Source organism: Cornus florida, unplaced genomic scaffold (assembly GCF_030987335.1).
Source record: "Cornus florida cultivar Cherokee Brave unplaced genomic scaffold, ASM3098733v1 CherokeeBrave_3.0.0_Hap2_Chr06, whole genome shotgun sequence".
Taxonomy (NCBI): domain Eukaryota; kingdom Viridiplantae; phylum Streptophyta; class Magnoliopsida; order Cornales; family Cornaceae; genus Cornus; species Cornus florida.
The window spans coordinates 90,490,170-90,562,022 of NW_026775576.1; the positions used below are offsets into that span (position 1 = coordinate 90,490,170).

The 71,853-nt window shown below is 34.6% G+C and overlaps 5 protein-coding genes across 13 annotated transcripts; 2 read left to right on the forward strand and 3 right to left on the reverse strand.

The window, feature by feature from the left end:
• The first annotated feature begins 5,443 nt into the window (after positions 1-5,443).
• Positions 5,444-8,005, forward strand: LOC132312799 (cytochrome b5). 2 transcript variants are annotated; one of them, XM_059811308.1, is made up of 4 exons: positions 5,444-5,593; positions 5,742-5,840; positions 7,346-7,412; positions 7,525-8,005. In XM_059811308.1, the coding sequence occupies exons 2-4, from the start codon at positions 5,754-5,756 to the stop codon at positions 7,773-7,775; spliced, it is 405 nt and encodes a 134-aa protein (XP_059667291.1). In that variant the 5' UTR covers positions 5,444-5,593; positions 5,742-5,753; the 3' UTR covers positions 7,776-8,005. The 2 variants fall into 2 exon arrangements, with proteins under 2 accessions (XP_059667291.1, XP_059667290.1); XM_059811307.1 differs by having other exon boundaries at positions 5,470-5,642.
• Positions 8,006-8,560: 555 nt separating this feature from the next.
• LOC132312798 (rab GTPase-activating protein 22-like) lies at positions 8,561-17,613 on the reverse strand. Of its 2 annotated transcripts, none has more exons than XM_059811304.1 (5): positions 17,213-17,613; positions 14,367-14,502; positions 14,181-14,230; positions 10,320-10,373; positions 8,561-10,153 (listed from the first exon to the last, which is right to left on the reverse strand). In XM_059811304.1, the coding sequence occupies exons 1-5, from the start codon at positions 17,458-17,460 to the stop codon at positions 8,920-8,922; spliced, it is 1,722 nt and encodes a 573-aa protein (XP_059667287.1). In that variant the 5' UTR covers positions 17,461-17,613; the 3' UTR covers positions 8,561-8,919. The 2 variants fall into 2 exon arrangements, with proteins under 2 accessions (XP_059667287.1, XP_059667288.1); XM_059811305.1 differs by having other exon boundaries at positions 16,968-17,355.
• Positions 17,614-23,804: 6,191 nt separating this feature from the next.
• Positions 23,805-25,960, reverse strand: LOC132312801 (probable 6-phosphogluconolactonase 4, chloroplastic). Its single transcript, XM_059811310.1, has 3 exons — positions 25,435-25,960; positions 25,103-25,238; positions 23,805-24,507 (listed from the first exon to the last, which is right to left on the reverse strand). The coding sequence occupies exons 1-3, from the start codon at positions 25,614-25,616 to the stop codon at positions 24,043-24,045; spliced, it is 783 nt and encodes a 260-aa protein (XP_059667293.1). The 5' UTR covers positions 25,617-25,960; the 3' UTR covers positions 23,805-24,042.
• A 1,757-nt stretch (positions 25,961-27,717) lies between these two features.
• LOC132312800 (probable 6-phosphogluconolactonase 4, chloroplastic) lies at positions 27,718-33,532 on the reverse strand. Of its 6 annotated transcripts, none has more exons than XR_009483334.1 (6): positions 33,061-33,532; positions 32,784-32,919; positions 31,337-31,827; positions 31,050-31,088; positions 29,663-29,786; positions 27,718-27,944 (listed from the first exon to the last, which is right to left on the reverse strand). XR_009483334.1 is itself a non-coding variant. In XM_059811309.1 (4 exons), the coding sequence occupies exons 1-3, from the start codon at positions 33,432-33,434 to the stop codon at positions 31,363-31,365; spliced, it is 975 nt and encodes a 324-aa protein (XP_059667292.1). In that variant the 5' UTR covers positions 33,435-33,531; the 3' UTR covers positions 30,653-31,088; positions 31,337-31,362. The 6 variants fall into 6 exon arrangements, 1 of the variants encoding a protein (XP_059667292.1); XR_009483333.1 differs by lacking the exon at positions 27,718-27,944 and adding an exon at positions 28,619-29,055 and having other exon boundaries at positions 29,663-29,773; XR_009483332.1 differs by lacking the exon at positions 27,718-27,944 and adding an exon at positions 28,619-29,055.
• Positions 33,533-53,138: 19,606 nt separating this feature from the next.
• On the forward strand, positions 53,139-55,612 carry LOC132312802 (ubiquitin-ribosomal protein eL40 fusion protein). 2 transcript variants are annotated; one of them, XM_059811311.1, is made up of 5 exons: positions 53,139-53,294; positions 53,426-53,512; positions 53,619-53,721; positions 55,218-55,284; positions 55,376-55,612. In XM_059811311.1, exons 1-5 carry the CDS (start codon positions 53,192-53,194, stop codon positions 55,400-55,402), a joined length of 387 nt encoding a protein of 128 aa, XP_059667294.1. In that variant the 5' UTR covers positions 53,139-53,191; the 3' UTR covers positions 55,403-55,612. The 2 variants fall into 2 exon arrangements, with proteins under 2 accessions (XP_059667294.1, XP_059667297.1); XM_059811314.1 differs by lacking the exons at positions 55,218-55,284; positions 55,376-55,612 and adding an exon at positions 55,030-55,107.
• Positions 55,613-71,853: the final 16,241 nt, after the last annotated feature.

A 71,853-nucleotide genomic window follows, 5' to 3' on the forward strand; every position in this document is an offset into this window, starting at 1 on the left:
ACTTCATTTTGTATCCTAAGTCACATAATTTTTTTTAAGAGCTGTCACTTTCACGCTCTGAGCGCGCTTTCACTCTTACTCTTATTCTCTCTATTTGTGACTTAATTTTTTTGTTTTCGCGCTCGTGCTCTCGAATTTTCTCTCAATTCCACTCTTGCTTTATGTGACTTAATTCGTATCTCTTAACTTCTTTTAGATTAAGTACACAAAATACTCTAACAATATATGTTTTGTGCGCGATGACTCCTTGCGTTTTAATTTGTGCCTACTTTCTTAAAAAAGAAAAAGAAAAAAAAGGGCTAGTTTCACAAAACCCCCACTATTTTTAGTTTTTGATCATATACCCCAACCTATTTTAGAAAACCCCCAACAGTATAAAATTTGATCCCATTGCCCCAATTCTGTTACTTAACCATTAAGTTATGATTAAATGACGAAATTAACCTTCTGATATACTCATTTATTTTTAAAAGCAAAAATCGATACTTTTACAAATTATAGAAATAACCTTGGTGACATTTAAGCAATCATATACAAAACAACGGCATTTTGATGTGCAAATATGTTGGTTAAACGACTGCGTTTACATCGGACCTTGTTACCAGAATTACAGCTGATTTTCCACAATCACATTTAGCATTGGTATACCTCGGATCAAGACCCTCATATTGATTGCTTGAAGAAGGCATTCTTGGATTGAAATCTACAAATCAAAACAACATTTAATTTCAATAAAAAACATTAAAAACCAACTCATAATAATAATAATTCGATGGTGGTTATGGATGGAAACTAAGGTTGATATTGTATTTACGATTAGGGAAAAAAATCACATAATATGTTATAAATCTCTAAGCCATTACATTTTTTTTTAGGGATAATTATAATGACCTCCCTTGAGGTTTTGTCAAACTACACTGACCTCTCCTCTTATTTGCTAAATAATAATAACCTTCTTCGAGGTTTGTATACGTATAACAAAGACCTCCCCTTCATTAACAGAAAATACGGTTACTAACCAAAAATAATGATGTCATCAATTTTTTATTTTCAAATTCCCATTCTACATATGTAAATAAATTAACTATAATGTCTAAAGTACCCTCATAATTATTTCTCCACTCTCCTCAAAATTCTCTCTCCAATCTCTTTCTCTCTCAAGTTCATATCGGAAAGAGAGTAGAGTATTGTGAACGGCCTCAAGTTCATATCAGCGAAATCCATATGGTCTATAGTCTCATAGATGAAATGATTTAATGCAATACCGCCACTTTAGTCGAACTTCTGATTATTGATGAAAATTAGAAATATGGTAGTGTTCAATATCACATTCAAATTATTAGTTTGCCCTTGTTATCTTCAACGTATAATTATACTTTCAGGAAGAACATGCAATCAATTAATTATAGGATATTAAATGTGCCCTCTGATCTGCTGGTAAAATCTATAGCTTGGTGTACTAGAGACCAGAAATCACTTCCTGCCTTCACATTTTCTGGGTTGGTGTAAAATCAATAGGTTTGTTCAAAGTCCATTATAGGCGGTAGGGAGTAAATGGGCAGAGAATCGCATTCTTTAATGCACAACCTCATGCCTATAGACCTCTAGAGTATTATGAACAACCTCAAGTTCATATCGGCGAGCTCCAAGCAAGACGAACCAACTGTTAGCTCCATTGATTCCGATAGAGTTTGCTTGTGTTTTTTGTTACAGGCAGTGGCTTGTGTTGAGGCTGAAGGATAGGTTTTGAGCCTTTTTGTCTTTTCAAATTCCATTGAGTTTGTAATAAAATACAGTATAGATATAATAAAGATAGAAATGTAATTCCAATATAACAATTTACGCCATCCATCCAAATGTTCTGATAGGAGAGGTTATTGTTATTTGGCAAACAAAAGGGATGTTAGTGTAGTTTGACGAAACTTCAGAGGAGATCAGTGTAATTACCCATTTTTTTTAACCCTCAAAGAAATTCCAATTAGGGCTTAGGTAAGACTTTCCAATTAGGATTTGGTTAAGATATTTCAATTAAGGCAACAAATTAAATTCAATTAGGACACAAAATTACCTTCAAATAGGGCAACGAATTACCTTCAATTAGGGCTTCAAAATCACTTCGATTGATTCTTTGAATGGAGGAGAGAATGGGCGGCTTCAAATTACTTGCTCAAAAGGTTATGAATTGATTGATAAGTCCAATTCCAATATCTTGATTTCTAGTGGCAATGCATCATGGACCCTTATATATATATCGTTCGCTAATACACGACCTCAAAACCTTACACCCATGAACTGAGAAACGTGAAATATGGAAGGGGATCGCAGATGCTTATTTAACATGGTTAGGGATACTTGTGGAATATAAAAAAATTGACCAAACAGCAAATGGTTGCCACAAGTTGTATCAAGGGTACTTTAGTCATTAAATAGATTTTGACTGCGCAAATGAGCATCACGCTCTCCTTTAATGGCATTCAGTAGTAGAATTGGGGCAATGTGATAAAATTTTATAATGGCGAGAGTTTTCTCTAAAATAAGTTGGGAATGCGTATGATCAAAAATTGAATATTATTCCATTATTGCCCTTTTAATATGCCAAAAATGCCTTTGTAATATTGATTTCCAAATTTTGATTTCCAAATTTTAACACCTTCCCTCAAAGATCTAGACTGACATACCAAATCTTCAAATTCAACAAGTCATTGTTACTAGCTTTGAAAAATTATTGTATGGACCAAGTCCACACACCTCACTTGGCTGAGTTGGTGGACTATTAATTGTAATGTAATAAAAATTTATTTTTATATTCAATTTACCACATCACCTCTGCAACATCTCTCTCCTCTTTCAGCCTTCCCAATCGACTCCATCTATTATTCTCGTTCTCAACTCTGAACTTGCCCTCTCTATCTCTCTCTCTCTCTCTCTCTCTGCAACTACAAAAGCGACAAGAATCAGAAGTTCAAAACCCATATATTTCAGTTTATCTGTCTGTCTGTCTACAAGAATCAGAAGTTGAAAACCCATATCGGCATATCATTTCAGATTGTTCAAAAAATCAAAACCCCATTTCTTTCAGTTTTCATCGCCCGCTGTTCCTTCCCAATCAGTTTCCATTTCTTGCCCTCTCTCTCTCTTTCTCTCTGCAACTACAAACTACAAAATCTACAAGAATCAGAAGTTCAAAACCCAATAGACTCTCTCCTCTTTCTCTCTCTAAAACGATGGTGAGTTAAAAGGGTCTGATTCCCCGGTTGTGGCCACTGATTCTTATGTATGCTCCAAACAAGATCTGGAACAACGGGCGATGGAAACTGAAAGATATGGGTTTTGATTTTTTGAACAATCTGAAATGATATGCCGATATGGGTTTTCAACTTCTGATTCTTGCAGACAGATAGATAAACTGAAATATATGGGTTTTGAACTTCTGATTCTTGTAGCTTTTGTAGTTTGTAGTCGCAGAGCGAGGGGGGGAGGGGGGGGGGGGAAGTTCAGAGTTGAGAACGAGAATAATAGATGGAGCCGATTGGGAAGGCTGAAAGAGGAGAGAGATTTTGCTGATGTGACAAATTGAATATAAAAATAATTTTTTTATTACATAAAATAATTTATCGCTTTGAAGGCCATAAAAGAATATTAATGTCATTGTGGTTATAAAAGTAAAATTGATTAGAGAACGACATTGTGACAGCACTTGTCCTACCATTTTTGTCAAGAAAAGGCTTTGACAGCACTAGAGTGAAAGGCTACATAATGAAACTAATTTATTTTTCTGCCCCTAGCTATCTCAGAATATTCAAATTATTAGTTGGACAAAAAAAACACACATATATAATGTTTCCGTTTTGATTTGATCAACAAAATCGAACTGATACCAATTATTTGATTCTTTTTTGAAGTAGAATCTTAAAACTATAGAGTGCAACGGTCCAATTTATTGTTTTTACACACTGGATCCATTGTATCTTTATTTTCTTCTTTCTCATTTAGGGTAAAATGTAGATAACATATTTCTACTATTGTTAATTGATAATGATAAACAATATCTAATTTTATCATTTGTGTATTTTTTAAAATATTGTAATGTCATGGATATTTAAATTTTTGCCTGAGATTAATGTGTCTAAAATTCTTTATTTAAGGCCGACTTTGAATTTTCACACTTCTACCGTCTAATATAACATTAACATTCTTGTTTCGAAAAATAAAATAAAAATTTAAAAATAAATTAGGGAGGTGTTTTCAACACTTTTAGCCTAATTTTTAATACCTCTTTTAATTGATAGCTTTTAAATTGATAGTAGTATGGACAAGACACATAAATGGCGAAATCAATTCACAAAATCTTTGTTATTCGGTGAAAAAGATAAATGATAAATGGAAAGATTTGTAGGATCAGTCTTTTCTTTTCTGTTTTTACTTTCCTATCCCTTCAAAAAAATATATATATTGGCCACCAAACCTCCGATCATCTCAAAAAAGAGGTGCATAATGATTTAAAAAAATGATAAATAGTTCAAAAGATTACTTATAAGAGCATAAGACACATTTAACTTTATTTATTTATTTATTTAGGTGGAAATGCTGTCATTATAACGTTATTAAATATGATGACGTAATTTTTTATCTAAATAAATATAGTTAGAAGTGTTCGACTTTAGAATTTTATATTACTTTCATGATTTATCGTCCAAATTTAACCTTTAAAATGGTCTCTTACGTGGAAGTCTAAATTCAAAATACTTATTATAATTTTAAGGGAGAATGAGAGTTTAAGTCTCACTAATTATATTATTGACATGAGTTAAGTGGGAGCAAAAGCGAGAGCGAATTCGAGAGCGGCGACATAATTAAGTAATAAACAGTGAGAATTTGAGTCAAAGCGCGCGTAGAATGCAAGAATTATACCGGTTGAAAAGAATTACGTGACTTAGGCCATGAGTTATCTGTGCTACTTTGACTTTTTGTTTCTTGAAAAAAAAAATAAGTAAATAAAAACACTTTCATTTCCTACATTTATTTGTTTTTCCAACGAGTCAAATTAAACAACAAAAGGAGAGGAATTTCCCTTTCTTTTGTTTTTTTTTTTTTCTCCTTCACTTCAAAGAGAAGAACTTCACACTTCACTTGAAATTTTTAATAAATAAAATATTAAAATTAGCCCCCAAAAGTTGAAAGTAGGTGTAGCCTTTGCAAGTATGAATATATTTTCTAAAAGCGGTTATATTAATTCACTTTTTTCTATAAAAAAAAAGGTAAAATAAAATTGGAATACGAATTATCAACCACAAAAACCCCTCCAATTCAACTGTACTACAAGAATTCCACAACTACTCTGTTGAACACATTTTCAGTCAATCATTTTCAGTCTTCTAGGACCATCATTTTTGTTTGTTTGGACACTAGGGTGTTCTCCTCCAGGACAGTTCAGTAATTTCAGAAAACGCGAGGGTCAACAAAGTTACTCGGCACCAACATCTTGACATAATATAAAAACCCAAATTTGTTGCTGTATCTGCAATCGTCTCGCAGTGGTTTTGTAAGAATCGAAGAGAGAGAGAGAGATCCGTCTCTTACAGATTCATCTCTAGTAAGTGATTTGGATTCGACCGTTTGTTTCATATTCGTCAACAATCTTTGTAAGTATCGATCCTTATATATATATATGTATATATATGATGTTATTGTGTATACGTTTTTAGGGATTTTTATTTTTTTGTTGGTGCTTTTTGTTGTAGTCACAGCAAATAATGGGTTCCGATCCGAAAGTTCACTTATTCGAGGAAGTTGCTAAGCACAACAAAACCAAGGATTGCTGGCTTATTATATCTGGAAAGGTCAGATCTTTCTTCATTAGATTATCTTCTTTTGCTATTGCTCGATTTGTTAATCTGTACCGGGTTTGATTAATTTGATGTTTGATTTTTGTTGCATGATCCAATTTTGACTTTGGGCTGTTGATGATTGTTCATTTTTTACTTTGACTAGATGCTTTGTGATCTATTTCAAGTTCCGAAACATCCAAGCCAATAATACCTCACCAACATTCTAGTAGTAGTGAAAGAATAGGTATTTATTTCTTATTTTTGTGAAAAAAAAAGGAAAAAAAAAAAAAAAAAAAAACAAAGAAAGAAAGAAGAAGAAGAAGAAGAGAAGAGAAGAGGATGGATACAATATGTGCATAGAATAAAAAATAATTTAAAAAAAATCTGATGACTCTATAAAATGCCCAATTTGGTTAGTCCATTTTATGAGAATAAGGTATGATCAATTGTAATAAGTTCACGATTGGCTTCCATGATCCATTCACTGTAATTCATCTGAGCTGGATAGGTCCATACTTTGCCATGGCTTTGTTTGAATATAAATAGCTCAGATGTGCTTTGTGGAGAACGCTACTAGTGTGTATGAATGAACAGACTGATTTGGCTGTTCGGTGCTACTTGGATGGGAGGATGACGATTTATTTAATCTTAAATTGCATAGGCTCTTTAAACAATCTAACTTGGTTTCAGCAGAAAAGAAGCTATTGTGAAATCTAATTTCTCTTTAATTTACTGTGGAGAAGGCATTTCTTTATCCAATAAATCCATTTCTGTAATTTTTTTTTTTTCTCTAGTTGGTACTCACACACACGTCTCTTTTGAAACTTGAATCCCTGACCTCCCTTTGGGAAGTAAGAGGGTGATACCGTTAGGCCATTGGGCCGTTGGGTTTTTTTTTTCTTTCTTTTTTTCCTTTTTCGTTTTTTTCCCCATTGAGAACTCACAAGTCAAAATTTTCTACTACAATATATCAATTTCTCATAAGAAATCAATGGGTAGATATAAAACATAACCCACTTACTAATTTGTCAAGGAGACTATATCCTAAGTTTGATCGTGCTAACTGGTGATGGAGAATGATATTTGAATAAATATTTGTGGCATTGCATTTGGATTTAAGCTAAGAACAGATTCCAATTGCTTATATTAGTTGCATCAGTCAATTCCTTTTGATGAGGGTTGTAAATTCTCTTGAAAACTTTCTCAGCTAAAGCTCTCTCTTTTTTCAAACTATGGGCAGTCTTACCTGTGAAAAGATTGAGGGAATCCCATTTCTAGTAGTTTTACCTCTTCAAAGTAGAAATTTTTGATACTGCTAATCACAACTTAAAAAGCTCATATATTTGGGATGGAAAAAGTTGCCATATTTTGTGTAGCGCTGAGTTGGAACTCCAAATACTAGTGAAGTCACTTACATAATAAAGTGGGTCTCTATTTTTTTACCCAGTTATGGTAACTCTTAGCTTCCTCTTCTTCTTCTTCTTCTCTGCTAAGCGTAAGTCAAATTATTGCATCAGGTGTATGATGTAACCCCATTCATGGACGATCATCCTGGAGGTGATGAAGTTCTGCTGTCAGCAACTGGTATGTCCTGATTTTTTTTTTTTTCTCTATCTGACTTGTATTTTTCAGATTAAAGTGCATGGATTATAATTTTATGGTTGGATGACCTTGTAAATTGTCCAAAATTATGCAGGGAAAGATGCAACAAATGATTTTGAAGATGTTGGCCACAGCGATTCTGCTAGAGATATGATGGAAAAGTATTACATTGGTGAGATAGACACTTCGACGGTTCCCCTGAAACGCACCTACATTCCACCCCAGCAAGCCCCTTACAACCCTGACAAAACCTCCGACTTTGTGATCAAGATTTTACAGTTCCTCGTACCTCTCTTGATCTTGGGGTTGGCCTTTGCCGTGCGACACTATACCAAAGAGAAGTAGTCAGCTAAATTCTACCTTGCCACCACCCTCTTGCAGGGTCAGATAGTTGTCTTTGTTACTTGGTTGAGTCGTTGGAAGAACAATTCTTCCCCATGTTTTAGTTTATGGTGTTTGGGTGTGCAAAATTGAACATCAGTTAAGAGTCGATCGAAGTTCTTGAGTGTTTCTTTCGCCAGTTACTGGACTGTTTTATTTTGTTGAATAATAATTAGAGTATTGTTACTTCCCAATTTTGTTTCCTTTTTGTGTTTATTGGCTCTTTAGCAGTTCACTTTTTGATTGATACCTCTCTGTGCGCACGTGAGTGCACGGGCACGTCTGTGCAGGCATCAACACCGTGACAATTAAGGTGACCTGATGTGTTTTGGCACTGAAAACTTTTTAAGTTTTTTAGCAATGCAAAGTTGACTATGATGATCTTACAGTGAATTGCCTCATAATGCAGTTGTTAAATTTAAGATCAGATCAGATTGAACACAGTGAATTTGAAACACCGGAACTAAGTTTTATATTCAAGTCAATAGCTTGCGGCATAAAGGTTTATACTGAGGAATCAGTTCACGGCACTTCAATAGCACATTCCTACAGAGACACTGGCCTAACGCCTCTCAAATCCAATTTTTTGTCTCTTGTTTGTTGCTTTGATGCTTCCTTGCTACTGACTGTCCTAGAACTGTTGGTAGTGATTTTATGCTGATGCTTGCATTAAATCTGCTTGGGTTGTGTATGTGTGCGTGTGCCCCACCTTGAGGATGTAACTACTCCAAATCAATAGGTACGTACAATAAAGTTAGATTTGGGAATCAATCACCAAGCTGCGTAACCATTTTTTTTTTTTTTTTGTTTGGGGATCAAATGTGAGAACAAAGTCCCATCGTTTGCCATTTTTTTTAGAGGAGAACATCTCAATACACAGAAAAGAGCGAATGACTCAAAATAACTTGTCTTTTGAGCATTAACGCTGCCATTTCAATCGAGCCTTCAAAGTCAGAAGCAGCAACATTAACATCAACGCCACGGGAATGGTTCCTATGATGCATTTCCCTGAGCATTGCCGGGATGTCATAAATCAGGTTGAAGAACGGACCAATTAGCATAAATAAGTGAAATAAATTTTCCAATGGTAGCCATCAGAAGGGTGTCTCTATATCTTCTCGTGTAGGGTGACCACCAAATTATGTGCATCATCAAGAAGCTTCCACACATCAAGATTTCCAGCCGTGCTGTTGCACTCCCTTATTATCTCATCCATGCTACAATACTTCTCTATGATTTGTTTCCTTTTTTGCAATACTAATGCTGCAATGGCATAAAGTAATAGATCATCTGTTGGTGGGGCTCGCTGCCTTATCCTGCTCCATGCAGACTTTCCGATCCCAGCCCTAATTGCTGCCTGATCTGCCCACATTACCTCCCAGAGACAAATTGTCTGCTCAAATGTTAATTCTCTTCTGAAGAGTACCACCACCATCCTATAAACGAAAAAGCAATCCTCTGCTTGGAGCTTCTCCAAGTGTCTATATAGATAAGAATCCTTGCATTTTATTATTTTAGAAACAATATTCAGCTGCCTCCTGATTCCCACCTCATCGAGCCTGAAATTATGGCGAGCCTTCCTCATGAAGCCAACAAAGCACCAGAAAGCTTCATGGTCCTCTGTCATAACCGTAATTATTGGAGAAAGTAAATCACTCATTCCCTGGCAGTAACCAATTTCGGGGTCATAAAGTGCATAGGCTTCAAGAATAGCAACTAGTCGGGCAGCATGGAAGATCCTGCAGGGTTCTAGGTGATCATAATCCTTTAACCCAACAGCCTCAGCAGAACGGCGAGCCCTGCTATCCGATACTGCAGCCTGAGTTGGGGAGTATGCTATCCATTCTTCATTGGCACGAACTGCATCAAGGCGGATGATCCGCTGCCATGTGGCAAAATCTTCAGTGCTGTGGAGATTTGACTGGACTTCTGTCTTGGAGGAGGGAGAATCCTCCCTGGTAGGCATGTAAGGATCATTATCCTCCCTGCATTCCGTGGAGGGGAATGTTTCACTCATTTCAGGGTCTTCAGAAGAATCTGAATCTGATGACTCAGTGTAGAGGGAAGATGCCCTTGGATCCATAACTCGTTTTGATCCAGCATCCCCTTCCAACAATGCACTGGTCGGGTGGTTAGTGCAATCAACATATAAGTTCCTTTCCTCACTAGAAAGGGATTCTCTGGCACTGACCACATCTTCAGAGTCGGGAGAATCCATGTCTTGACTGAAATTCCCACTATCCCCATTGCTGCTGGTTACACCAGATTCATTTAACTTAAAGCTTTCGCTGCTGCGTTTTAGAAGGCGCCGGCACTGTCTCCGAAGTTTCTCATATTCCTTCCTACATCCATAGATTCACAAAGAGAGAGTGAAGTAAAGAAACATTATGATAAAAAACAATGGATTTCATTGGGGGTGAAGCTCACAATCAACTATCAATCTTGTTACTTGTACAAAGTTAATAAATAACAGACACAGAGAATGTTATATAAACTTGGCAAGCTTACCTCTTCTGAGTTCTCAAACTCTCTCTTTCTTCTTTGGAACTGTTCAAGTCATAGCTGCAGAGAGAAACAAAAGGGAAAGAAAAACAATTCAGCCATCGTAGAGGTGTTTATTGCACCCACCCTAATTTCAAAAGAGGCAATTAGGGCTTCAAATGGAACCATTTGACCCAAGCTCTAATTCAATCCAAAATCCATTTTAACAAGTTTGAATTTTAATTTTCAATTCGAACTACAAAACCGGCATATATGAATCTTCATTGAAAGATTTGTCTTGGATTAGGGCCGAATATGGACCTGAGTGATCCTTACAAGGATAGGGACCCAAGATTTGACCCAGATCAAGTATATTTTACTCTATTTGATCAACGTTTAAAATATATCGGTGGGTAGGGATCATGTCCATAGGATCCAATTCAGATGTGGATCCTGAAAATAAAATATGCATCCGGTTTTGTATTCACGTGAATCCATTCCATTTCGAGCCCTTTAGGCAACACTAATATACAATGGGGTGGCATAGCATCTCTAATCGCACACAAGAGGAAATCAAACTAGAAGAAGGAAAGAGAACAGTAACTTTTTCATTTACTTGTTTTGCACACCAATTCACATCAAAGAGAGAGCGTTTAATAAGTAGGGCTCTAGAGTGATTTGCACATATATGAGACACCAGATTTATGAGGCTTGAACTCTTGCTGCACTATTTGCATAACTCATGACAGCAATGAAAAGGGCATTAAGGCTTATGTTTTACAGCTTAATTCCTTCCAGTGACAAAAATCCCCAGATCAAATTATTTCGATCTTTAGCTGAACCCTTCCGAAAATGCACAACTCACGATAGAAACGACAATGACTTCAAGGCTAATGTTTTACAGCTTAATTCCTTCCAGGGTATAACACACAAAATTTTAGGAAAAAAAAAAAAAGAGTAAAGGATTTATAATTTTATATCATATCAGTAGGGAAAATACCCACAGCAATTAAAATTTTCCCCACAATTTTTGGATTACAGATCCCTTCTATCTAAGCTACCACAAAGTAAAGTGATATGGTGTGAAAGGTGTGAACCAGCATTTAAGTCTTCACTGAGCATGAACATAATTTACGCCTCTTTGCTAACCAACAAAAACAAAAGCAATATGGTTTTCCTGTGACTGATAATTGCGAGAATTGAAAAGAAATAAATTAAGAGCACTTGAAAATTTTCAAATATACACAACCTAACTAAAAATGGCTTGAATTGAAACTTTAAGCAGATGTCACAAGGTAAAGGCAATTCTCAAAGCGGGAGTCTAGGTTCCAAGTTTGGGTTGATACATTAGGGCATGTGATTACTTGTCAAAAGTAGAAAAAGGAGGGGGGAGGTAGAAATTTAGAGAAAATTTGAATGGCGATAAAAAGTCCATGACAATTTGTGCAATACCATCAACAGACCGATTAAATGAACTTCAGATTTGCGGTCGATTTATTTTTATACAAGAACTGTGCAAGTCTATCATTCAATTTATAAGCTCGACTCTTAATTGCAAAAGTAGCTGACTACCTGTTATCTTCATGAAAACAATTTTACATAGAGTAGAAAGCAAACCCATAAAAAATATAAAAAAAAAAACAATCATTACACAATGCGGTCCATATTAATCAAGGATGTTTGGAGGGATAGATTAGGTACAAAACTAAGCTTTGGCCTTACTTGCACGAAGTAATTGCCATCAGACTCGAACCACATTTTCACACTAAGCTTGACAAGCCAAGTTTTTACAAATGCACAAAGCTATGGACCATTAAATAGGAGAATATAAAATAGTAGAACTTACTGACCGCTCAACGCTGATAACAAGCTGAAAATTCTTGTTTTTCTTTTATAAGTGAGAGTTTATCTATGATTCAGTAAAATACATTGTTGAATCCAGCAAGTGTACCCGGGGGTGAATGGGCCATTGTGCTCCCTTGTCATAAATATCTTCATATAAAACATGGTTTAAACTTTTGGAGAGGGTTGTTCTACTCAATCATAAACCTGGAATGGACAAAAAACAGTTTAAAACTGTTCTTCAACCACTAGAGATTAACATCTTTGCACTAGCCAACTCTTTGATAAATGGTTCAAAATGTGTTAGTGTTGGCTATGATGTGACATTGGCCACATATGACACATTTTCAGGAGGTACGACAGTCATAAAATTTCTATCAATATATTAATTCCAAGCGTCTGCATGATTAAGAAAAAAATCTTGTGTGAAATACTGATAGTGGAGTGGAAAAAAATGCTGATAGTTTTCCCAGTTCTGATTCATTTCCAAACACTGAACTTTTTTCTTTTTTCTTTTTTTCATTAATGGAGCACTATATATATTTTTGTACTTGTCCATTTCAAGAGATTCTCAAGCTACAAGACAACTACACGAGATAGATAGTCTAAAGTTTCTATGTAAAAACCCTGCCATATCAACATTTTATGTCAAAGAGTATTTCAGAGGCCATTGTTGGTCCTGCCTACACAGGATGTTAGGAGAGGAAGACTAGAGGATCGACCTAATCTAACTTTAACAATTTGTTGCGCAAAGTGGTTACTTACTAGGAAGCACGGACACTCCAAAATGGGCGAAGAATCCGTGTCCGACACGTGTCGGACACGGACACGCGTTGGACACGCCCAGACACGTGTCGGACACGCCAAAAAACGTGTCTGGAATTTTTTTATTTTTTTTAATTTTCGGACACGACACGGACACGGCTCAAACAGCTCGGACACGGCTCAGACAGCTCGGACACACTTTTCTGGAATTTTTTTTTTTTTTTTTTTAATTTTTAATGCTGATATGTTAATTTTTTTTTTTTTTAAAAATTTTTTAATGCTGATATGTTCTATTTTTTGTTTTGTACTATCCTAAAGATGCTGATATATATATATACTAACCTAAAGATGCCACAATTCGCCGTGTCCGTGTCCTAAAGATGCTGATATATATATATACTAGCATATCAGTGATATATATATATATATATATATATATATATATATATATATTCCAACCTAAACATATCAGTGTTTTTTTAAAAAAATTATTAATGCTGATATATATATATATATATATATATATATGTACTATTCGCCGTGTCCGTGTCCTAATTTTTTTGGATTTGCCGTGTCGCCGTGTCCGTGTCGTGTCGTATCTGTGTCCCGTATCCGTGTCCGTGCTTCTTAGGTTACTTACAAGCAAATGCCTCATCAAAAAAATATAGAAGCAGGAGGAGAAGAAGAAGAAGAAGCGCAAAGTGGTTACTTACAAGCAAATGCCTCATCAAAAAAATATATCATAAGAAGAAGAAGAAGAAGAAGAAACACCCATTTGCCCCAATGGGGATTTGAACCCTCACATTTCACTTTGGGAGATAGAGGAGATACCACTAGGCTACAGCCCTTGGTGGTACCTAACCTTACCTTTTACTAAAAATATGTTGCAGAAAGTGATTATTAATACTTGGACAAGTGTCCTTATGCTTGTCAACTTGACATTTAATCATTGCAACAAGCAATTGCACCTTAAGAAGAAGAAATAACTTTTGTAAAGAAAACTAATGTGAAAGTTGTTGCGCATAATTATATTATAGGCTAGCTTATGGATTCTACTGTCACAAGCAGGAAATCATAAAACATGGAATTTGAAACTAAAGTTAATGGTTGAATGCAAGTATTTGGGCTTGCAGAAGGAATCAATTCTAGCTCTCTTGAGCAAAAACACCATAATTAAGTTTATAATAAATAAAAATCTGTGAATCTAGAAAAATTCAGATCACACGGTATATCTCATAAACAGAAGAAAGTAATCAAACATGTGATAAGGAACGTGCTTACACTCCCAGGAGGAATGGCCAAACCTCTGTTCTAATACTCGGATCAACACCCTACAGAACACAGAAATTGTAATAATTATGACAAATATAACCATAATAAGTAAAATATTAAACATTGAAACAAGTAAAAGTACAAATTTGAAACTTTATGGTGAGCAAATATAAACTACATGAAATGATAACTCACTCCACTGCGAACTTTTTTTAAAAATTTGACTCCACCATCACGGAGCTTTCCATCTGGTCCAAACAAACTTCTCCATTGTTGAGGTGAGAGGGCGTGTTTTCTTTTCCTACGAGACCATGGTGATTTTAGACGACCCCTGGAAATGAAAACATAGTCAAGATTAATCATAATTGCAGATAAGAAACCAACATTGGAGTAAAACTAAAGATAGCCAACAATTCGAGGATACATTCAAAATCTAAATTTTGATGCACTTCATAAATAAAATAAATGATAGAATCAAAGCAGTAGGTCAGCAGAGTTCATATCCCTCCCCCCCCCCCCCCCCCCCCCCCCCCCCCTTCTTTTTTTTTTCATACGTTCCATAAGCTTCAATATCCTTGCAAAACAAATACAAAACCTATCTACAGTCAATAATAAATTCATGCAAGTAAGATTATATAATAATGCTAATTAAAGAAAGACATATAGACTAGGGAGCACAATCTGCCACAAAACATACCATAATTCTCAAGAACCAAAGTATAAAATGTACCTAGCTTATGAACATTAAGTGGTCCTAACATGATTAAAGAGATCCAATGACAAACCATCAGAGATTGTAAAGCTGTGCTGTTCCGGAACCTATCAGAGTCCCAATTAGTTATCCCCTTTACAGAAGGCCCCCTGTGAGCACAATAGAACCGAAGAACTACCAAAATGGAAAGACTCGGTTCATCTTTCACTTTCCTCCTCTATTTCCTTTGAATTAGAGAGAGAGAGAGAGAGAGAGAGGTGAACGATATATCTCGTTATGGGTGCATAATTTTTTCAGCTTGAAGCTGGAGTTTGGCAATATAAGCATCACCAATTGAGGCTAAAATTCAACTATTCCATCCAATTGTTTTCCTAAACCAAAACATAAATAAAAAAACAAAACAAAAAAGAAAGAAAACTATCTGGCCAACTATGAACTTATTGCAATACCCAATGTAGGTCAACTACATTAGATAATCAGTATATCCAGTCAGTCACCCAGTAAATCCTTTAAGCTTCCATAGTCAGTTTTGTATTAATCAAGTCTCAAGTCCAACTTTCTTGCAAATCCACTATTTACTTTGGCTGATAATTCTTGAACGATAAATAAAACCCTATATTACCTTAGTCACTAATTTTTTGGAAGACGTCCAGCTGGAAACGAAGAGGGATAAAGCGCTAAAGATGGCATACATTCACAGTTATACAATTTATCCATGAACTATTCACCTTGATGAGTGCTCTAGAGAAAGTAAAAACTCTATCCGTGCTCCATTAGTTTATACATCAGATGACAAAAAACGACTTTGGTTCCAACAGTATAAGTACTGGCTCTCCAAGGCGTATTACTTTCTTCTGCAATACTACTGAAATCTATTTGATATAATCAACTTCAATCTATGAGCCTGCATAATGAATAGGAAAAACATGTCCTTCTAAAACCTTTACCCCAACCAAAAAATTAGAGTCCACTATATCAGACTATCAGAGTAAGTCTAGCTAAAACCTTTTCAATAAGAACTCTACACCTCAATATCCTACACTGAATAAGATAACTCAAATTCAAAATGAAGCATAGCTGAGAAACTAATAGTCTGCAAGATGCTATACGTGAACCCAGACAATAGTCACGTAAATTTTGAGAATGTTAATGTGTGCAAGCTACCGTAAGGGTGCCTAGCATTATCCAAATTTCAATTTTGTAAGCAAAAATAAGAACAAAACCAGACTATTAGGTAGTCCCTTACAGAGGCTTCAAATCTAGTTTCATGAGAGAAACAGCAAGGCCATACAGGGAAAAACCACATTGAGGCAGTTCTAGCCATGAAAAATTCACAAACATATTGGTTAAGCATATCCATTAAAGTCATATAAAAATAAGATTTCCATACCATTGGTCAACAATCCTTCTTAATTTTCCATCGATAGATTTTCAATTTTCCCAGCGAATATGTCAAACATATAACCGTGTCCCTACCAAGTCCCAATTCTATGTCTACTTAGACTTTTCAAAAACCCTCTTGTCAAGTTCTGGGAAAGTATTGATGGGAAAGGTAAATGTTTAATGCTTCAAAATTCTTAAGAAAGGTAGCTACTTAGGTAAATGTTTAATTCTTCAAACTTTTTAAGAAAAGAAGAAGCTAGTTGTGAGACCCCCTCCCCTCTTTTCTTTTTATTATCAATGATTCAATATCAAACTTGAGATCCATGCTTGCGCCTACTAGAAATGATGAGAAACAAAAACAAAAAGAAAACAAATAATAACAGAAAATAAGATGAATATAATCAGTCAAAGCACTTAGTTCATCGGCCTGTTCAAACCTGACAAAAAGTACAGTCCAAATCCAACAAAATTGACTCTCATAAATCACAACTCAAGGATCAAAATGTGAGTATAAAAGGAAGTAAAACTCTGTTGAACTATAATATTGAGCTGAAGATTGATCTAAAAGACACCATTTTGAGTACTCGGAGATCAAGATCTGAATTGAAAACAGTGAATGCTACAAAAATGGAGCTGAAGCAAAGAAGTTATTGAGAAATGGAGAAGTAATGTAGAGAGAGAAGGAAAAGAGAGAAACTCACCGATCAGAGGAAGAACAAGAAGCTGGTGAGGAGGATGCAACTATGAATAGAACCGATCTCAAATGAATCCATGATGACGATGACGACGACGAAGACGGAGAAGATGAATTCGAAGATGACGACGAAGTATGACTTCGTCGGAGGGCTCTCATCTATCTATAGTTGTTACTGTTAACAGCGAAAATCTATTGATTTCTAGGGTTTCAAATCTGTGGAAATTAGATTACTTTTTTCTAAGTCTTTACCTACGAGTGTACAACACGGCGGCGGCCAAAGCGAGACCCGCCAAGGCCGTGACGGCTACAGCTATTCCGGCATTGGAATCGGCCGTCACCGACCAGAATCCGCCACCGCCGAAGAAGAAGAAGCCTCCAAATTTAGTGATGGCTTCAACACCATTAGCAATGGAGCTGCAGAAGAGGAAGAGCATGGAGGGGAGAGAAGATGAAATGACTGGTTTGTCCCTAAGCACGCGTAGTGGATTTTCCACCATAACCAACTGAAGCCCAACTGCTTTTTTACTTTCTTTGCGTTCTCTCTCTTACTGGTCTTTTTCTTTGTCTCACTCTTTGGGTTTTCTCTCTCTAGACTCTAGAAAGAGTGTGCGTGTGAGAGAAGGAGGCGGGGACTGAACCAAAGACCTGAGAAGCCTCAACACGCATATCTAAAACCTTAACTTTAGGAATAGTTCCTTTTGAGGAAAATGATTTTGTCAAGGAATTTTTTACTACTAACAAGGCATATAACAAAAATACGGAGTAATTGCTAAAACGTCGACGTGTTTATTCAGTTACTCTTTTGACCCGACAACACTTCTCCTCCATTTTTTAAACTTTCTTGTTTCTCCTAAACTTTGTTTTTTTTTTTAAGAAATGAGGGTCTTTTTTGCAATTTTAAAAGAATTACTCTTATGTTTATGGAAAAGATATATTACATGCACCTTCTTTGAAGTTTTGACAATATACACCAAACTCCTTTTTTATTTGTTAAATTATACTTACTTCTTTGAGTTTTTGTATATACATAATATGCATCTCTCATTTGTTAACAGTCAACAATAAAATAAAATAAAAGGTCCATGTCAACAATTTTGTAATTTTCAAATTTTAATTCTACCCTTAGAAGATAAGTTTATTACAATAAAATATAGTATATATAAGAACAAAAATGTGCTTATAAACCCACAAGTCTGATAGGGGAGGTCAATATAATTTAATAAATAAGAAAATAAGCCAACATATTAACTAAATCTCAACTTGAACTCTGGACAATCTTCTTTGAATGACGAAAAAAACACTTGCCCCTTAGCAAGTGAAGTTCAATATTACAAAAGTGGAGTAAAAACATTACTCCGCATTTCATTCATTTTAATAAAGTTCAAAAGCTTGGTTCATAAAATAAAAAATAAAAATAAATAAATAAACTGGAAGTTATTTGAAAAATGCCTCTGATATATATATATATATATATATCTATATATATAGCTTAAACTAGTTGTCCTTCTTCATTTGTGTTACTCTGTTTACATTTTCCCTCATTTGTCTGTAACTTTTTAAAGAATGGTAAATTAGTTTCCTCAAATGAGCTCCAAATGCGTGAATTTGAAGTTGGAATTTATCTCCTCATGTGTGTTTCTCTTGGTTTGTAATGCACTCTCTTAGAATCCATAAGTGATAATGAGAACATGTCCCAACATGCCTTGTTTTCTGATTACATATCCCAATCCCGGATTAATTGTTGGGTGATCCACTAATTGCAATCAATGCGTATCCATTATCAATGGGGCCTTTTCTCCACCTATATTGCACACATATAAAAAGGGGCGGAGGGAGGATCTTAAAGTTGGGAGGTCAAAATTATAAGCAACACTACTTAACTAGAACTTTAAAAAAAAAAAAAAAAAAAAAAAAAATTACATAAGCAAAAATATTTTACTATTTATTATATTTATACAAAAATGTATATATCTAAATTTTTTATAAAAAAACAAAAAAATAGACACACACCCACACAAAAATACATATATACATACAAAATTTATATAAAGAGGAACAAAAAAAAACTTTGAGATTAACCTGACTGCAGTGTGCATAAAAATGATCTACATCCATGAGAAAAAAGTGATTCCTTAAGCCAAATAAGGTTATGGAGAGAATCGTGATTGAATTGGAATTTTAGGATAAAAAGGTTATGGAAAGAATCGTGATTGAGTTGGAAGGATTTTAAAATGGAACAATATAGAAAGAACTCTATTTGATTAAAATTTTTAAGATAGTCACATTAAATTTTTATATGTCATTTTTTATATTACTTCGTATCTTTTAAATGCTAATTAAAGAATCGTGATTGAGTTGAAAGGATTTTAAAATGGAACATTATAGAAAGAACTCGGTTTGAGTAAAATTTTTAAGATAGTCACATTAAATTTTTATATGTCATTTTTTATATTACTCCGTATATTTTAAATGCTAATTAAAGAAAGAATTTTTTTAATTTTTTCTTAGGGGAGCCAAGTATAAATTTTATACCATATATACTACATTATTTTTATTTTTATCCATACTAAAAAATAAATTCCAAAAACACCCCACCGCGGCGGCCGGCCGCGGGCTCCGCCCCTGTATACAAAGGACCACACACACACATTCATACATTTCAAGTACTTACTACAAGTTACAAGTAATGAAAACAAGTTGACATAGAAGAAAAAACATCATTAGTTAGCATTTTTTTTTTTAATCTAAGAGTATTGAAAAAAAAAAAAAAAGATTAGGTACAAACATAAGAGTCACATCATCTTATATCTTGTCCAATAATCCTCCTCATCCTTATAGAGAAGAGGGATTCAAAATAATAATAAAAAATTTAGAGTCATACCTATTTTCTTACACTTGAGGAAGAAACAATATTTTATTATTGCATCAAACATTGATCCTTAAAAAAAATAATAATAAATAAATAAATGTATTGATTAAGAGATTAACAAAAATGAAATGATTATGAGTTTCCATTGCTAACTACTATTGCTAACAACAAACCTAAGGCCTTTGCTTATGTTTTAAACTTGACCTAATCAGCAAAAGCAAAGAGGCATCATATGCCGCATATCCAATCTAAATTTCAACTTTGAAAAGATTTTAAGGAGTCAAAGTACCACCTAACTTCCCAATTTCTATCTTCAAAAACATGGTACACGAGTCAAAAATATAAGGCGGAGTGTTTTCTGGACAATGAAAGAAGAAGTTATAAAAAGAAAAAGAGATGGATATTAAAAGAATAAACAAAAGCTATGCAGCACGAGAGATTCTCAGGAATTTTATCTCCTCAAACCATAATAAAGCATGTTAGCGTATAACAATGAACCATGAATATAATATCAGATATAGGTGTACCCCATCCTTATAGATAATAAGTATAGGTATAAAATATAAACAATATCATAATCCCTCACAATTTGCAAGAATAAGTGAGAAATGACTTCACCAGATACCTTCCTGCTCTTCTTCTCTCTTTTTCTTTTTTCTTTTTCTTTTTTCTTTTTTTAATTTTTAAATATTATTCTTTTTTATATTTTTTTATGTTGAGTATTGAAATCCGATATAGCACTACACGGGTTGTACTGTATTAAACGACTCACAATATATACACGTGTGTTTGCTATGAGTTATTTGTGCAGATCAATAGTCTAATACAAATTATGCAATACACAACTACCGTCTAATATGGTATAACACTAACTGCACGCCCGAGGATCCAATTTTTTTTTCTTTTTTTTTTTCAATTGTGGTTTTTGTTTTTTATTTTGTTGGAGGGGCAAGGAATAGCATGCACTAGAGTGCTAAATCTTTTCGTCCAAAAGGTCTTCAAGGGCATAATCGAGGTCAAAGGAGAGTTTCATTTTGTAGTAATAGATAGTGACAACACATCATTGGTGTCTCAAATCCTCCTAGCCTTTAGCTACGCCTATTATTCTAGGGGATGACTGCTAAATCACTACCGTCCATTGTGTGATAAATCACACAAACAAAACTTCTGATTTTTACATCCTAAAAGTGATCATATTTGCTTTTTCACCCAATTAAGTTCCTGATCGGGATGTAATTCAACCCAACGTCAAAAAAAAAAAAAGGTAATTAAATACATATATTAGGTCCATTTGCAGTAAACATGAGGATAAAACAAGTTTATATCTATTATTTCTATAAATATAATTATATAAGTATCTTCTTGGGGGCAATCAACAATTGCTTCAAAGATACGACACGTTATTAGTAACAACTTGATGCAAGTTTAGAAACCCAAATCACGGAAAAAGAAAGCTATATAGTATATACAGACAAAAACTAGTCCAATTACATAAAATAAGCGATATACAATGTATATGAACGTAAAAATGGCTCAGCATTTGATGGTAAGGATAAGAAAGTTGACACCCATAGCCATGTGCTCCATTCAAGTTTTGTTCTAAAGATGAAGGTTCTTTTATTCTGTGGACGGAAAGGACTCAAACAAAATTTAGGTATTAGAGAAAGAGAAAAGGAAAGGGAATACAAGTTGGCACAGTTAACAAGCAGATATCAAACTTTAAAATATCATACTATATTTTAATTCTAGATGTAGGAAAGCTAGGGAGTCATATTTGCTTTATCCATGTTATTTTAGGTAGATGACAAATTCTGAGGATAAGAAATGTCCAAGAAATAATATCAAATAAGTCCATCAGATCTATAATGCAGCTCATTTAAAAAATAAAAATAAATAAAAAGAAGAAGAAGATGATAATCCAACAATTCATAGGGTGTGCAGCCATGGAGACAGGAATGTCCAAATTTCATAAAATCAAAAGTTTGAGCAAACACATATGCAACCACAATATTGCCGTAACAAGGCAAGGCTCGAAAACTCAACTTCTTCTTTGAAAAGGAAAAATCTTACCATTTCTACACCATTTCTACCGGTTAGTTTCTCCAACTATTGTCATCAACAAAACAATAAGAGTCCACAATTAATAAGCCCTCTTTTAAGAAAGACCTGCCAAATGGGTAGGGCCTAAAGTAGTAATAGACAACCAATCTCAATCGGTATGAACAACAGATATCTGATGCAATCAAAGCCAATGTAATGTCTGGTGAATATTGAATTAACAAGTGCTAGAATATCAAGGTGGCCTGATACCAATTTGCAAAATTATTAGATATCCAAGGTTCCTGCTTCTTAATGCCATCCTGATGAAACAAATTCACTTCTACAACAAACCATCTTTAATGCAAAAATTCAACAGATGGATCAATGCAGAAAGATTATTCAAAATGATTTTAGGGTGCCTAGAAGGATAGAGATTTTGGGCTAACTTAGCTATGAAACCCTAATTCTTAGAAAATTCCGAGGTAGTTAGGTGGGTAGTTCGATTGTCCACACCAAGGACCTGACCTGTCATCACAATCATAAACAAGAAGACACCATTCAAGATTTTTTGTTTTTATAAAACCAGACAGCAATGCAATACTCAGCTTGTGGGTTCCCAGTTTGCAAAGCCCTGTTAAAAGGACAGTGTAGCAACTGCTGCCAACAAATCAAGTGAATATACTTTGAACCATCTTCATCATAACTTCCATCTAACTTCCATCAAAGAATAGAAAGAAGTAAAGAAGCTAGGTAAAGCTAAAAATTACAGTACACATTCAATTAATTCGGTAACCTTAAGGAGAAAAGCTACTTTCATGGCTTCATGCTATTTTAGTTAGGTTAAACATGATGTGAATCATGGACGGTGTGAAACAACTTACTAAAGTCTGTCCTGCCCTAGATTTTGGATGCACAGAATGGGATAATATAGAGTGCATCAGATCTTTGGATTCTTTCTCATCAACAAACAACGAAAACACACCGACTCTGGTTTATAGAACACTTAATATAGAAACTAGAGATAGTTCATAACCAAACCTTGATGCTTGGTCAAATTGAACTTCAATTTTTGCAAGCCTTTCAACTGGGGACTACACAAGTAAGATTGGGTCATCCTCAATTGGTATTGAAACCTTTGCTTCCACATGCCTACAACAGAAAACTTGTTTATGCAGAAACTAGATTTAGTTTATAACCACCTAATAAAGAACCACTTCATGCTTATTTCAATGAGTAATTAGTACAGAAGTTGAAAATAGTAAGTATGAGAAATCAAAAGGGTAAATTCTGAATTGGTGGAGAGGATGAAAGAGAGGGAACCCTTGGGAGGATGACAGAGTCACAAAGGAGATAATCTCTACTTTGGGATAATGGACATTGAAGCACATGAATAATAATAATAATAATTTCAAGGAACAGCACTATCGTCTTAAGAAACCCAATTTCTTTTGCAGCTCCAACTTTGCTCCCAGAACTAGTTAGTGGAATGCTAGGCCAGCCAACATAACAAAAGTCATTTCCATATTCATAGCAATTAACCATAGCAGAGTATAATATAGTTCCACGGCCTATTTACAATTCAAAATGTTCCAAGGTAACTATTGCTGTAAATTATTCTGCTCAAAACGAAGTCTTCAGTCCAAACTAAAATTGCAGGATAAGTAATGCAAACCATTTGTAAAAGCTAAAGATGTCATCCATTAATTTAACTTCTGGAATGCTGATTTTTAAAATAGCTCATCCATTTATAAGTAGGCATTACCCCGAACTAAGCTCCAAAGCATACACCACATTGGTAATGCTTCCTTGCCACAATATATCAGATTGACAGAAACATAATGTCAACCTCTCCCTTGCCACACACACAAAAGGTACACGGAGAAGGAGAAGAAAACATGAAAAACATTGACACGGGAGATTCAGATAAAGAAATGAGCAAAACGTTCAAACAAAAATATTACGAATACATAACATATCAGATTGTATAGTATATAAATCCTCCTCCACTGCCAGCATGGAAGATGAACATGCTTATTAGTACTTAAAATAAGTTTACAAGATCCTTTGTTACATCTATATGATGTAACATCTATATGATCTCTGATCAAACCACAGTTATATGCTAATTGGTCATATGGATAAACTCACATAGCCATAAATATGCCCAACCCTACAGCTTTGATGCTGCGCCTTTGTCCAAAAACCATGTCAGCTCACCTTCAGGTGAAACCATCTGAACAGGCAGCAAATCAGAAGTTTGATCATCTCCCAGTGCAACATGCACCGCATTGGCTAAATCAGCCCCAGTTAACACAAGTGCAATATCTGAAGACGAGTTGATTAGCGGAAAGGTGAAAGTAATCCTCTGTGGAGGTGGTTTTGGCGAGTCCTTAATGAAAGTAACCCATCTCTTCTTCTCGTGAACAAGAGGATGCCCGGGAAATAGAGAAGCCACATGTCCATCTGGACCCATACCCAATAGCATGAGATCCAATTTAGGAAACCCACTAGCATCTGATAAATTTAGGATCTTGCTGTCAACCAAACTTTTGAGACAAGACTCGTAATCATCAGCTGCACCCTCTGTTGAGAGTGTATCATTGATGGCGATAACATTACCGGGAGGAATCGGTACCTGCCAAAATATGGAATAACTTATGCCTTTTATATGTTTTCAATAGTGTGATAGAGATCATAGAGTAGTATTACAAGTGAAACATTCATAGTAGCATCACATATTCAATATTTGGAAGCTATAGTTCATTACTTACGCAAAGACAAAGAAAGACAATGATCATGAGTAATGACACCCCAAAATGATTGATTACCAAAGGATTAAAAAAAAAAAAAAAAGATGCAAACCCAGTGCACGAGGCTTCCGCCATTGCGGGGTTTGGGGAGGGTTGCATTCTAGCTCATAATTTTGAGAAATGATGGGCAATCAGTTCAGATGTTTAGAACAAGGAACATCACCAATTGGATTCAATCCTCTTATCCGCCGTTCAGCTTTATGTTCTACAGTTTACGATATGTGTTTATTCATGAATCCACAAAGCTTTTCACATTTCAACTTTGCTAACAAAAATTATATGCTCAAAACTGTTCTTCTTAATTAAACTGCATAGCACTCAATATAAAGCACAAAATTTCAAAAGTTAATTAAACAATGGTTGAAAGAAACAATTTTTACTTCATATGACAAAAAGGAACCAGAAATTCTTGAATTATACCTTGGATAGGAAACCGTCACAAGCGAGCTTATAATTGCTATCAATGTGATCCTTAGGAACTACTCTCTCATCCAGCCAAAAGATATACCATTTAGACCAATCCACCGATTCAATGTACGGAGGTTCCAGTAATTTCCTAAAAGATCACCAAAATCAGTTACCATATATCATGCCTAATAAACCTTCTGCACTCTGATGAGCGAGCTGTAATGAAAATGAAAGATAACAACGGTGCGAATCAAGAGCTTCTATGGTTTTTTTTACCTTTTAGACATTTTCTCACCAACCAAACAGAATATGAAGAAATCGATACTGGGAAATTAGAAGGTTACCTGAGCGAGTCGATGAGGGTACCTCCAGAGAGAACGACGGTGAAAGAACCTTTCTCTTTGACATATTTATCCGATAGGTCGGCAATGTATTTGGCCAGATGGATCGCCACCACTTCCTCGGAATCAAACACCTGAACTTTCCCTTTCCCTTTCCCTTTCCCTTTCCCTTCAACAGTGGCCATTTAAGCCGTTGATAAACTTTGCTTCGCACTCAAATTCTTCGAGCCGATCAGTGAGACCTTTTTGATCGAAATTCTTAACAGAAAAGTTGAACTAAGAATAGATTTTTTGGTTGGTGAATTAAAAAGGAGGAGTATATCTTTATGAGAGGGGGGGAAAAATCAAGTTTGGGACTTTATCATCCAAACACTGTTGTGAATCTATAATTGCGTCAATTTTCCGAAAATCTACAACTGCGTCAATATCACGCATATGCACTTGGAACATGCGACTGTTATACCGGATTTACCACCATTGATTTTAGGGTAACAGTGCGATAAACAGAACTGAAGCTAATGGGAATGGAGTTAACTATCTAAATTGTGTAAATTAAGGACAAAAGACTCCCGGAGATAGTAGATTACAAAATTACCCTTAAGTGGAAGGGCACTGTTTCAGTGTTTTAGTGCTTCTATTGTTGATGTGTCAAGCATAATACCAACAACCAGAATAATTAGGACAGTACGACCTTATCAGTATCACAATCATAACCACTTTATCAGTTTAGTGGCACACACCACCCAACACCAATACATTTTAACACCAAACCACCTTACTCACTACTCATGTACAGAACCTCGGACTTCGCCAACCAGCAGCAACCTCCAACTTCGCCGACCAGCCCATGAACATCACCATGGGACAATCAAATTACCCGATTAAATCACGAAATCAACCTCAATTAAATCATTGACGGAGTGAAGCTCTGGATTTTGTAGTTGTCATTGCTACTTGTCCTGTCCCGGCAGCCATGGCTGGCCAGTGACGGAACCAGGAATTATTTTGAGGAGGGGCATTTTTGAAGAATAAAAAAAATTGTAGGCAAATTTGAAAAAAAAAATTGTGAAGTGGGCCATTTTTAAAATTGAGTGGGGTATTTTTTAAAATTTTAATTAAAACTTTAGGTAATAACATAAATTAGAAAACATCCAGAGGAGAAATTAGTGAGGTAAAAATGTGAAGGGGGCATTTTAAAAAATGAGTGGGGGCAATTTTGAAATTTTAATTAAAATAATAGGTAATATAATGTAGATTATAAAAAAATTCAGTTGAGGCATCCGCCCCACTGATCCTGAACTGGTCCGTGGCCATGGCTACTGTTGATGAATGGATCTTCGGAATCCGACGCCACCATGATTGAGCTGTCGACGATGGTTGGGTTTAAAGATTTGAAAAAAAAAAAAAAAAAAAGTGAATGGAATGAAGCTAATGGGAATGGGAGTTAGGGTTAAAGAACATTGGGACTTCAATTTGCGGATGCGAAGTTGGGTGCGTGTGGCAGCGGAGACATATCATTTTGTGTGTTGCGGCAGTTGGAGTTGCTGGTTTGCGCGGAGAATGTTACGGTAGTTGGAGTTGTTGGTTTGCGGAGAATGAGACTGGTGAGATATGGAGATGGCAATGGCGATTTGTTACAAAAAAAATAGGGTTAACAACAAATGACAATTGTGGGTTTTAATTTGGAGATTTTATTCATTTATTTCTTAACATTTATAAGGTAACTTTGTCATTTTGAGATTATATCTTTGCCACGTCACAATCACAAGTCGGAACAGTATGCCTGAGTTTCCTTTAAACAAATTGGGTATTTTAGGGAGGTTTATTGTAAAGATAGAAGTTCAAGGACTTTGTTGGGGAGAGAGTAAAATTTTGGATTTTTTTACACTTTACCCTTGATTGTGAATTCTCTCTCGGGACGTGTGCTTTAGTTTTGAGCAGTGTGTTTGTGTTTGAAACTCCTTAATTTATTCAGAAAAAAATGATAAAATTCACTGAGTACATGGATTATTAAAAAATATTTATTCGGAAGAATTTATAAATTAAATGTTCATCTTTCTATTTTTTAATATCTCATCATAAATGTTTCATATAAAAAATCAAATTATTAATTTTTTTTTTTTTATAACATTATTGATTTAACATTCTTACATTTGAACCTAAAAAACAGTAAACCAGCCTGCTATGACATGATAATTCATTCACTACTAAAATAATAAAAAATATTAAAATTTATCCTTTAAAAAAATTAGATTTCCAATATTTAATTTGAGACTAAAGGAGTAATCAATGGTAATAGATTATTGTTGGTGAAAAACATAAGAGATTAACCCAAGGGTAAAATATAGGAGGTAATCGAAAGCCACTTATGTTCATCATGATGCCTTTTGATGATAATCCACCTGTTTATGATTTGGCAAATTGGCTTAAATCATCTACTAACATTTTTGCAGACCACATCATCATCATCATCATCCCCTCTGCAAGCACGACCCTCTAGAGTAAAATTTCATCTGTATCAGTTGTACATAATGAGAACAGATAATATGATCTGGTACATCTTCTAAGCCTGCTATATATATTATATGACAGTAAATTACTAAAATGAACAAACAAAAAAGTCATTCAGGCTCAGCTGAAGCCGATCGCATAATTTAGCATTCGCATGTACCACTGACTTATACTTGTGGTTTAGGTGTGATCAGTAATAGTGGTGCACAAGTGAGAGCTCCAAGTGCACATTAAAAACAGCTCTGATAAGCACAACATTGTGGTTCAACAATTCACACAAACACAAGATAATAATAAGATACAACTTCCGAGTGCAGTGCCATTCCATTGAGGTAACACAGTTTCAGTTGCAGCCCTTACAAATATAGATTGATTATTTGCCACGTCAAACAACTAATGCAAAGCTAAAACAAGATCAACTGTAACCAAGTGCCACATTCTACTTTATGGTTGAATTTGGGCTCGTTTCCCCTTCAAAACACTATGAAGGAACTGTCACTTAAAAATTTATCTCAAAAATAAAAAGTACGAATCCAACAGGGAAATTGGGTGTAAAGCAATTATCTGTATGTGAGATTCTCTCTTGTTGATATCTAAGATTGCTGGTTCAATCACGGACAGACTTCAGCTTTGACTAAGCTTTTAAAAGAAAAGAAAAAGGATAAACTCACCGCCAAGCCAAAACACATCAGACAATCTATAAATAAACATCATACACAAATCAAAAAGACAAATTACAGAAGCAACTGCCACAAAAGGATATCGACAGAAGATATATAACAAATCAGCTTCCATAATATTCAAATCCTAATTTCCTGCTAGCATGGATGAAGAAAAACAACACACGTCATTAAAACAACAAAATCAATGTGGCCTCTTACCAATTTGAAAAATTATTAGATATCCAAGGTTCCTGCTTCTTAATGCCCACCTGATGAAACAAATTCACTTCTACAACTAACTGTCTTTAATGCAAAATTTCAACAGATGGATCAATGCAGAAAGATTGTTCAAGACGATTTTAGGATGCCAAGAATAGCTACGAACCCTAATTCTTAGAAAATTTTGAGGGAGGTAGGCGGGTTGTTCGATTGTCCACACCAAGGACCTAACCTGTCATCACAATTATAAACAAAAAGACACCATTAAAGATTTTTTGTTTTTTTTTTTGAAACCATACAGCAATGCAATACTCAGCTTGTGGGTTCCCAGTTTGCAAAGCCCTGTTAAAAAGGACAGTGTAGCAACTTCTGCCAACAAATCAAGTGAATATACTTTGAACCATCTTCATCATAACTTCCATCAAAGAATAGAAAGAAGTAAAGAAGCTAGGGAAAGCTAACAATTACAGCACACATTCAATTAATTATGTAAACTTAAAAAGAAAAGCTACTTCCATGGCTTCATGCTATTCCAGTTATGTTTAACATAGGGAAAGCTAACAATTACAGCACACATTCAATTAATTATGTAACCTTAAAAAGAAAAGCTACTTCCATGGCTTCATGCTATTCCAGTTAGTTTAACATGATGTGAATTGTGGATGGTGTGAAACAACTTACTAAAAGTCTGTCCTTCCCTAGGTTTTGGATGCACAGAATGGGATAATATAAAGTGCATCAGATATTTGGATTCTTTCTCATCAACAAACAACGAAAACACACTGACTCTGGTTTATAGAACACTTAATACAGAAACAAGAGATAGTTCATAACCAAACCTCAATGCTTGGTCAAATTGAACTTCCAGTTTTGCAAGCCTTTCAATTGGGGTCTACACAAGTAAGATTGGGTCATCCTCAATTGGTATTGAAACATTTGCTTCCACATGCCTACAACAAAAAGCTTGTTTATGCAGAAACTAGATTTAGTTTATAACCACCTAATAAAGAACCACTTCATGCTAATATCAATGAGTAATCAGTACAGAAGTTGAAAATAGTAAGTATGAGAAATCAAAAGGGTAAGTTCTGAACTGGCGGGGAGAGCATGAAAGAGGGGAACCCTGGGGAGGATGACAGAGTCACGGAGGAGATAATCTCTACTTTGGGATAATGGACATTGGAGCACATGAATAATAATAATAATTTCAAGGAACAGCACTATCGTCTTAAGAAAGCCAATTTCTTTTGCAGCTCCAACTTAGCTTCCAGAACTGGTTAGTGGAATGCTAAGCCAGCCAACATAACAAAGTCATTTCCATATTCATAGCAATTAAAGTAACCATAGCAGAGTATAATATAGTTCTACAGCCTACTTACAATACAAAATGCTCCAAGGTAACTATTGCTGTAAATTATTCTGCTCAAAACAAAGTCTTCAGTCCAAACTAAAAGTGCAGGAGAAGCAATGCAAACCATTTGTAAAAGCTAAAGATGTTATCCATTAATTTAACTTCTGGAATGCTGATTTTTTTAAATAGCTCATCCATTTATAAGTACTAAGCTCCAAAGCAAACACCACATTGGTTATGCTTCCAAGCCTAAGCCTGCTATATATATATATATATATATTATGACAGTAAATTAATTACTAAGATAATAAAGAAAAGTCACTCAGGCTCAGCTGAAGAAGATCACATAATTTAGCATTCGCTTGTCCCATTAACTTATGGTTGTGGTTTAGGTCATCAATAATAGTGCTGCACAAGTGAAAGCTTCAAGTGCACATTTAAAACAGGCTCCGATAAGCACAACATTGAGATTCAACAATTCACACAAACACAAGATAATAATAATATATAACTTCCAAGTGCAGTGCCATTGTCTTGAGGTAACACAGTTTCAGTTGCAGGCCTTACAAATATAGGTTGATTATTTGCCATGTCAGACAACTTGTGCAAAACTAAATCAACTTTAACCAAGTGCCACATTCTACTTTATGGTTTAATTTGGGCTCGTTTCCCCTTCAAAACACAATGAAGGAACTGTCACTTATAAATTTCTCTCAAAGAAAAAGTACAAATCCAACATGAAAATTGGGTGTAAAGCAATTCTCTGCATGTAAGATTCTCTCATGTTGATGATATCTAACATTGCTCGTTCAATCACGTACAGACTTCAGCTCTGACTAAGCTTTTAAAAGAAAAGAAAAAAGAGATAAACTCACCACCAAGCCAAAACACATCCGACATTCAGATTAATCTCCCTGCCCAAAAATAAATAAATAAACATAACAGAGTCACAAAAGGGAAATCAACAGAAGATATATAACAAATCAGCTTCCATATTATTCAAATCCTAATTTCCTGCTAGCATGGATGGAGAAAAACAACAGTGTATTGTTGTATTAACTAGCATCAATACAACAAAATCTTTTAAAAACATCTACAAGATTAATGACCAGACCATGTCATAGAAGATAGATATGCTAAAGCATCATATAGACCAACTCACATAGCTACGTGCATGCCTGGTCGGTCCTATAGCTTTGAAGCTGCTTCCTTGTCCAAAAACCATGTCAATTCCCCTTCAGGTGAAACCAATTGAACAGGAAGCACATCAGAAGTTTGACCATTTCCGAGTGCCACATGCACCGGATGGGCTTTGCTGGCCCCTGGGGCCACGAGTGCAATATGTGCAGAGGAATTGATTACTGGAAAGGTAAAAGTAATCCTCTCTGGAGGTGGTTTTGGTGAATCCTTAATGTAAGTAACCCACTGCTTGTTTTCTTTAACAAGAGGATGCCCGGGGAACAGAGAAGCTACATGTCCATCTGGGCCCATACCTATTAGCATGAGATCAAATTTTGGAAACCCAGTAGCTGCAGACAAATCTATTATCTTTTTATGAACCAAGTGTTTGACACAAGTCTCATAATCATCAGCTGCAGCCTCCGGCGACAGTGCATCATTGATGGAATAAACATTACCGGGAGGAATTGGTACCTGCGGAGAAGTTTTAACATTTCAGATCAGCGGAACAGAATAGTATTACCAATGAAATAGCTACAGAGGAGGAAAGAGAACTATGATCATCTCATTAGTATCTAATATTCAAATCTAGAAGGTCGTCATTCCTAACACATAGTAGGGACAAAAAGGGGGGAAAATCATGGCATTTCTATAATTTTTTAAAACTTAAAAGTGATTTTTTTTCTCTCATGGAAATCAATAAGTCTAAATTAATGAACTCTATGCGCTGGACATTGAGCTGGAATCAATAGTTCAAAAAAACATCAATTCATCATTTAGTCACATGTTGCTCCAAAAGAATTGGCCTCTTTTTTTGGTTTGGAGGAACAATTTAATGAAAACAAAGTCAATTGACCATCATATGCAAACAAGTTAGCTAAGCAAACTATTCTATAATCTTAATATCATTCAGCCCTTGGGCCATCCCTGGTCTTGGTAATTGCCAATTGGATATGAAGGGAGACATTCAGGTTAAAAAAAAAAAAAAGATATGAAGGGAGACTGATTGTGCTTGGTGATCGCCTATGGGGTGGGGTGCTCTAAGAGGCCCGAACCATCAAAAAAATAAATCATTTAGCCCTATATTCCAGGTCATACATCCTATAGACATGTCAGAAGGGAAATTTTTTAAATTGACTTAAATCTTTTTCTTCATTTTTTTGGGCATTCACAACCTTCAATTCAAAGCTTTAAGCGAGTGTAGACACAAAAATATTTTGTTGGCGCAATCAATTGTCTTCTTTTCACAATTTCACAAAAGTCAATACAGCCAGAAAAAAATAATAATAAATAAATAAATAAAAAATCTGATCTTCTCAAATAATACGAAATGCAAAACACTAAATTTGAGAAAAAATAATAATAATAATACGATAATCAACATATATAAAAATAAAAAAAAAATAAAAGCAGAAAGTTTTGAGCTATACCTTGGATAGAAGACCATTGTAAGCGAGCAAATAATTGCTGTCTGGGTGATCCTTAGGAACAACTCTCTCGTCCACCCAAAAGACGTGCCATTTCGACCAGTCCACCGAATCAATATACGGAGGCTCAACTAATTTCCTGAAATCACAACATAAAACAAACACCAAGGTTACTTCCAATTTCAGTCATTAATTTCCCACCTTTTTCTAAGCAACCAAACAGAGTAACGAACAAGAAAAACTTGATTGGAAGAAAAGGAAAATTAAATTAGTTTTGTACCTGAGACACTTGATGAGAGAACCTCCAGAAAACACAACAGTAAAAGCTCCTCTCTCCTTGGCAAATTTATCGGATAGATCGGCTGTGTATTTGGCCACAGACACCGCCAGATCCTCCTCCGAATCGAACACCTGTACCTTCCCTTTCCCTTTCTCAGTCGCAATCTCAGCCATTGATGACTTCGCTTTGCAGTCAAATTTCTTCGATTTCGAGCCGATCAGCAAAACCCCCTTCGGTCCGAGCGAGTAAACAATGGGATTAGGAACGACCGACCTTGGTGTCAGTGGAATGGACGGCGGGGATCGTTGCAGGGTTGGGACGCGAGTGGGGAATGTGCGCAGAGTAGCAGAGAGAGATCGAGAAGAGGAGGCCATGCGTGTAGCGCACCCTTATATATATATATATATATATAGATTATAGACACACACGAGCCAGTTGAGTAACTCAGTGTGTGTACCGACGAGTGAACGTTGAAGTTGTGAATTTTTTGTTTAAGAGTAGGTGGGTGGCGTGGCAAACAATGAAGAGTGCGATTAATTTGTCTCACACGTGGTATAGCTGCATATTAAACACCTATAGTGTCATCAGCCTTGTATTATACAACTCAATTTTAAATTCTGATGAGACGTTAAGTTATTGGGCAGCGGCACCCGTTTCGTGCGACATTAAATCAACAACTAGATCTTGCTGTGATATTAATCGTAATCGTAATTACCTCCTCGGAATATGGGACAAGACACACGTCCATCTAGAAGGGATAGGTCTTGAACGGGATAAGTTTTGAACATACAAGGGAAGTGTTAGTAATACCTAATACTTTAATTTTTAGGGAAGGGTTTGACTAGCAACAAATGTTACCAGGATGGGCCCCATCTTGATGTAGGTTTAGGCTGATTCGAATGGGGAAGTTTTCAAATTAAATCACACAGACTCGGAGTGGATACAATAATGGGCTCCATCCTTGATGCGGGTTTAGGTTGATTCGAATGGGAAGGTTTTTGAGTTAAGTCACGCAGAGCGAAAGTGAACAAGATTGGGCTCCATCCTTGACATGGGCTTATTCGAATGGAGAGGTTTTTGTACTAAGTCAAATAGAGTGAAAATGTATATATGAATGGAAACACGAAAGTAACCAAATTTAAATCATACTGAATGAAAGCGCTTTAAATGTGACTAATAAAACTTTTGGATCGGATCACAAATATTTGGCTCGTGCAGGGCTTGTTTGGTTATATATAGACATATCAATAGATTAGATTTTGATATGAATTGATCAGATTATTTGAATATGAATTGAATAATTCGATAATTCATTAACTTAACAAATCAAATATGAATTAAAAGTAATAGTTTAAATAATGACCATATTTGATTAAACATATATATAATTATATATGTGTGTGTATTATTACAATTTACCATATATGTATGTATATGTATTAGTTATCAATCATTAAATTTATATATATTAATAATTCATTATTAGATTCATTTTGTTGCATAATTATACAACACTCCATTCTACCTAATTTTATAACATGTCAATGGATGTGATTTTGATTCGAACTCGATCTTAAATTCGAGTGAATTAATTAGAATATAGATTGGAACATCGTTAGCAATCTAAATTCGATAATCCATAAATTTGGTCAGGCAAGGAAAAACAACTTGGTATTATATACCTACTAATTTATCTTTTTTTTTACTAAATAGCTATAACTTATTGAGTTTTTAAATTGTCTCCATTAAAATTACAAAAAAATCTCATTATTGCCTCCAAACCTTTTTAACTTATTGTTAAAGGCTGCCCTTTACAAAATTTTCTGTGTCCGGGAATGCTCCGGATCATTCAATTATCGCAATCACTTGGATAATTTCTTTCAACTTTTAACATCTAAAATTACTCTTATTTTATCAGTATGTTAATTTATTACTCCGTATGACAACTCATAATAATAAGAACTCCAAGGCCTAAAACAGCGAAACTATTACAACTAAAAAACTCAAATGTTTAGAAATAAAAAATTTCATGCTTTATGCTAAACTAGTTTTAACATCTAAAATTACTCTTACTCTTATTTTATCGGTATGTAAATTTATTACTCCGTATGACAACTCAAATAATAATAACTCCAAGATCTAAAATAGCGAAACTATTACAACTAAAAAAGTCAAATGTTTAGAAATAAAAAATTACATGTTTTATGCTAAACTAAATAAATTTCTACATGTTTTGATGGTAAACCTAAAATGCATCCATGAACAATTCCACATTAACCAATCCACTAATAACAGAATAATTAAAATGAGATGTTCTATACTTACATCACTAAAAGTGACATATAATACTTTACCCAAATAAAGTAAAATAGATTTCATACAGTGAGCTCATTGAAAAATATTTTGAACTTAGAATGAACCTGGTGATTGATTTTATCTCATCTTCGTTCAAAACCAAAGATAAGTCTTTCCAACAGTATTTGTACAAGACTACAAGCTAAGGTATTTATTAGTCATTATGAAATTAAGAACACAAAGAATGTATTAAAAAAATATATAAAAAACATATTGAATTTGATTCTTGTAAAAGATGGTAACGAGGAACCCTTTGCAATTCGTATGGGGATAGAGAGCATGAGTTCTAACTAATTAATAAATAGATGGTAAAGTCGGAAAAATACTAAACACTATATGCTCGTTTGGTAAGAAGAAAAAAAATTAAATGGAAGGGAGAGAAGACAGGGATAAGAAGTCGACTACTCCTTATACACAGAAGGATGAGATAATTAAAATTTTCTTCATTTACTAGAGAAACAAGACGACTACCTCTCATATTAAAGGGGTCACCCTCCTTCAGACTGCAACTCTTTTCCCCATAAAAGAACGAATGGTCAATTTCATCTTCTTCCCTCGGTAAAAAGACGAATGATTAATTACTCCCTTATTAAAGGGTGAGTTCACAACGCTCAAGCAAATCTACTTCCCTTATTATAAGGGGCAAGAAAGTAATCATCAAGTATGCTTAGATCAGTAGGACTTAGCATTCCCGACGCTTGACAAAAATCTAATTCCGTTATTAAAGGGACGAGATGAATGAAACTTGTAAAACTTAATTCCCTTACTAAAGGGACGAGCTGAGTGAAGCTCGTAAAACCTAATTTCTTTACTAAAAGGACAAGCTGAGTAAAGCTCATAAAACCCAATTCTTTTACTAAAAGGACGAGCTGAGTGAAGCTCGTAAAACCTAATTCTTTTACTAAAGGGACGAAAGGGACGAACTGAATGAAGCTCGTTCCTTTATTAAAAGAGTGACGAGTTGAATGAAGCTCGTAAAATTTATTCCCTTGCCAAAGGGGTGGGCTGACTGATACCCATGAAGTTTACAACTAGTATATTGGATTTTCAAAAGAAAAATTCAGTTTTACATCATTAAGAGTCATTAACCATGGGTTTGAATCCATGCCCTTCCAAAACAGAACCTTGATTTGGTATCCATATTAATTTCACCATTAGGAAGAGTACCTAAGAGAACATTACCCAAGGGACGAGTACCCAAGGGAACAGTAGCCGAGGGAAGATTACCCAAGGGAAGAGTACCCAAGGGAGAATACCTACGGAAACATTACCCAAAGGAATAATACCTAAAGGAAGATTACCCAAGGGAACAGTACCCAATGGAACATTACCCAAGGGAAGAGTACCCAAGGGAAGATTACCCAATGAAACATTACCCAATGGCAGAGTACCCACTAGAATATTACCCAAGTGAAGATTACCCAATGGCAGAGTACCCACGTGAACATTATCCAAGAGAAGAGTTCCCAAGGGTAAAAAAAATAAAAAATAAAAAAGTTTACTATTCAAGTGAACAGTACTCGCGAGGAACAGTGCTCAGGGCAAAAAAAAAAAAAAAAAATTCACATTCCCAAAGCTAGACGAGCAAGCTTGGGAATGGGGGGCAACTGATAGGGAAAATAAATATAACCTACCTTGACCTAACGATAGAGGCAACTAAGTGTTGACCAGCTGCTATACCTCTTCGACTTTCGAACGATGATATTTCCATTGGATAAGATTGATAATATTTCATTATCAAGGACAATGAAAGATAACGTAGTTGAACAGGGTAAAGATAACCTTGGCACAATTTGAGGAAGTCAAAAGGGTTAAATCATATCCCTGACAAATCTGGTAACAAACGGATCTCCTCTGATCTCGCATAAACAGATCTCCTCTAATCTCGCAAATGAACTAAGGAAGAGCGACTATAAGAATGAGATCCTACCAGTCAATGAAGGTACGACAAAATACTATTATAAAATCTCTATCTTTCTTTTAGACATTCGGTGACTGACTTGATCGTCGAAGAGTTCTTGGCAGGCACCATATCGGTGCCGTCGAGATTTATCGATATTCTACTCTCTTCTTTGCAGGAAAACAGTGTCGTATCAGACCGCATGGATATCTCCCTCAACAGTGGTTAAATATGTTTTTGAGCTACCATTTTTAAGGATGCAACTAGTAAAAAGGAATGCAATTGAGCAACAACTTCAATGTTGTGTTATGTTATATGGGTTGTTATTTTTAAAATATAGCAAGTGGGTTTAAAATTTTTAACTTTGCTAAATCTGGTGCCAAATGAGGAGGGGGGGGGGGGGGGAGGTTCGGGTATGTATATATATATATATATATATATATATATAGGTATATATATATATATATTTAAAAGAGATCATAAAAAATTTCACCAAATAGGATTTAGTTTGCAAAACAAGAATTACAAACCTTGATCAGTTGATGTAGAAAAAAAATTAAAACAAAACCCATACATACAAGTTAGTAGTTGCAAAAAGAGCTTCTGATTCTTGTAGATTTTGTAATTTACAGTTGCAAAGAGAGAGAGAGGGCAAGTTCAGAGTCAAGTACGAGAATAGAGATGGAGGCGGTTGGCGAGGCTAAAATGATTTTCCCTATGTTTTGATAGGGTTTGCTTGTTATGTAAATGACAAGTTTACCCATTTATTTTTATATAATTTACATTCTTATCTTTTACATTTGATTTGATAATTAAATTTTTATTTTTAATCAGACAAATAAGCTAAATAAAATACAAACACTAAAAAAAAAAAATGGTTATTGAAAATGGTAGTTGGAAAAAAATAGTTATTGTGTAAAAAAATAGCATTTTGGATAAAATGCACTATTGGAGCAGAGTTGCTAAAATATAGCATTCTAACATTGTAATTCCTCTAAAAATATAAATTTGGCATGCAAAAATGGCATTTTGCATTGGAGATGGTCTTAAGAAGGATTAGCTTAGCTCCTATCTCCAACTGTATTTATTTTTTTTTATTTATTTATTTTTTACAAAAGCTAGAGCAAACAACATCAACGTGCGAAAATCATGTAACATTCTCCAAATAAACAGATCATAGATGTAAATCATGTAATTTGTTTTTATTTTTTAAAAAGTTGAAATAGATGTATTAATGTAATGTTAAAGGGTTTGTTTCGAGTCTTGCCACACTGTGTAGCAAAGATGAGGAAGTCGTGCATGTTGGCATGGTAGTTGCACTTGGTACATATCTCTACTTGGACTACTTGGTACATGTTTTACTAAATTTATTAAAAGAACGAGTTGTTGCCAAAAAAAATAATAATAATAAATTAAATAAATAAATAAAATAATGAGTTATGTTAGATGAACTCACCCTTTTTAGTGTACATGTCAAGCGACGTGGTTTGATGATCAGACATATGTTTGACCAATATATTACATAAATCGAATAAGTTATAATGATGACAGAATAAAAAAAAACTAAAGTTTGATAGTAAACAATAATTTTTTATTTCTCAAATAGATGAAGGCCGTCGTATCAAAAATCTTTTCGTTGATAACGTATGATGATAAGACATATGTTTGACAAATATATTACATAAATCGAATAAATTATAATGATGACAGAATTAAAAAAAAACTAAAGTTTGATAGTAAACAATAATTTTTTATTTCTCAAATAGATGAAGGCCCTCGTATCAAAAATCTTTTCGTTGATAACGTCTTGGAATTTTATTAAAAGAAATTAATGAGAAAAAAAGTCATTTGTAGTGCATACATCTTAAATGTATTTTAACTTTTAAATAAATAATTTTTTTTTTTAACAATATTATCGTCTCCATTAAAAAGTATGAAGGTAGCAGTGAAAGAAGGTGTGATAACAGTGGCGATGGAAGGTGATAGTGGAAGGTGGCGCCTAAATGAAGTAAGGACAAATATGGTAAAAAAAAATTAAAACCCGCCCCATCCCGAACCAATTATATATATATATATATATATATATATATATATATATAATTGGTTCGGGATGGGGCGGGTTTTAATTATATAATTTTCATTAAATACTTTTTTTTTCTTTTCATGCTAGAAGTGTTTATTTATTCATTGTTTTATATTTTTACACCTTTCAATGGGTATTGATTTTTATATTTTCGATTTTATTAATAAGGCACTCACCTCCATTTATTTACCATAATTTAATTTATTGTACTAAATTAGACTGATGAAATAGGAGGAGTTGATACGAATTAAAAACTCGTTTCGAGCAGAATTTGTATGAATGATTACCTAACAGGGTGGATGTAATACCCCTGATTTTAAAAGGATAGTCTCGGTATTTTTTAAAACAATTATTTTAATTGCATTTAATTATTTAGTTGATTTCTTGGCTAATTGTTTACTTGTTTAATTGAAATTGTGTGTGATGATGTGTATTTATCTAGGAATTTAATTGTTTTATTTTATTTTTATTTTAATATTTTTAGGGAATTGAATATAGATAGTAGTAATGGACCAACTAATTGGGCTCCATGGACTACTTGGATAAGGGGTTTAATGGGTATGGATAATTACCCATGTATATGTATATTTAATAAATAAATAAATATATATATATATATAAGGAAAGTCATATATATTTATATATTACATATAAAAAGGATTACACATAGATTATACGTACCATATATTTTAGTTACCTTTTTAGTATTTAGATTTTATTTTATTTTTATTATTAGTTTGGCTTGGATTGGGAAAAGGATTAGTGTTATTTTATTTGACTATAAATATATAATTATAGGGTTGTGAAAGAGGTTAGAAAATATATTACGTACTATATTTTAGAGAGAGAAAGAAGGAAGAGGAAGGAAGAGAAAAGGAAGAAGGAGGTTAGGGTTTTTTATCTAATCCCTAAAGGCAAGTTCTAATTCTTCTCTTCTCCTTTGATTCGTACCATATGCATGCTAGATTAATTTTAGGTTCTTTAAATAAATTAATTGAATCTAATTACAGGAATTTATTTGGAAATTGTATTTCATGTTTTAATAATAGGTTTTAATTAATCTGTTATGCCGAACTGGCACTATTGGTGGCCTTGATTTTTAATTTAATTTAATTTATTTTATTTTATTTTACTTGAATTAATACTCGCATGTGTCAGTATTGTGCATATATATATGAAATCAAAATTTGTTCATGCTTAAAGAATGCACACGAAACGAGGGAAAATTAATGAACCAGTTTATATATTAATCGGTGTATGCATACATAGGTAAAGTCATAAGGTGTTTTTGCATAATTTGTGCGCGCCGAACGAGAAAACCATTGATAAGGGATTTAAATAAAAATCAGACTATGATATAAAGGATAACGAGACTTTGTGTTTTGTCATGCACGCCGAACGAGGAAGAACAGCACAGGAATGTTTCAGTTTATCTCATTGTATTTGCAATTGAAATTTCACTTCCTTTCTAATACATACACGCGGCACGAGGATGGAAAGGTCAGCTTAGAACAATTTGATATTGTGAGAAATGGTTAGAAAGGAATCTGGTATATTACAAAAATTAGTGATGCATTAAATCTTTTAAAAGTTAGACTAATTAATGTTGGATATTAAACTGAGGCTATTGTTTTGTTATTAAGGAATTTTGTATTAAATATTTATTTATTTAATAGATTCAATAAGAACTGAAGTGCATAATTTAAGTTTACATGTTAAGTATGTGTTTAATTGTAAAAGGATAAATTAATTAAACATGGTTGGGTTAAATTATTTTAATCAATTGTTTAGATTTAAATTAATTTAAACAAGGCATGGAACTGTACAATTTAGTGGAGTTGCATGTTAATTTCTTGTGATGTAAATTAAATGCATGCCACTTAGAGTTGATATTTTGCTCAAGTAAATGCAAAGGATGTGTATATGATTTTTATCATATTTATTTGGATTGTTATATGTAAACATTATTGACATTATCCTTGGATTTGAAATTTTTATTTGATTATGATATGGATTAATGCACCATTATGGGATGGGGGCATATTAGGGACGGATTAACTTAAGAGTTAAGTCCTACCTATTTTAAATAAGGGAACGGATTAACCATAGTGTTAAGTCCTACTTATTCGTGTCAGGTCAACGGAATAGTTGGATGACATATTATTAAAATAATAATTGGATAGTTTATTTTGATGATTGGATAGGACGGATTTTATATATATAATTATACGCCATGATATGAGCTTAAGTCTCAGGATCAGTGGTTAGGGTGCGTATATTGCCAGGGATGTGTAGCTAGATATAGCGTAGTTGTGTACCCTGGTAGGTCTAGGTACTCATGCCCACTATATGTGCGTTTTGCATGTTACCTACTATTCAGGTTGAGACAACCCTATAGTCTAGTGAGGTTCCTTTAGTGTGTATATATCTATTTATGGACTATTTAGTTATTGTTGAATTAATTAGGATGTGTACGTGTATCGGGTCTCTATTTGGGATGTAGTAAATTAGAACTTGTATGTGGGCCTGACCCACCATTATTTTTCAGGTGTTCGTCAGTTCCAGTCTTAGAGATTGTTCGTGCCAAGCAGAGACAGTCATTCACTCTTCCGACTCTACGTAGGACTCTTCTTCATGGTTTAATTATTAGTTTTATTTCAGTTCAGTATTTCAGTTAGGATATTGTTAGGGGTCCACAATATGGATTCCCGAGTTGTAGTTTAATTAATTACTAGTATCCGAGAATTGGAGGATTTTATTATTGGATTTTTAATTATTATTTATTTGAGAATTTTAAAATAGGGATTTATTATTTAGTTTCCTTCAGCTTATTATTTATTTAATTTTAATTCATCTTGTATTCCAATGCTTGTTTAAATATTAATTGTTTGATATCCCTCGGATCTGTGCTCGGACTTGATCACCCGTAGCTCTAGAATCGAGGGGTATCACAGTTGGTATCAGAGCACTCCAGGTTCAAGTGTCTCTAGGGATCTATCGTTTTAAGACTTTCGCGTAGCGTATTCTTTTATTTAGAGCCTAAGATTAGGATTCATTGTATTCTTTACGGTTCGGTTAAATCGTACTAATGTCTGTCTTTTTATGTTAACAGAATGGTTAACGCTAGAAGAAGACGGGACAATCAGAGAAACAGGCAACGAAGGGAGGCGGCTCGTAGGCAGCGTCAGGAGGATGAGGGTCAGTTCTATGAGGAGCATGAGGAAGTTCAGCAGACTCGGGATCAGGGAGGAGATCCAGAGTTTCCTCCTCACATCAATGACCTTATTGCTCGGGCTATAGAAGCAGGGGTAACCGCAGCACTTCGGAATCAGCCTCAAGTACAGCCGGCACCGTTACCGGCACCGGTTGTTCGGATTGATACTTGGGAGAAGGCTAGGAGTTCTTTCACAAAGGGGAGCCCACCTGAGTTCACAGGCTCCACCGATGCGAGAGCAGCTCATCAGTGGAAACAGGACATCGAGCGACATCTTCGCTTGGTTCAGTGCACGGAGGTTCAGAAGCAGATGCTTGCTACTTTCAAGCTAGTTGGGGATGCACTACAGTGGTGGGAGTCAGTTACCACCGCAGCGGAGAGGATGGCATTGACTTACGATCAGTTCAGTGCACGCTTTGATAAAAAGTATTTCCCTTATGCAATCAGGGCAGCCATGAAGACTGAGTTTCTTAATCTGCAGCAGGGGAACATGACAGTAGCGGAGTATGAGCAGCAGTTCACACACTTGTCTCTCTTTACACCGGAGGAGGTGGATACAGAGGAGAAGAAGCGCAACAGTTTCGTCAAGGGACTGATGTGGTCTATCAAGAGAGCTATTACGGGTAGTCCAGCTTATACTACTTATGCTCAGGTGGTAGACGCCGCTCTACAGCAGTATCAGTTGACCGTGGATTTTAGACAGGCCAAGGGTGAGAAGCGGGTGATCGAGACTCTGCTAATCAGTCAGCTGAGAAAGGGAATGGGAACGGACACCGACAGAATGACAAGGGCAAATTCCAGGGACATCAGCCTTGGAAGAAGCACAAGGGTGGTTCAGATGCTCAGCAGAATGGGGCACCTATTCAGAGGCAGCAGAATGGGGGACCACAGGCAGGACAGGGTCAGCCACAAGCTAACCGACAGAGGAGGCCATTTGGTACTTTCCAGGGTAGTTGCTATACTTGTGGAGAGTATGGTCACACTTCCAGGCAGTGTCCTACAGTAAGACAGGGACAGAGACAGGGACAACATGTGCAGCAGGGGCAGAGGGCACCAGTGCCTTTACCAGCTCCACAGGTTCCACGGATTCAGGGACAGACATATCCAGCTTTACCAGCGCCGCCGCAGCCTCAGGGACAGGCATCGCAGCAGTTACATTATGGCAGGGTGTACAACCTCATGCCACAGGATGTTCGGGCACCTCAGGCTATTGAGGGTAAGTTTCCTATTCATGGTTTGCATGGACGTGTTTTATTTGATACGGGTGCTACACACTCATTTGTAGCTAGGACTTTTGTTGCTTTATCTGGGATGAGGACGAGGGTATGCACTAAACCTCAAGGTATTTCTACACCATTGGGCGATACAGCCATTTTACATGAGAGTGATGGGCCTGTGACACTAGATATTGGTAGACTCAGATTTCTAGCCAATCTATTGGTCCTGGACATGCACACTTATGACGTGATACTTGGGATGGATTGGTTATCGCATTACCATGCCCAAGTTAATTGTTATGATAGATCAGTTATTTTCACTATACCTGGTCAGGACATGTACGTCGTCGCTATGCCGCGTTCTAAGAGGATCACTAGCACCTATTTGTTTCATATGGAGGAGGAAACGGATGAGGGGACTACTGTATTATTGGATAACATACCAATTGTACAGGATTACCCGGATGTATTTCAGGAGATTCCAGGGTTGCCGCCTAGTCGCGAGATCGACTTTGTGATAGACTTAGCTCCAGGCACTACGCCTATTGCTAGGGCACCATATAGGATGGCACCAGTGGAGATTCGCGAGCTGAGGGATCAGATTCAGCAGCTACTCAGCCAGGGTTTCATTCGCAGGAGTACTTCACCCTGGGGAGCACCGGTTTTATTTGTGAAGAAGAAAGATGGTTCGCTCCGCTTGTGTATAGATTACAGGGAGTTGAACAAGGTTACTATTCGTAACAAGTATCCTTTGCCCAGGATTGATGACTTGTTTGATCAGTTGAAGGGAGCTACTTATTTCTCTAAGATTGATCTGCGGTCTGGATATCATCAACTTCGGGTTCGGGAGCAGGATGTCCCGAGGACAGCGTTTCTCACTAGATATGGATCTTATGAGTTTCAGGTGATTGCGTTCGGGTTGACTAATGCACCAGCGGTTTTCATGGATTTAATGAATAGAGTCTTCAGAGCTTACTTGGATCAATTTGTCATTGTCTTCATAGATGACATTTTGATTTACTCGAGGTCAGAGGACGATCATGCTAGACATCTTCGGATAGTCTTACAGACGCTTCGTGAGCATCAGTTGTATGCCAAGTTTGAGAAGTGTGAATTTTGGCAGCGGGAAGTGAAATAACTGGGTCACGTGGTGTCAGAAAGGGGAATAGCGGTGGATCCAGCCAAGGTTTCAGCGGTGGTTGAGTGGGGACAGCCTACATCACCTACCGAGATTCGGAGTTTTCTCGGTTTGGCAGGTTATTATAGAAGGTTCATCCAGGGGTTCTCAAAGATAGCGGGACCACTCACTCATCTGACTAAGAAGGGTGTACGATTCGTGTGGGATGAACATTGTCAAAAAGCTTTTGATGAACTGAAGACTAAGTTGACTTCTGCACCGGTTTTGTCTACCCCACAGAGCAGGATTGAGTATCTTGTCTACACAGATGCTTCTTTGCAGGGTCTGGGATGTGTCTTGATGCATGAGGAGCGACCAATTTCGTATGGATCTCGAAAACTTAAGCCTCATGAGCTTAATTATCCAACACATGATTTGGAGTTGGCAGCGGTGGTCTTTGCCTTACGTATTTGGAGGCATTATCTGTTGGGTGAATCCTTCAGATTATTTAGTGATCACAAGAGTCTGCAGTACTTGTTCACTCAGCGAGAGCTGAATATGAGACAGCGCCGATGGTTGGAGTTTGTGAAAGACTATCATTTCTCTATCCAGTATCATCCAGGGAAAGCGAATGTGGTGGCAGATGCACTCAGTCGTCGACCTGTTGGTAGTCTTTCCACTATGTTCATTACTGAGTGGAATGCGTTGAAGAGGGTGGATGAATTGTCGGATACTTTCTTGGCTTGCATGGTAGTTACACCTTCTATCATTCACAAAGTTTTGAAGGCACAACTCACGGATCAGCAGTGCATTGATAAAGTTGCAGAGATAGCTTCCGGAGAGGTTCCATTCTACTATGTTGGGGCTGATGGAGGTTTGAGGTACAAGGGACGGTTAGTGGTACCTTCTGTTGATGAGTTGAGGAAGGATGTGATGACTGAGACTCACCACTCTGAGTTTTCGGTTCATCCTGGAGGTGACAAAATGTATCAGGATATGAAGCGGCAGTTTTGGTGGGCAGGTATGAAGAGGGACATTGCTCTATTTGTCTCACGATGTAGTACTTGTCAGATGGTCAAGATTGATCATCAGAGGCCGCCAGGAGCTCTATAGCCACTGCCGATACCGGAGTGGAAATGGGAGAGCATTTCTATGGATTTTGTAGAGGGATTACCTAACTCGTTTAAGAATCACAATTCCATTTGGGTCATCGTTGATAGGTTGACTAAATCTGCTCATTTCTTGCCTATTCGCACTGATTACACTTCGGAACAGTTGGCGAAACTTTACATTACAGAAATTGTGAAGTTGCATGGCATTCCGTTATCTATTATATCGGATAGGGATTCGAGCTTTGTATCAGGGTTTTGGAAGAGTTTTCAGCAGGCTTTGGGTACAGAGTTGCATCTTAGCACTGCTTATCATCCTCAAACTGATGGACAGACCGAGAGGGTTAATCAGATAATGGAGGATATGCTTCGTTCTTGTGTCCTTGACTTTAAGGGCCATTGGGAGGAGTATTTGTCACTTGTGGAGTTCGCATATAACAATAGTTTTCAGAAGACTATTGGTATGGCACCGTTTGAGGCATTATATGGACGACCATGTAGATCTCCTGTTTGTTGGATGGAGGTTGGCGAGAGTCGTTTTTTGGGTCCTGAGTTCATTAAGGATACTTCTGAGAAGATTGCTCTTATTAGGGATCGCATGCGCACTGCCCAGAGTAGGCAGAAGAGTTATGCGGATCGTCGTACTCGTGTTTTGGAGTTTCAGGTTGGGGATCAGGTTCTACTCAAAGTGTCTCCTATGAAAGGTGTAATGCGCTTTGGGAAGAAAGGGAAGTTATCACCACGGTTTGTGGGTCCATTCATGATTACCGATCGCGTGGGAGCTGTAGTTTATCGGTTGGCACTTCCGGATCATTTGGATCGCATCCACAACGTGTTTCATGTTTCCATGTTGCGGAAATTTCTGCGCGATGAGGATAGGTATCAGCACATAGATGTGGGTGAGATTGAGTTGCAACCGGATGCAACTTATGTGGAGCCACCATGTCGCATTATAGACCGTAAGGATCATGTTCTTCGCAATAAAGTCATATCGTTAGTGCGTGTCCAGTGGAGTCACCATAATGAGGCTGAGTCTACTTGGGAGCAAGAGGATGTCATTCGCTCACAGTTTCCAGATATAATGGAAGAAGGTAAGGGCGAATTCCGAGGACGGAATTCCTTTTATTAGGGGGAAAGAATGTAATACCCCTTATTTTAAAAGGACAGTCTCGGTATTTTTTAAAACAATTATTTTAATTGCATTTAATTATTTAGTTGATTTCTTGGCTAATTGTTTACTTGTTTAATTGAAATTGTGTGTGATGATGTGTATTTATTTAGGAGTTTAATTGTTTTATTTTATTTTTATTTTAATATTTTTAGGGAATTGGATATAGATAGTAGTAATGGACCAACTAATTGGGCTCCATGGACTACTTGGATAAGGGGTTTAATGGGTACGGATAATTACCCATATATATGTATATTTAATAAATAAATAAATATATATATATATATAAGGAAAGTCATATATATTTATATATTACATATAAAAAGGATTACACATAGATTATACGTACCATATATTTTAGTTACCTTTTTAGTATTTAGATTTTATTTTATTTTTATTATTAGTTTGGCTTGGATTGGGAAAAGGATTAGTGTTATTTTATTTGACTATAAATATATAATTATAGGGTTGTGAAAGAGGTTAGAAAATATATTACGTACTATATTTTAGAGAGAGAAAGAAGGAAGAGAAAAGGAAGAAGGAGGTTAGGGTTTTTTTATCTAATCCCTAAAGGCAAGTTCTAATTCTTCTCTTCTCCTTTGATTCGTACCCTATGCATGCTAGATTAATTCTAGGTTCTTTAAATAAATTAATTGAATCTAATTACAGGAATTTATTTGGAAATTGTATTTCATGTTTTAATAATGGGTTTTAATTAATCTGTTATGCCGAACTGGCACTATTGGTGGCCTTGATTTTTAATTTAATTTAATTTATTTTATTTTATTTTACTTGAATTAATACTCGCATGTGTCAGTATTGTGTATATATATATGAAATCAAAATTTGTTCATGCTTAAAGAATGCACACGAAACGAGGGAAAATTAATGAACCAGTTTATATATTAATCGGTGTATGCATATATAGGTAAAGTCATAAGGTGTTTTTGCATAATTTGTGCGCGCCGAACGAGAAAACCATTGATAAGGGATTATAAATAAAAATCAGACTATGATATAAAGGATAATGAGACTTTGTGTTTTGTCATGCACGCTGAACGAGGAAGAACAGCACAGGAATGTTTCAGTTTATCTCATTGTATTTGCAATTGAAATTTCACTTCCTTTCTAATACATACACGCGGCACGAGGATGGAAAGGTCAGCTTAGAACAATTTGATATTGTGAGAAATGGTTAGAAAGGAATCTGGTATATTACAAAAATTAGTGATGCATTAAATCTTTTAAAAGTTAGACTAATTAATGTTGGATATTAAACTGAGGCTATTGTTTTGTTATTAAGGAATTTTGTATTAAATATTTATTTATTTAATAGATTCAATAAGAACTGAAGTGCATAATTTAAGTTTACATGTTAAGTATGGGTTTAATTGTAAAAGGATAAATTAATTAAACATGGTTGGGTTAAATTATTTTAATCAATTGTTTAGATTTAAATTAATTTAAACAAGGCATGGAACTGTACAATTTAGTGGAGTTGCATGTTAATTTCTTGTTATGTAAATTAAATGCATGCCACTTAGAGTTGATATTTTGCTCAAGTAAATGCAAATGATGTGTATATGATTTTTATCATATTTATTTGGATTGTTATATGTAAACATTATTGACATTATCCTTGGATTTGAAATTTTTATTTGATTATGATATGGATTAATGCACCATTATGGGATGGGGGCATATTAGGGACGGATTAACTTAAGAGTTAAGTCCTACCTATTTTAAATAAGGGAACGGATTAACCATAGTGTTAAGTCCTACTTATTCGTGTCAGGTCAACGGAATAGTTGGATGACATATTATTAAAATAATAATTGGATAGTTTATTTTGATGATTGGATAGGACGGATTATATATATATAATTATACGCCATGATATGAGCTTAAGTCTCAGGATCAGTGGTTAGGGTGCGTATATTGCCAGGGATGTGTAGCTAGATATAGCGTAGTTGTGTACCCTGGTAGGTCTAGGTACTCATGCCCACTATATGTGCGTTTTGCATGTTACCTACTATTCAGGTTGAGACAACCCTATAGTCTAGTGAGGTTCCTTTAGTGTGTATATATCTATTTATGGACTATTTAGTTATTGTTGAATTAATTAGGATGTGTACGTGTATCGGGTCTCTGTTTGGGATGTAGTAGATTAGAACTTGTATGTGGGCCTGACCCACCATTATTTTTCAGGTGTTCGTCAGTTCCAGTCTTAGAGATTGTTCGTGCCAAGCAGAGACAGTCATTCACTCTTCCGACTCTACGTAGGACTCTTCTTCATGGTTTAATTATTAGTTTTATTTCAGTTCAGTATTTCAGTTAGGATATTGTTAGGGGTCCACAATATGGATTCCCGAGTTGTAATTTAATTAATTACTAGTATCCGAGAATTGGAGGATTTTATTATTGGATTTTTAATTATTATTTATTTGAGAATTTTAAAATAGGGATTTATTATTTAGTTTCCTTCAGCTTATTATTTATTTAATTTTAATTCATCTTGTATTCCAATGCTTGTTTAAATATTAATTGTTTGATATCCCTCGGATCTGTGCTCTGACTTGATCACCCGTGGCTCTAGAATCGAGGGGTATCACAATGGAGTAGGGTTTATCTATTTCTGCCCTAAACAGTCTCCATTGTCATCCCTACTTGAAGTGTTGCAAAACAATCGAATATTTATTTTGGCGGATTCACTCTAAATTTAAGGTTACGGAACAAAATCTAAATACTTATCGTGTTTGATTAATTTTTAAAAAACAAAAAAAATATAGTAATTATATTTGAAGAAATAAATTAAATGAAACTATTTAAATAAATTTTCGATTATATCATTTTTCATATATTTTATCTTTTATAAAATAATGGACACATTTTGTATGAGCGTTTCTTTTTGTTTTTATTTCCATTGTACCAAACTAAACATTAAACATTAAGGGTCCGTTTGGTTAGACGAAAATTTATGATGGAAAGTGAAAGTGAAAGAAAGTGAAGTGAATGAAAAGAAAATCAAGTTTCCTGCATTTGGTTAGTAAGAAAAATTTTCAAGAAAATTTTGGGAAAATATTATTTTATTAGTTTGGATAGCATGAAAGGGAAAAAAAAATGATTTACTTATCAAAACTACCCTCATGATTTCAAATATTAAAAAATAAATTAATTTTGTGTGGATGAATCATCTTTATACCCAGTTATTTTTATTAATTTTTAGCAATTAAATAGTAAAATAATGGATTAATAATAATAATTATTATTATTTATATTCATATTTAAATTAGACAAACTAAGGAGGGCTAAACTTTAGTTGTTAGATTCTTTTTATTTTATGTTTTCAATAATAATTATTTATATTTATATGTATAATATAATTCATTTATCATAATATACTCATGTTTTATCATAAAATAATAGATTAATAATAATCATAATTATTATTATTTATATTCATATTTAAATTAGAAAAACTAAGGAGGACTGCATTTTAATTGTCAGATTTTTTTATTTTGTGTTTTCAATAATAATTATTGATATTTATATGTAGAATATAGTTCATTTATGATAACATACTCATATTTTATTGAATTATTAAATATATCTTTTTTTAAGCCACTCGAATAAACATTAAATGGTAACTCTAGGATAAAAATTGTCATGTAAAAGTAACATATTTTATAATTCATGCATAATAATTTTATGGTTTATGCATAATTTATCAGTCCCTTTTCATATTTTTTATAAATATGAATAACTTCTATGCAAATTTTTTTTTGCAAAAATCATACGGTATAAAACTCTATTCAGTTCAAAACTGTATAGATACTAAAAAATAAATATTATATTAATTTTCATCCATGTGAAATTGTTATGTCATATAAATAATATGATGACTCAAATTAATCTCTTCTGATATTTCTATTGAGATATTGATAAAAATTAAAAGTTATATTATTTAATATTTTACCCTTCAACTCTTAATTTATTTTCAAAAATTTTAAGTAACGACCTATTGGATATAATCAAATTATGTGTCTCAATACATAATAGTTGTTGGAATATTTTGTAAGTCTGAAGTTTTGAATTTAATAACCACGCTATATTTGTTACGTTAAAAAAAAAAAAATGAGAAAACAACTAGGCATAATAGGAAATTTGGAAATAAAATGACAGTTTTGTGCGAGAAAGTAAACTTTCTTGTGTTTTATGCGGGGAAATATTTTGAAAAAATTTATGGAGAATCCCACCTTCCCAAAAACTTTTCCGTAATCAAACTCTAATTTTTTTTTTTTTTGTTTATTTTTCTTTCTACCTATTTCACGGTAACCAAACCAATCATTTCCAGTGAAAAACTAAAAAAGAAACAACACCCAGCACGACGTTGACCTTTATACTATGTTAGGATAAATGATTCCCTTATATCGCCTATCATAGTTCTACTATTAGTCAAATAATTGTTGTACAATTCCCTCCCACTCCTCCAGCTTCGAGTTTACTAATAACATCCTCATTTATTAGAATTTTCTATTTAATTATATACGTATCTAATAACTTCACTCTTTCATAAAGTTTTATACTTACACTCCCCAACACAAATGTGGAAGATTTTAGAACATGACTATACTAATGTCATCTAAAGCCCTCCTTAGCTTGCGCGGTGTTTGCGTAGCACAACTTCTCTCCAAATAGACAGGGAATTACCTTAGTAGCTAAGGGGAATTTATCTTGATTAATTTATTATTATACATTTTCATATTGAAAAAGACAATTATTTAAGTAAGAAGATAAGTCACACAATGCTTCTAAACACTGCTGCTCTCACTCTTCTCGTGCGTTTCTGCTCTACACATAATTTTGCTCTTGCTCTTATTCTATGTGATTTAAATTTTGGTACTTTTTGCGCCCATGTTCTATGTGCCTTAGATAAGAAGTGGTAAGACAGACATAAAGAAGAATGTGCAAATATATAATTCAATGTGTGCATGCATATATATATATATATATATATATATATATATATATATATATATTAAGAAACACACTCACACATTAACGTATATAATGGGGGCTTGAATATGAACCTGCTAATTTGAAAGGCAAAGAATTATCATTAAGGTATAACCTTTTGGTAATATCATTCAAAATTAAAGTGCATCTAGACACAAAGAAATAGTAAAAAAAAGAAAAAGAAAATAAAAACATGCCCTATATTTTAATTTCATAAAAAGAAGGACAAGGATAATATATTTATAAAAGTTTATTTAAAGTTTAAAGTCGAACAAAAGCCGGCTATCGGAATCGAACCGATGACAATAGCATTACAAATGCGGGCTTACATAACAGAAATTGTACATGGATGAGAACAAAAAGTATTTTATTGAAAGATTAAGTTATTACTCATACACAACCAAAAAAACAAAGAAAAATTATTAAAAGATGAGATCAATTCAGAAGCATTTTTTTTATTTATTACAAAAGTCTTTGCTTTCATCTTATTCCATCTGCTCCCATTTCTGAAAGAATACCAAAACTTTATAATGGGTAATTTGTACCATTTCAATTTCCTCATATTTTTTTTTTCTTTTTCTTCCATTTTTTATATACCAAATATTAATATACTATTTCCTTTAATATATTTATAAAAGTTTCATTAAACTTTACAACTCTTTGCTTTCATTTTATACCGTATGCTCCCATTTTTGAAATAATAACAAAGTGGGTAATTTGTACCATTCCAATATCCTATTTTCTTTTATTTTTCTTCCATTTTTTTAAATACCAAATATTAATATACAATTTCCTTTCCTCTCCTTTCCTTTCCTTTCCTCTCCTTTCCTTTCCTTTCCTACTCTTCAGCCAAACAGGGCAGAAATCGAGCAAAACCCTAATACTGCCACCTATATAATGAACCTTTCAGCCATTCACACGCCGAAATTCACAGAACAAGCTTGAGAAAATGCAGATCTTCGTGAAAACCCTAACAGGGAAGACCATAACGCTCGAGGTTGAGTCAAGCGACACCATCGACAATGTCAAGGCCAAGATCCAGGACAAAGAAGGTAATTCACTTCCAATTCTTATCATTTCAGTTATTCAATTTTCTACTATCGTATCAGTTGTAATCCTCAATATTTTCTCTTCGTTTTTCGTAATCTGATGGATGAGATCTGACATTTTTAATTATTTTTAGGTATTCCGCCTGACCAGCAGCGTCTGATCTTCGCCGGTAAACAGCTAGAAGATGGCCGCACTCTCGCCGATTACAACATCCAGAAAGGTTCACACACAAATTATATAACATATATGTATATTGCATAAGTTTGTTATACATATATTGATGTAATTTTTGCTTTGAATACATTATGTATGTTTAATTTGTGCAGAATCGACTCTGCATCTTGTTCTGAGGCTTAGAGGTGGTATCATAGAACCGTCTTTGATGGCGTTGGCTAGGAAATATAACCAGGACAAGATGATCTGTCGCAAGTAAGTTTTTATCTAACTTTAAATCCTTGATTGAGCTACTTGTACTTTATAACAATCATCTCGAAGATTTTATGATTGTATATGAACTAGTTGTGATGATAAACTTTCATAGAAGATTATGTCTAAAGCTTCACTAATTGTAGTCTCAGTTTTTTTGTTGAAGATCTCTTGACATTATAAATTAAAAGTAATCACTTCCAAAAAGACAAAAAAACATAATCTTTTAGCTCAGACAATAAGCAAACGTTCGCGCATTTGAAATACAATCACAAGCAAATTAACCTTTGTTCCTTTGAATTAAGAATATCTATTCTCCACATAGAATAGTACTCGAAGGATCAAACCAACCAAGGTAGAATCTTTTGTAACCTGTGAAGAATATACATATTTTTCCATTAAGTAATATGTGAGGAATATGGAATTTGACTTGAAGTAAGTTTCCTTTAACCCTTTTGAAGCATTTTACTGGCAGTTCCTTCCAACTACCGCATTTGAAAATTTTGTTCTATCCTGTAGTTTTGAACTTATCGGTATGTACAATTCCATTACTTGCCCACTAATTTCAACTGATTGTAATGTTGTCAAGATATCCAGTTTGTTAACTTCTGGTTTTCTTGTATGAAATTTGCCTTGCGAATTTTAAGTTTTATTGCTAAACAAGTGTAATCCTTTCTTAAATGTCATTCATTGGATACAACATTGGGATAAAACAAGTTGGAAGTGATTTTGTGCCTTTGGTCCCTCCATAAGCAATAAAAATAAATAAATAAATAAATAAATAAATATATATATATATATATATATATATATATATATATTTATTTATACGGGCTCCTATGATTCTTTAAGGACATTTTAATGCTCAGTACATGGGTTGACACTGCTAATTTCCTTTCTACCATTCTGTATGATAATATCTAGCTGTTTCCCATTTTCCGAGTCTGGTGACAAGGTGGCCTGCACTTCATAAGAAGCGTTCTTGGTTCTGCTACTCAGTCTCATTCACGGAGGAAAAATATGATTAAACTATATCTACATCATTACTATTATTGTCTCATAGGACTCTTTGGTTACTTGTAAAGTTTTGCTAGCTTTATTCTTTTATAATTGATAATATCCAAAGATGTCATATTGCTGCACTATTGTATTCCTTTCCTGTTATATTACTAAAGCATGCAGTTTCTAGATGTCAATAAGGGATTTGGCTTTATATGTAACTCTCTGTCATGTTATCTTAACTAGCATAGAATTGCCGTTATAAGGAGAAGCACATGCTTCCTTGATGTTATTCTCAATATGGATCTTTAGGTTTAGCTTTGCGCTATGGGACCATCATTTGGATGTCTGGGTCAACCAAATATCAGTGTAGACATTATTTTACCTTCTTCGCCTTTGAATTTGATTGTTTTCCCTTCAATGGCTTGATTCCCAACAATTTATTTGCTTGCGAAATGAAACAATTTGTAGCATAATAATCGTTGAAATTTGTGTTTCAGATGTTACGCTCGCCTGCACCCTCGCGCAGTTAACTGCAGGAAGAAGAAGTGTGGGCACAGCAACCAGGTACATTGTTTTTACATGTATTCATTAATATTTGATGTTTCTCCTTGATATGGTGTGTAAGCTATTCTCTCTATTTGCTTTCCAATTGCAGTTGAGGCCAAAGAAGAAGATCAAGTAGAGAGCTGGCTTGGGAAACAATTTATGGACACTATTGCTGAAATATTTTAAAGGGACTGAAAGTTGTAGGTCTAGAACTTTCTTGAATTTCTATCGGATCTTACTTTGTTTGGATTTTGTGTTGACGCTCTGCTTTGTTTTGAAATTTGTTGGCAAACAGTATGCTATTTTTGCTTTGAATGAAATTTGAAAACTTAACCAAAGGCAAAAATATGAATGGTTTTGACAGGCTACCTTTTCCTCTTAGTTATAAGGTTTTCGATTTTCCATGGGTAGCAGCATCCAAAGTCGGGAAAATAATGGTTCACCATCAAGAATGGTAGATGAGAACCCGAGTTAATTGTTGGGGAATCTTTGTGATCTACTTATTAAAAAATTAAATTTTAAATCTAAGAATTGCTACGACCTGTGTCGCCCCTTTCTATTTCCAGCAAATTATTGACTCCCCCAAAATAATCTGACCACCATCTCTGGCTTTAGAGGTCAGACTTAAAAGTCTGAAATGGACAAAAGTGTGTCATACAGAGAGTGGTTGTCTAATTAATTATCTCACCCACTGCACTTCTTTCTACAATATGGATGTATCATCTCAAAAATCACGGAGAAAAAGGAATGGAAGTCCCTGTCAATGTCAATTCGTTGGAAGTCCCTGTCAATGTCAATTCGTTGGAATGTAAGTTGTGCTTGACAGCGCGTAGAACTCAAATTGTTAAGCATTAGATATATACGTTTGATAATGTTGTGCCTTCATATTGTTGTGATATATGAATCGAGTGCTTTGTGTATAAGATATTCAGTGATGGGTTTGAAATTTGATGTTGATTATGCAAATTTAAAAAATTGAATGGTGGATCATAGACTAGGTTTAGCTAATGAATGTGGTTAATGTTAAAGTAGATTGATGTCCTCCAACACGAGCCCAGAGGCACAAGAAGAGCCATGCTCAACAATGTGGCAAGTTAGCTGGCAACCAAATCAGCACGTATGCACAATAATACAAGTTGTGAGTTATAGCCAACATCAGAGGATGTCAAGCGACACATAAAATGAAAACTGCAATAACTAGGGCTTGGTTTCAGCAACATAATCAGTCCAAAACCCATCTCACACACCAATTCCCATTGCCACTACACTCAACTATGGATGATGTCTGAATCCCTTTTAATTCTCCTTGGTAGATTATTCTCATTGGTCTTGACTTGAAGGGAGAAGTGTTTTTATTTATTTATTTATTTATTTAAAAAAAAACAACAACGGCGGGGGTTGTGAAGTGGGCTGACGATCACAACTTTTTTGTGATAGGATTGGACCATTGTTTCACTGGAGAGTTGGGAGCTTTCCATTGCTCTACACACCACGTGAGAAGGTCAAAACGGGTACATATGGAGAACCAATATTTTTTGCCGAATATATATATATATTTTTCTGGTAAGTAGTATGAAAATATTTTGAGTAGACATTCAAAATAAATTATTACTAAAATATTTTTATCAAAGGATAATAAATAATAATAAAAAAAGGCCAAACTAAGGGTAGAAAGAGGATCAAATTTACGCATGCCGGGACACTGGTTTTTTTAATTTGGAACTCAAGATCTCTAAAACATAATGAAGCAAATGTTTAAAACTTTTAAGTATATATATATATACATATACATATTTGTCGGTAAATAGTACGGAACTCATATATATATATATATATTTGTCGGTAAATAGTACGGAACTCAAAATTCCCTTATATTTATAACTACAGAACTCAATATGATACCAATATGAGTTGCAATATATATGTGCAAGAGGATCGATAGATATATATGTTGAAAATAACAGAATTTAAACAAGTGTTGAACAGACTTACAGAAAACTTTCTTTACTAAACTCCAAACTTGTACAGAGAAATATTACAGATGAGAGAAAAAAAAATTGAAAGATACATTGAAGGGAAACATTGCCCTTTATTTATACAGAAAATGGACTTGAAATTAACAATTTGAAGTCCGCATAGTGCATGGGATCGTGTGCTGGAATAATGCAGTCGGCCGGCCCACCACTAAGTGCTGTCTCCTTATCTGATGGAAAGTAGACATCTGATAAAGGAAATACTGTTGAATCAAAGACTTTGGGGGAAAGTTCTTTGTCTTCTTCTGTCGGCAGGATAAGAGGAATCTTTACTTTTTGGGTGGATTCATCTTGTCCTTCAGATGTCCAGTCAGAGAGTCCCAATAATCAGCTATTGAGATATCGTCTTCGGAATTAAGATTTTCATTGGGATCTTGAGCATAACCTGCAAGACAAGAAAATTGATTTCCTTCTTGACTGTTCTGGCTAGAGACTGACACCATGGCTGTATCATCTCTCACTGTGGGAGTGGAGGATTCAAAGGATTTAACAAATTTGTTCCTCATAAAATCCATGCATTTAACCATTAAATCAGCTTCGGTAATTAATGGTTGTTGTTTTCGGATCATATCTTTAACAAGTTCAAATGGGTTAAAGATTTCCGGTTCTGGAATAGTTAACTTTGGAATCTTATCCATATGTTCCATTGTTTTCTTTCTGATCTGATGGAGGAGGGCTTGAATAGGTTCTTGAGTCATGCCTGACCACCATCTGTAATAAAAGATCCTCTGGAGGACTGGTAACTTGTCAGTGGTATAACCACATTGGAAATCCCATTTCCAAATCCAAGGGATTCCAAATTCAGTAAAGAACAATAGGGTGGATTTCCCTACAGAAAGATTATCCTGTCCTCGTAATTGAGGATGAAATTGTTGCCATGGCAAATATAATTTGCTGATTGATTCAGGCAACATATCCAGATCAGGGCCAAATATAGCCCACCAGGGTATAACCCAGTTTGGGAAATCAGTCTTAACTGATTGAGGACATATCTTGAAGAACCAAGAATGCCTATGCTTCGGATTTTGATAAAAGAACGAATATGTCCAAGCTGAGATATAATCCCAATAATTGTAACTGTGACCATAGGATATTTTCCTTGGCAAATTGGGATTTAATCCCCAGTTACTAGGCCGTATAAGCCTCTTAAAGATAGCTTTACTATAAGTAAGAGGACTATCTTTGGAATTCGGAAATTGCTTCGTGTGGTTAATCTCCACAGAGGAAGTTTCAGTAAGAATGGCTTCATAGATATATCTATGGCGACCATCCGGTGCAGCATATTGTTGAGTTTGGAAATATCTGGATTTTACTTCCCAAGGATCTGGCATCCATTGCTCATCTTGAGAATCCAGTACCAATGCTGTTTGAATATACCTTTGATTAGGTATCCATGGAGTTTCTTGTTCAAGAACCTCTTTCATGGTTGGTTTCTGTTGTTGTTGCTGAGAACTACTGCTTCCTTTAGAAGGAGTTTTGAGCAGATCAGCAACATGCTCCAGATATGGAAACTGATCATCAGTTAGTGGTATAACCACTTTGGCCTTAGCCTTGTTTTTGCGAGCCTTAGGAGTATTACCCCGGCCCTGCCCATGGGGGGGCTGATTCATGAACCCTGCAAGAATTCACGGGTTAGAAAATCAGGTAAAGAATTAGAACTGCCTTTAATATATTCAATAGTAAAATCAAAAGCAGATAAATCAGCTTGCCAACCAGCAAATATCTGTTTAGAAACTAAATTCTTTACATCTTTTTCCAGTACTTGTTTAGCAGCACTACAATCAATGCGTAACAAGAATTTCTGATTGATTAAGTCATCTTGGAATTTATAAATGCATTTAACCAAAGAAAGAATTTCCTTTTTTATGGTTGAATAATTTAATTGTGCATTTTTCCAAGTTCCTGAAGTGAAGCGAACAAGCTCCTCTGTTCCTGTATTTGGATTTTTCTGTTTAAGAATACCACCGTATCCAATATTGGAGGCATCTGTTTCCACAATTTTGAACCATGAAGAATTGGCTAGAGCTAAGCAAGGAATTTGTTTGGCTCTGAGTTTAATCTTCTGGACTGCCTTGGTGTGATCCAAAGTCCAAGGGGAAGGAGATTTCCTTAACCTGGTGTACAAAATTGCTGTATCCTGTGCAAGATTTTTGTAGTGGCTTCGAATATAATTCAAGCTACCCAGAAATCTTTGAAGTTGAGTTTTATCCTTGATTTCATCTGGAAATTTAGAAGCAAACTCAATACTGCGGTCAATAGGTCTAATTTTCCCATCACAAATTTCATGACCAAGAAATCTGACCTTAGTTAAAAACATTTTTAGTTTAGGAGCAGAAACTACTAAACCACTTCGGTAAATAACATCTTTGAAAATTTTCAAGTGTTTATAATGCTGATCAATTGATTTTGAAAATATGAGAATATCATCAATATAAACAATCGAAAATTCAGTAAAAGGATTAAATATGTCATTCAAAATATGTTGAAATTCTGAAGGGGCATTTTTTAATCCAAATGGCATTACTGTCCATTCATACTGTCCGAAAGGTACACAAAAAGCTGTTTTGTACCTATCTTCTTCGGTGATTTGTACCTGGTAATATCCAGATTTAAGATCAAATTTAGAAAAGATCACAGCAGATTGTAACCTATCTAAAAGATCTTTGATGTTGGGAATTGGATATCGGATCCAACTTAAAGTAAGATTAAGTGGTCGATAATCAATAACCAATCGAGGAATTCCTCGTTCTTTTTCAGCATTTTTATTGACATAAAAAGCTCTGCAACTCCAGGAGGAGTAGCTAGTAGTGACAAGCTTCTTAGCCATTAAAGAGCTGATTTCAGTCTTACATAATTCCAAGTAGTCAGCCTTCATGTGGCTGGGACTAGCTTTAGAAGGAATCATGCTATCGGTAAACCCCTTTACATAGGGTAAAGAAACAATATGCTTCTTTCTGGCCCAAAAAGCATTAGGAATCTCACTACAGATTTCCTTTAGAAAGTGTTGTCGGAGTGACTCAATTTTCTGTTGCTCAGTGGGCTGTACCAATCTTTGATTAATTGCTAAGGAGGATACCTCCTTTTGCAAATAATTCAGTTGCTTTTCCTTAAAGATAATGTTATCTTTAAGAGCATTGATATGCTTATTTACTGGTGGGGTCAAGAACTGGAAAGTGATTGACTGACCATGTAAAGTAGAGCATATTCCATGAGAATCAATTTTCTCAATTGGCATAATCAAAGCTAAAAAGGGAGTGCCCAAAATAACTTGTTGTGCTAGGTTTCTGATGAGTAAGAAAGTAGATGGGAGACAAATACCTTCTTTACAAATGAAAACATGATTAAGTTTATACTTAATCTGCATCTTACCTCCACTTGCACTGGTAAGACCTTGAGTGGTTTTCTCAAAATATTGAGTAGGAACTAATCCTTCCTGTATGCAGTTCATGTCTGCACCACTATCAACTAAAGCAATTGCATTAGTGAGTGTGTACTCCTGATTAATTACCAAATTGATAGTAATATACCATTTTTGGTAAGTAACTTGATTCAAGAGTTGAAGATAATTAGTACCTTCTGATTTAGGAACTTCATCATGGGATGATGAAGTTGGAATTTCAGATTTTCCTTTTAAAAGAGTAATCTCCAAATCCATCTTAGTCTGACGAGACTTTAATTGACGAATTTCTTCTTTTAAAAGATTAATCTCCATTCTGAGATCAGGGAGATTAGCAGGACGAGAATTTTGCCCTTGGTGTTCTAATCTGCTTAGAACTTCTTTCATACTGTAATGATTTTCTGCTCTCAGAAAATCTGGATTATCCGTATCCTCATTAGATCGTGCCAGGGCAGAACCTATTTCAAAGACTTTCATCTTGATTTGAGGATCTTGGATATGATCTATAAGATCCAATAAGGATTGTTGAGTTGAAGTTAAAACATTTAAGCTTAACCCGTTCATCTCAACAATTGCCTTATAATAGTCATCATGTGAAGGATTACAGAAACATCTAGGGTTTTCAATCTCTGCTTCAGAGGAAGAAGAAGACTGTAATTCCATGACAACATCGCCGTAATCACTTGATGATTCTGGTTCAGAAGAACTAGTATTAAGTAACAATTTACTTAATTGAAGTCTCAGTTCCTCTTCTATGTGAAGACTACTGAGCTTTTCCTTAGTTCTGCATTTGTTCGCATAGTGGCCAATACGTCCACATTTGAAACATTTAGCCTCAGCCTTGGGCTTTCCTTTACCCTTTGCTTTAGGAATATATTTCCTTTTAGGCTTAGTATACTGTCCTTTTCTTTTGAATAATTCTTTCGTTTGGAATACTTCCTTTTATAAGGTTTTTCAACCTTATTTCTTTTCCTTGGTTTAGGATAAGATAAGGGAGTCTGGTAGGCAAATTGATCACAAAATTCACCTACTTCCTTTCGACCAGTTAATCTTTGGGATTTTAACTGGGATTGTAACTTCAGATCATTACAGAGAGCTAGACCTTCCTGGATTACAATGTTGACTAATCCACCATAGGTATAGTTTCTGTAAGGGATAGAGATACCATTATTCATATCTCTAAGCTTTTTCCTGATTCTTTCAGCAAAGAAGGTTGGTAAACCATCTACAAATTTGGCTTTCCAGTGCTCATGATTTGCATCATTGAGTTGGAGAACCTTTGCCAAGAATACATCTTTATACCACCGAAAATGAGTTAAAGATGGACATCTTAGATTTTGTAGAAGTTCACGACTCCTTTCACTATTAGCACCTTCCGGGCCAACAAAATGTTGGATAATAGTGGTAATGAGTGTGTAAACCGCATCAGGAGCAGGGCCTGATTGTTGAGTAGCTTCATCTTTAACAATCTTGGTGGCAGAAAAGATTTCAGCTTTCTGAATGTCAGTGAGAACATTATCCCACCATCCTTTAAGGATTCCTGTAAAACCAGCAACGACAAACTTAGCAATGGTTGGGTCAGTATTGTTGTTGATTTTACAAACTTGGCTATACATCAAGATTTGATGAATAACCTCGTAAATCTGATAATCAGATTTGCCATCTATGTTCCATTCATAAATGGTCTTGCCATGAAAAGATTTCTGTGTATGAAAATAATCTTCTTCATACAAGATATCTTGAGGTGTGGGTCTGGGATAATAATATCGACTCGGAGCAGGGGCTGTATTTGAGTGGATATTCTTATCATAGACAATTCTGTTGAACTCAGGTAACTGAGCAAGATTTGTTAGAACTTCCTCAATATGAGGTAACACATTCTCAGAATCAGAACCAATTTCAGATTCATCATGGGATAAAGTCTGAATTTTCAGTCCTTGAATTTTCTGAGTAAGAAGAGTAAGAAATTCTTCATTCTTCTTAGGATGTGTCAGATTGAAGCCTTGAACTTCAATTGCAGGTTTTACCAATGCTTTTGATAAGGAAGCTTCTGGAGGAGAAGTTTTTACAGAAATACACTTAGTATTAATTGTATTTAATACCGTGTCCATTCCTGTTTCAATTCTCCCAAGCTGGGATCCTATCGTTTGTAAGCAAACATTGGTATAATTATTCTGTTTGTAAACATGAGTAATGTCCTTTCTAGTAGCAGTACTAGTTGGATCAATTACTTTTGGTTGGCTATAAGCCTTGGTTTCCACTTTAGAACCACTGTCCGGGTCAATTCTTTTGAGAATTAGATGGTCAGGGGGAGGATGGACAGAGTGGAAAACCTTATCTTCAGATGTGGTCCATGGTTTGAGGAAATCATCCAAGATGTTAATATTAACAAGAGAATGATTGGTCATGTAAAACCAAGAAACAAAAGGTATAACCATTTTGCGTTCTTGTATAAATTCATAAAATTGGGTTTTGAAAAGTTGTAATTGATTTTGGTCAAAACTTTTGAAATACCAACTTCTGAATTCTTTATATTGATCCTGTTGAAATTCAGCATTAATGGCAATTCTATCAGGGACAAAATCCATTAAAACTAATATTCATACGGGTCATTAATGTCTGTGGGATCGTCAAACTGATCCTTGACAGATTCATTTCCGATTCCCATTTCAGATGGAGTTGGGCTGAATTCAATCCCAAATTGGCGACGAGACATACCTATTGGTGCTTTCTCGTATACTCCTCTTGGAATTTGATTCGGAGATTGTTGTATTCCTTTCAGCTTGAGCTTGGAATCAACTGTTTCAGGGAGTCCTTCCTTTCGGTAATCTGATGAGATCGAATGTCGAGAAGGAGGGCAAGAAACACGATAAGGAAAATGACTTCCTTTAGATGATGCAGATCTGGATAGATCTATTGATTTTCTGAAATTCAGAAAAACATCACCATCTTGGTCCTGAATAACACAGTCTAAGCTATGATTGGCAATTGGCTGTGCTGGGACGGCATTAGAAATCGTCCAGTGTTCAGGAAATGTTATCTCACTCCAAGGAATCATCCTTTTTGTGGCAACATTGGATGTGTACATGTTAGTATCCCATAACGCTGTTACTCCTTTAGAGTCTTTGCGTATGGCCTTGGGACACATAGTATCAAGTACTTTGTAATGGATGCGATAAATCACACTTATCACTTCCGATCCAGGTAAGTAATCATATCCATAAGTCTGTACCCTAAGACTAACTGCCTCATGGATATTTTTATCTGTTAAAGATAAATTCAGACTAGGATAAACATCAAAATAAACCGGTCCATGACATAGACTGGTTTCCAGTGCACCCATCAATGAAGGGTGAAATTTCAGACATCGAGCATCCCTAAGGGTTGCTTGAATACAGGCATCCATACCTAACAAGGTTAAAGGTTTAAAAGCAATTTGAATTAAACCTATATGGATGTACTTGTATTTCTGCATGTGCCTCTGAAGGTCACGGGAAGACAATAATTTAATTATTGTATCCTTAGTGCTTAATTGCATGGTCTGTTCCATGGTCTTAATAGTCCATAGATCAGCTAAATTAAGCATTCCGATTTTGTAAATGCTTTTGGCACTTACTGGAGGGATAGTCCATTTGTTCAATTGATTTTGAACATTGGTCCATTCCACTACTTCAGTATTTTTTACCAGTTCTGAATCCTGGTTGTCCTGTAGTCCTGAAGAGGAGGACGAAGATGGTTGTAACATGGCTGTTAATTATTGTTAATACTTTAAGGTTTGCATAGTATAAATATTATAATATTATATAGTGAACAGTAAGTTACTATTCTGTCGTCGTTCTGCTTACGAGAGATTCTATTACTCGTCTGTCAACGATTTACTGGAAACAATACCCTGTGCAGCAATCTAATGCAAAAACGGGTTAAACATTCCAACGCGACTTTTGGACGACCCATAATTGAATCTGGGATAAACATAAGTTAGACAGAATAATATTCATATTGGTATCAGAGCCATGATGGCTTAAGTTCATATTGTTAATACTTTTTAGGTTCTGGTAGCATGATTATTATCGTCCTTATGTACTGCTCAATAATTTTAAATTTTTTTATAATAATTATTAGGGTAAATTACATTCACATCCCCTCTAGTTAGCTAAAAATTCAAACAGCTCCCCTCAATTATTTAAAATATCATTTTCCTACCCTAAAACAAATGCCCGTGAAGCTCAATTAACAGATTATGGGATTTTACTAAAATGACCTCACATTTTAGCCTATAATTTTAATATAATAATGGTAAAATTTTAATAAGACAATCTTGCCCTTATACATATATCAAAACACCTACACACACATTCTAGTTGAAAAACCACCAACACACTCCATTTAAACATGTTTTCATTCTCAGAAGTTAGTGTGTAAGCAAAGGAGAATGAAGAAAATCAGGAGCTTCCATTCGCGTTTGAGTAAGTTCTTCGAACTTGATTGTGTTAATATTTTGAAATTTGGGTTTTGTTTAGAGTTTTAGATTTCATACTCGTTGGGTTTGTTTTGGGTTTTAGATCATGAAATTGGGTTTTGGTAATGTTTTGAAATTAGGTTTTGTGTTTTATTTTCTAGGTTCACCTTCTTTCTTTCCTTTTTTTTTTTTTTTTTTTTTTCAAATGATGGTTATAATTATGCTTTAAAATTATGGTTTTTAGTTTTTTTTCTTGTTTGCTTGTTTGTGATCTTTGAATTGGTAGTGTTCATTTTTAGCAAATGAAGTTTCATGTAATGTTTTGAAATTAAGGTTTTTTCCCATTGTTTGTGTTATTGAAAATGGTGTAGCAAAATAGGATACTAATAAGTTACTTGATCTCTGGTTTGTACTTGTTTTCTAAAAAATAAGTTATTGGTTTTGTTAATATATTCTTTAAGGTTTTAAAGTTAAGGTTTGTAAGAATTTATATGTGTTTGTGTTGACTAGGGTAATATTGCTCTATACTAGTATGTTTATGCATTATATTACTACTCGGTTGGTTATTGCAATCTGCAAATACGGTTGAAAAGCTACGGCTTTTTAGAATTTGGGTTTCTTTGTGTTGATTAGGCTAATTCATTTCTTGTGTGATGTTGAAATTATGCAATTTGGCCAAGATATCCATTTATTGGGTTTTGCAATCTCTATTAATATGAAAGTGTTTTTGTATTCTTTATAATTTTTTCCTTCTTAATTTTCTATTAACAGTGATGGATGCACCCATTGTTTATAACTTAGTTATCCATTACGGTGCAAAATGTCAATGTGGAAGATGATGATGATATTTCAGCTTATAACCTATTTTATTTGTTTCAATGAATCATATAAAGAGGAGGAGATGAATGAAAATTGGTGTCAATGCGAACCAGCAACAGGTGTTTTTTTTTTTTTTTTTTTTTTCGAACTTATAGCCTATTTTATTTGGTTGAGTCAGCCACATGTTACGCAATGTCACCCAGCAACATGTTTAGTTATTTTTTTTAGTTTGTTATTATTATTATTTTTTTTGCTTTTTCAGGTTTTTTTTTTCCACATATTATAATTGAATGAATCATATACAGAGAGGGAGATAGATGGGAAATCTGAGTCAGCCAACACCAGTTCCACCAACGACATATTCTGTAGGAAGAGGAGTTAGCAATATGAGTCAACCACCTGCAAGTGCAAATGTTAACCATCAACTGGTATAGTTTTCGAGATTTTTTTTTTTTTTTTTTTTTTAAGTTACTATTGCTTTTTAAAATAGTTGTATATATATTTTTTTCAACTTGTAACATATTTTAATTAGATGAATCATACAGAGAGGGAGAGGGATGGGAAGTCTGACTCGGCCAACACAAGTTCTACCAATGGCATATTTTACAGGAAGGGGAGTTAGTAGTATGAGTCAACCACCTGCAAGGGTGAATGTCAACCATCAGCTGGTATAGTCTTGTTGTTTTTTTGGTTTAATTAGTTTTTTCTTTTTTTTAAAAAAAAAAATAGTTGTGTGTGTGTGTGTATATTCAACTTACAACATACTTCAATTAAATTAATCATACACAGAGAGGGAAAGAAATAGGAAGTCTGAGTCAGGCAACACTAGTTCCATCAATATATATATATATTTTTTGGTGGTGAAATGAGTTATGTAATGACAAATATAGAACCTGTTGGGTCTTTTATTAATGAAGTTATGTAATTAAAATTATGTTCACTATTAATTATGACTTTTCATTATACGTTTGGTTTTACTTCTCTTGTTGTGAATTTTTATTATTTTATGTTTTTGTTTTAACTTATAACAAGTGTATCTAATTTTATTGAATTCTCATATGTGGCAAACTTCATTTTTGCAAGTGGGGCAAGTTCGACTGAGGTGCTATCTGTAAACAATTTAATTAAATAATCAATATAAATTACCAATATATTAAGTAGAAAATATCTAATGCAATTCAAATCATCAAATATAGAAAATAAACAATATAATACATTAATATATGTAGAGAAAATGGAGGGAAATGAAGCTATTAGATGGACCTGAGAAATGGAGGGAAATGTGTGCTCCATTTTGGCAGGAGGGCAAAATGGTCTTCATATATATTTGGAGGGCAATATGGTATTTCTGTAATTTTAGATTGCTGACATCATCAATTAATTGATGGAAGTTTGTTTTAGGGGAGGCAAATGATATTTTGAATAATTGAGGGGAGCTGTTTGAGCTTTTAGAGAACTAGAGGGGAGGTAAATGTAATTTATCCTAATTATTAAAGCCAGTGTTTTCATATGAGGAGCTTATGGTAATTTCCGGTATCCAGCTGTGGCTATATATCTAGTAGGTTTTGGTCCCCTATACTATTTTTTAACTCTCTCAAAAACCAAATCATTATATATTCATCATCATGTTTAAGAACAGAAGTGTCACAAGAAACGAAGAGCTGTGATGGTTGAAGAAGATCCAACCAAGAACGGAAGCTTATGTTTTTGAGGGGAATGTTGTCTGGCTCGATGCCACCAACTGTATCGATGACCCAATTTCAATTTCAACGAATCCCTTTAAATTCATACACACAATACATACATACATACATATATATATATATATATATATATATATAGATTACACACACACAAACATATATATGATCGGATATAGTGTCGTCGGACCAGGCTTCATTCCCCCCAATTACAGCTTCTATTTACGGCTATGCAATCATTTTTGTTCTTCACTTGGTCGCAGATTTGAGGTGGGTTTCGATTTATCATTCGTTTTATCCACGTTTTCAATTTAAATTCGTTCTGGTTCTTGTTTGCATGCAAATCAATTAAAGTTATAAAATAATTACTGGGTAATGATGATAAGTTTTGACTGTCAGTCAGTTCATTATATTGAAGGACCAGAAAAAGGTTCTCATAATTGCCCTTAGATTTAGTAGTTCATACATGTGAGTCTCGATCTCTTGCGTTTTACCATCATTGGTTTTTTTGCATGATGGCTTAAGTTCCTGATCTGTCTGTTCTACAAATTATACTTTTTATTTGTTCTTATATCTCTTACCTCTTGCTAGGGTTTGTTTTTGTAAAAAGAAAAAAAAAAAAAGACAAAAAAATAAAATAAATAATCAAACAGAAGATAATATATATAGACCATCACCCTAATTTGGATTGTCAAAATCTTTTGTGCATATTAAATTCTAATGTCTTGTTGTTAATGGGGTTGGTAGACTTGTAGAGCTGCGTTATCATAGCTTTACCAATCTTATAGTATTCGTATGCACCTGCGTGTGTGTGTATTTATATATATGTGTGTGTAGTGAGATGGTGGAAGACAGGCATTTGTAGTACTAAAGATTTGGAGGTAAAGAGTGGATTAAAATTCTCTAGTATTGATTCTATTTTGTTGTGATTTATATATTAATTTCGATCTCTATCAAAACAATCTTTATAGATTCTTTTACAGATCTCTCTTTCATTTTCTTTCTTTCTTCTAGTCTCTTTTATTGCTATGAGAAATTGTTTCTATGGCGTATCTCTTAGTCAAGGACCTCAAGGATATGCTTTTCATTTTATCTTTTAACATTTCATTGGAAAAATCATGATTTGATCGAATTACCTTGTCAACAAACTAATCTTTTGTCAATAGAGCAGTTGGTTAAACTTTCTTTAAGTTAATATATTTGTTGAATTGTCATGTTCATTCTTAATTTAGCTTAAAAAGTTTCCGGGAGATGCTGATATTTTTTGCCCTCATTTTCTGTGGAGTCTTAAAAAAGTAGAAAGTATTTTTGACAATTTAAAAAAAATAGTCTCTAAAACGATTTACAAGGCTTAAATCAAGTTTTTAACTTATGATCGATTCTATATGAACTCAATATATAACTTGTGTAGGAAGGTTGTACAGAAAGCCATGGTAGAGAAATTTACGACTACCTTTAATATATACAAACTGATCACTCTCAATTCTTGTTATTTGAGGTTGTTAATTATTTGAGGTTGAAGTTCAATTGCTGCAAATGGGATTTTATTACCAGTTGATATATAGTCGTAGCTTCTTCCTTGACTATAATTTTCTTTCCAATGAATCTAGCTTGACAGTTCATGATTTCATTTATCAATTATAAACACACATTGCTACTATTGTCATGGAATCTACAAATGCAACTATAATCTCTCTCTCTCTCTCTCTCACACACACACACACACACAGCAATTATTTAGCTACACCATAACTTTTACTAAATGGACTGTCATTTGCCATTGAGAGGCAAAACTCCATATAAAGAGAGTACAGTTGCAAACTTCAAAAACTACTATTTTCATGCTGGACAGTTTTTGTAGTTATCTGTGTAACAACTAGCTACTACAATACTGAGTGGTACAAGTTTCAAGAAGAGCAGGGAATATTTGTTCAGTACTCTTTTGTTCTTATGTAATTCAACATGATTGGGAACTTTATATTCTCATAATCAGCTGTTGAAAACGTTTTACATTTTACTATCTAGTTTTTTGTTTGTTTGTTTTTTTTTTTTTTTTGGGTAAATATTTTACTATCTAGGTTCCTATATTTGCATTATTAATTTGTAGTAATAGTGATGGTGTGAAAGGAAATATATTATTTGACATGGAATAATTCAAAATTAGTTGTTCGATCCGTAACTAGTATTAGATATATACTGGGAATGATTTGTAGAAAATATCCAGAACGAAACTGAGAGAAAAGCAATGCATGCAAAAAGGAAAGTAGAAGAATCTGTTATCATTATTCTTCAACTGAAACAAATCTTGACATGTAATATCTTTTTCACTGTTTTTGACTTGTAATATCTTTCTCAACTGAATCATTAAAAGATTTGCATGGGATATATATAGTTAGGTTCTGTTTGTCAAGGACAAATAAGATTTTTTTTTTTTGAATGTTCATTTATTTTTTATTTTTCCTGAAAATTGCTCTCTTTATGGATGGAAAAAAGAAAAAAAAAAAAGTTTATACATCAATATGTTTGGTTGAGTGTTTTTTGATATTCACATGTGTATATATATATATATATATATATATATATATATATATATTCTATTCCACTATTATTAATAACTATTTTGATGAGATAATAGAATCAAATATGGTTGTTAGATTTATAATTTTGTTAGTGGAAGTACATGTTTAGGTGGTTTAAGCAAGTTGTATTTTTCCCTCGTTTTTTTTTTTTTTTCTTAAAGTACTTCTATCTCTCTAACCCCCCCACCACCCACCCACACCACACACAAACAAACACACAGGTTAACAAAAGCTGTCCAAGGTTGCTGGGGTTTTTTTGATACTGCATACATTGTTCTGAAGTGGTTGCAACTTGCAAGATAGAATATACCTGACACATCCATGGTTAGACATTATTTGAATTACATTATTCTAGTGGACGACAAGTGTGCAGTGGACAAGAATAAAGAAATATATGTATATATATATATATATATTGTTGTGGTGGAAATAAAATAATGTGGTCAGTATATATACATGTTATTACTTACATTATAATGTTGTGTGACTAATAAATAATGATGTAATCATGTTCTTTTCTATTTCCTCCTATATGTTGGAGATTAATTTAAAATTTTAACACCAGCAGTGTTTATGTGCATTGACAACAATGTAAGTGCACATAGCAGCTAGTTTATACAAGACATGCGGGGATCACATAGAAAAATATAGGAAACTGATATAGTAGAAAGTCTATGTCTATATATATATATATATATTTGTAATTGTTGGTTCTATTTTTGTTCTCTGTATTTTGAAACCGAATTTCTATTAGTTGTATCATGTATCAAAACAGCTAGAGATCGACATTGGTGTGCTTTTCCTAACGTAAAAAATATTTTATATATCATTCAATTAAGTTATATTTGTTGGAAATAATACACAAGAAATTGATTCATCCGACCGCCGGAGTCGGACTTGCCCGAGGGATTCATCCGACTGCTGGCCGAGCCTCCCGATTGCCATTGAGGAGGTCAATCCCCGTCTGCTTCACCAGAACTGTTGTTTAGCTGTTCACCTATTGGCTTTGTATTTGCTTTGGTTGGGCCTCGCCTACACCTGTCTTGGGCTTATTATCCTTAGATATTACCACACTTGCCCTTGGTGGGTAATCTCACTCTAGTCGGCCCGTCCAATGGAGTGAGTTCTTACTAGAGCTGCAACTTGGGCGGGCTAACCCATCACAGTCCAACCCTAACTCATTAAATTTTGAAATTTGGACATACAATTTACAAATCGGGTTCATGTTCGGATTGGGTTTTGTCAAAATCCAGACATATTCGGATTGGGCTCGGGTTTAACTTGAACCCAACCCAAAACCCAAAATTAATTAATTAATTAATTATTATTATTATTATTTTTTCCTTTCTCTCTCCTCTCTCTTCTTTCTCTTTCTCTCTCAGCCGCCGCCACTGTTCCTCCGCCTCTGCCTCCAAATGGTGTATAAATATAAATTAATATATAAACTCACACATACAAACATATATACACACAAGGCAAACTAAGAATTGGGTTTTAAAATAAAAAAATGGATTGCTAACCTGTACATGAAAATGTCTCTGTTAACACCAAGAGGTTTCTTACAGAGAGAACAGGCTTTTAAGAAATGGGGTTTGCAGTG

Excerpts from the sequence above, each read along its gene's own strand:
- LOC132312798 (XM_059811304.1), bottom strand. The coding sequence starts at position 17,460 with ATGGTGGAAAATCCACTACGCGTGCTTAGGGACAAACCAGTCATTTCA. Across the intron at positions 14,503-17,212 it reads GCCGTGTTGTACACTCGTAG|GGGTCGTCTAAAATCACCAT; the intron begins GTAAAGACTTAG and ends TTTCATTTCCAG. Across the intron at positions 14,231-14,366 it reads TAAAAAAAGTTCGCAGTGGA|GGTGTTGATCCGAGTATTAG; the intron begins GTGAGTTATCAT and ends TGTGTTCTGTAG.
- LOC132312800 (XM_059811309.1), bottom strand. The coding sequence starts at position 33,434 with ATGGCCTCCTCTTCTCGATCTCTCTCTGCTACTCTGCGCACATTCCCC. Across the intron at positions 32,920-33,060 it reads TCTCTCATCAAGTGTCTCAG|GAAATTAGTTGAGCCTCCGT; the intron begins GTACAAAACTAA and ends TTGTGATTTCAG. Across the intron at positions 31,828-32,783 it reads ACAATGGTCTTCTATCCAAG|GTACCAATTCCTCCCGGTAA; the intron begins GTATAGCTCAAA and ends ACTTCTCCGCAG.
- LOC132312801 (XM_059811310.1), bottom strand. The coding sequence starts at position 25,616 with ATGGCCACTGTTGAAGGGAAAGGGAAAGGGAAAGGGAAAGGGAAAGTT. Across the intron at positions 25,239-25,434 it reads ACCCTCATCGACTCGCTCAG|GAAATTACTGGAACCTCCGT; the intron begins GTAACCTTCTAA and ends GTGATCTTTTAG. Across the intron at positions 24,508-25,102 it reads GTGACGGTTTCCTATCCAAG|GTACCGATTCCTCCCGGTAA; the intron begins GTATAATTCAAG and ends ATATTTTGGCAG.
- LOC132312802 (XM_059811311.1), top strand. The coding sequence starts at position 53,192 with ATGCAGATCTTCGTGAAAACCCTAACAGGGAAGACCATAACGCTCGAG. Across the intron at positions 53,295-53,425 it reads CAAGATCCAGGACAAAGAAG|GTATTCCGCCTGACCAGCAG; the intron begins GTAATTCACTTC and ends AATTATTTTTAG. Across the intron at positions 55,285-55,375 it reads AGTGTGGGCACAGCAACCAG|TTGAGGCCAAAGAAGAAGAT; the intron begins GTACATTGTTTT and ends TTCCAATTGCAG.
- LOC132312799 (XM_059811308.1), top strand. The coding sequence starts at position 5,754 with ATGGGTTCCGATCCGAAAGTTCACTTATTCGAGGAAGTTGCTAAGCAC. Across the intron at positions 5,841-7,345 it reads GGCTTATTATATCTGGAAAG|GTGTATGATGTAACCCCATT; the intron begins GTCAGATCTTTC and ends TTATTGCATCAG. Across the intron at positions 7,413-7,524 it reads AGTTCTGCTGTCAGCAACTG|GGAAAGATGCAACAAATGAT; the intron begins GTATGTCCTGAT and ends AAAATTATGCAG.